Consider the following 71,881-nt stretch of genomic DNA (forward strand, 5'->3'; position numbering starts at 1 on the left):
CCTGTTGTTTAACTTTCACACTAGTTAAAACACCATTGGTTTATTATCTGTGCATGATTTCTTGCAGCGCATTTTTAATCAGCACGTCATACATTGGTGTATCACAGCATTTCAGTGTCAGGGGGATTATCATCATCTTCGTACATGGGCAGTGTCAGGTATGCCTGCACATGGACTGCAACAACTTTATTAATCATTGATTGTGCACATGGCAAAATACAAGAAGTAAAACAACAGAGTAGGAGTAGAAGAACTCCTACAAAAACCAGTCCTTTTATTAAAAGAGATTTCCAGGAACCACTCAACAGCCAGGTAAGCCAATCTTCAGTGTTCGTGACATAGTCCTGTTGCTGAGCGTCCCTGAGTTGTTTCAGCGTGCGTAAGGCGTTGGTCATGTTGGAAGAGTGAACATTATCTGGAATGTATGTACAGCATGTGTTGTTAAAGAGTATACAGAGTCCTCCTTTTTCAGCCAGAATCATGTCCAGTGCGACTCGGTGTTGCATCACAGTTATGCGCAGGGCATCAATCTCTTCATTTTGTTGATTGTTGATTTTGCATGAGGCATTCAGGAACAGTCCAAAGCGGTAATCCAAAGTTTCAATCCTTAAAATGTTCTTTCCGGTGCCCACCCATGGAAACAGTGAGTGGAGGACCTTTTGTCCGGTGGTCCAAAGCTTAAATTCCTCTGGCACATCACTGCCATAGATGGGGTCATGTGGTTGCACTGTGGAGACGTCTCATCGTCGTCTTGTAGTCTGAGAGATATTTACAGCTGACATCCTGAAGGTGTGGTCTGAAATGAAGATTGGGGCACAGGTGCCCGTTCATCCGGGTGGCAGTATGAAGTAGGCACGTTGTCCACACAGCCAGGCCATTCCCTGCACCCAGTAGGTGCCGTTGCTGGGCACGGACGTGTTTACAGGTGCGCCCTCTCCGTTGGCTGTGGTTTGGTTACAGTTGGTGGTGTCGCCTAGGGGTCTGTTACCGTTGTCTTGTCGGTAGCACATGGAGTGGTTCTTCCCTGGGGTTTGGTCCAAGAACACTGGGAAGTGAATGGACGTGTTCCGATTCGTCACGTTGAAGTTGATCCAGAAGAGTTGGTCACACGTTCCGTTGTCAAGTCCAGCGTTTTCGACGGTGATCACCTCGTATCGGGGTGGTCCCTGAAAGATACTAAGAAGGTTAAGCGCATAGATGACAGAGCTTGTCTCATCAATGATGATTTTCTTATGTTGATAGCCAATGCCCGCGAAGCTGGCAGCGCACTTGGCTTGTGTTTTATTCATGTAGTTTCCATAAAAAGTGGGATGTGTTGAAGTGCATGGCATGTGGGAGCAGACGTAACATGCAGTGTTATTAGGCTCTCCCTTAGTTCTGTCATGTACGTAGCGGTACCATGCGTTATTCATCCATGGGTGGATGTGGTCTTGTGTCATGTCACGGAGGTGTGAATTGTCATGCGTCCATCTCGTCCGTAGATGGTGCTGTTCGTCTTCTGTACCATCCTCTAGAAACATGAGGAGTCCTGCTGAGAGTAGGAGGACAGCCACGAGGACAACAGGAGTCTTCATGGCGACCAAACACACCTAGGTCCTCAGGTGAGTAGACTACTGGCAAGAAGCAGAGGGCGGGATATACCCGATCAGCCCTCCCTTCACCAGTCAGATCACCTGAGGGTAGGGGTGCCGGCGCCTAGGAGTCTGGGCTGTCACTCACTTTCTTGCAGTGGCTTTGGTGAATCCAAGATGGTCTTTCTGCTATCTTACAGGCAGTTGGTGTGGTGATAAGCACTTGGTATGGGCCTTCCCAGCGGGGCGAGCTCCAATTCTTTCTATGGAGAACTCGAATCAGGACCCAATCACCTGGCTTCAACCTGCAAGATACTGGAGAAGATTCGGAAGGCAGTTTATTGTTTAAAACAATATCTTTGTTTTCCAGCAGTTTTGACATCCATTCTGCTAGTGTAGTTTCTCTGATTGATTTATCTAAAGGTTCACTTGTGATTGGCAGTGGAAATGGTCTGCCATGAATGATTTCAAAAGGTGTAAGTTTTTGTGAACCTTGTGTTAATCTCATCCACATTTTTACTAGGCCTATGCACTCTGGCCACGGCCTTCCTGTTTCTTCCATACATTTTCTAAGCCTCTGTTTTATTGTGCCGTTTGTCCTTTCTACTAGGCCGGCACTTTGAGGATGATAAGCACAGTGATATTTGATGCTGAATCCTAGTGCTTCAGAGACTTTGCTGATTACCTCATTGACAAAGTGTGTCCCATTATCTGATCTCATCAGAGTGGGGATGCCATATGTTGGAATAAAATGGTTACATAAGCATTTTGCTACTGAAATGGCATCTGCTTTCTTTACTGGATAGATTTCTGGCCATTTTGAGAATACGTCTATGATCACTAGAGCGTATTTTGAGCCTTGGCATTCATTTAGTTCAATAAAATCCATGTGGATTGAGGGAGGTGTGGGAAAATGACCTCTCTTTGGTCTAAGATTCCCTTGTACATTGTGTTTTTGACAAATCATGCATGTTCTGACAAATTCTTTTGCTGAAGTTTCGAAATTTAGAGTGTAAAAGTGTTTTGGAGATTATATCTCCTATCCCTCCTGTTGACGCATGGAGAGTAACTCCATGTGTCACTAAGGCTGCTGTTTTGTGTAGAGATTTTGGAAGTATTGGTTTTCCTTCACAAATCATCAAGTCATCTCTTAGTTTCGCTCCGCATTTCAGCCATTTCTTTTGCTCAGCTGTGGGAGCTGCTTTTTGTTCATCCTTTGTCAGTAAAATTGTTTCCCTTTGTAATTTCATAGTCATTCTTCTGATGTGCTGCACACTTGCAAATTGCTAAATGTCGCATCACATGAGGAGTTTCCTCCCATGTAAATTACCTGTGTTGCATCAATCAAGGAGAAAGCATCTCACAATTTATTGTATTACCAACTAAATTTATTGTCTGGTCACTGCTTGGTCATACCAGACTCTCTCTGTGTCTTTATTTTTCCTTCTCTGTTTTCACAAACGTTTCCTGCAAGCTGGAGAGTTAAATGTCAGTAGTGGGTAAATTCAGCAGTTGATAACAAAACTATTAAGTTTTTCCTGCTTTAACACCAATGTGAGATATAGAGGCGCACATATAGTGTGTGCTCTAGTGTAAGCTGCTCTTCATTACATGTATGTGTGTTAGTATGCTTGCATGCAGGGCCTCTGGGCCTGTCTCACCCAAAAGGGCATTTTCTTAACAGTTGCCTTTCACTCGCGTGTGTTAAGAAAGGCAAATGTGCTTGTAGCAGTTGTGAGATTATTATGCTGTCATATATTACATTATACCTGTAATCAAAATGAGTGAATCATGATACTGCTGTAGGCCACATCATACTTCTTGTGTAATCAGTATGTAGTTTTAGTTTGCATCATACTTCTGAGTTAAAAGAATGTGAAAATCATTAGATTTATTAGATAGGTTTGTATTATCCTATACTGCTGATTTACTGTGAGTGAGTTACACTGTTTCATGACATTTCATACTGCCGAGTTATGAAGAGAATATTGTATTCAGAGAGTAGGGGCCTCTCTCTTTTTTTTTCTTTCTTTGTGATAGTAAAGAGAACAGAGCACATGCCACGGGAGCGTCACCCCCACCTTTGGTGGAAGCAGAAAAACAGGGAGCCAAGGTCATAACTCAGGCTCACTAAGAGTCAGAAAGAATGTGAATACTTAGTTTTGTGGCTGTGGTGCATTTTGTATAGCTTCTTTTCTTTGTTTAGTAGCTTTCTGCCTTCACCTGAGGGTGTGCCCTAAGCATGTGACTTCAGGTCTCCATAATTGGAGTTTATTTAAAGATAAATAAGATGATTTCATATATTGCTCGCAGATCATGCACTAGACGATATGTTGCAGTATTAGCCTGCTTCAACACTTAAACAAAACATCACTCTTTGTTTTATTATTATTATTATTATTATTATCCTGTCTCAAAACAGAAAATGAAATTGTAGTTGTTCTTGGCTGAGAAACACAAAACCTCTCCTTTTTTTTTTTTTTCTTTCAAAACAAGAACCTAAGTTTTAATCTCTCAGCCTTGTCACATAAAACAAAACAGACAACCCAGCTCTCAGCTGGCTCTGGACTTATCATCATCAAGGACACATGGTGAGAGCTACTTCAGAAGTTACAGTACTCATCACTCAAGCAACATTTCAAAAAAACAAAAACAAAACTAAGCACACTGCACAGAGAACAACAACAAGACATAACTGAAGATGTTGTTCTTGTTTGTTCTCCTTGAATTTTAGAATAAAGTTATTACATCTGCATTAGTAAATCATGTGCCTAATCATTATGTGCCACTGTGATCCACAAGTATGATCACAGATTTATTCATTTTTCAAACCAACAAAACAAAAAACAAAGACAAAAAAACAAATTGTCGATGGCATGAAGGCTTTACACACATGAGTCAGGACACAAAAAGAAAAAAGAAAAAGCTGCTGCCAGAAACAAAGCAGAAGTGTGAGGAAAAAACTGAGCTCACAGACAGCTGCATGTGTGACCTTTAATATGCAGCTTCTGCTCTAAAAAACAAATAAAAATGTGTAACTTGCTCATCAGCTTGGTAGTGTCCACATATTTAATTCATTTTATTCAGCTTCTCAATCTTGTAGCTTTAGCTGTTGTATACAGGGTTTGGCTTATTAGTTGTTAGTATAGGTTTGCTCTTCATCTTAACAAAGTCTCATCTAAGATGACAGGTTTACAAGCAGGTCAAGTGTCTCTATGCACCTGATTAGTGTAGTTATTTCCTTATTTTCTTCATCTCCTATATCATTGTACTGAGTTTGAGCAAACCTTAAGCTTGAATCAGACTACTTTTAACAATCTTCCACCTCGCATCATAACTGACTGAGGTGCCTTTTCCTATTAATAGTATGTCATTATTAATGTTATCATTGTATTGTTTTTCCTTTTTTATAACAGCAATAGTATATCACAATACACTACTTTACTACTAATATACAATAGTATATTAGTTTATATTTTATTATGTATCCATCACGGGTTTGTGTGAACCTGCAGCTTCACACCTTCCCAAGCTGGAGACATTTTCCTTGGCTGAACAATGACACAGCCTTAATACACCTTATGCATCTCTCTTTTTTATTTGATATATTTTGTGTGAATTATCTGGTTTCACGCATCCTATTCATTCAGCTTGGTTGTCTTCCCAATTTTGTTTCATTGCTTTAATTTAAGTTAACCTTAATTTAACCTTTTGTTTATTCCACTTCATTCCTCTTTCCATGCTTTAAAATATTACAACTCTTGTGTATGCTTTGATTTCTTTTTAGCTTCCTTTTCAGTATTTATTTCTGCTTGGAGGGTTTCTTATAATTTAGTTAATGCATTTTCCCTCCCACGTGGGACATTTAGTTTTCTTTGGATTTCTCCATCTATATGCACTAATTTGTCCGGCGCCTGGACATTTCTTTTCTAGCCACTGCTCGTCAGCAGTGAGTTTTGTTGCTTTATTTCCCATTATTAGTTTATGCTTCTTTTAGCGCTTAGTAATACACACACACCTGCGGCGCTTTCACTGGCACGAGAACAGAGAGAGGTGGCTGACACGCCCTTCTACTTTCAGCTATTCTTGAAAGCGGTGTCACCTTTACGTGATAAAACACGACCTTCCTCTCAGCTCACCAGTACTTCAGCGACCAACAGTAAACAAATCAGTGGAATAGTTCAGCCTCCTTATTGTGCTGTAAAAATCAACTTATTCCACCAAAATAGACAATAAAAGACAGACAGTTTTAACGCGCGTTCACGCTACCAGCCTCTTAAGGCGAGCGTACTGCTTCCAGCCACTGTGGGCGAGCTAGGCCTATTTTACCCTTTCGGGGAGCTACCAATCACTTATGACGAGCTCAATCTTTATTTTACTGCTTCCAACCCTCTGCGGGCGAGCTGACTACCAGTCCTCAAGACGAGCTTAATGCTTCCAGTCTGTCTTGGATGAGTCTGCTTCCAACCCTCTGCGGGCGAGCTGACTACCAGTCCTCAGGACGAGCTTAATGCTTCCAGTCTGTCTTGGACGAGTCTTAAGTTTCGTTTTCGTTTTTGCGCAAACCTTTATTATCTCAAAGTAGTCTGTCCTACCTTGGCGCTGGTTTCTTCAGATGCACCTGATCAGCCCCCGACGGTGCGGACCGCTTGTAAAACGTTGACCAAGACCCGAATTCACGCTCTTGGGTTTTATCACACACCTAGTATGTGAGCTGCCGGCAGACTTCAACGTGGGCTTCTCGCACCGACGGGACCTGGTGAGGCGCTTTCTGTGAGAGCTGCTTTAAATAGGCCGTCTCATCCGGCTTCGAAGGACCAAGAAATGTTAGGGGAAAATTCCCAAATAGAAGGCTGCCAAAGTAAAACAGAGACACAATGAGACAATATAAAAATCACATGTACATGGGGTGAGCGTCTGAAGAGACAGTCACACCAGTACTCTTCTTTATTGCAGTTTATATAGGCATGTAGGTTACACAGCAGACGGAGGCAGTCTCCGCCTGTTCTCAGAATATAGATTGCTTAACTGACAAATGCATATCTTACTAAACATTCTGTCCGTACTATACTGAACGTCTGCTTAAGTGGAACTTTCCGTTGCTCTTTGCACAGGAACTTGTCTTCACAGGCATTTGATAAGCATAGGCAAGGCTTCATGTTTATCAGAGTGAATCGTCATTCAGAGTTTACACAATCACAAGCAAAGCATATTTGAATAATAAACAAAATCTTTTCACAGCCCCCAACATGTCCGACTGGATAACTGCTGCTCATCAACAATCACAATGAACACCGGTGTACCACAAGGCTGTGTGATGAGCCCTTTCCTCTACTCCCTCTTCACCCACGACTGCAGACCTGCTGATGGTTCCAACACCATCATTAAGTTTGCAGATGACACCACGGTGATTGGCCTCATCAGCGACAACGATGAGGCCGCCTACAGGGAGGAGGTGGATCGTCTGGCTGAGTGGTGCGACACAAACAACCTGCTGCTTAACACCGAGAAGACTAAGGAGCTCATCGTGGACTACAGGAGGAATGCTGACCCACATCCACCCATCCACATTAAGGGGACGGCTGTGGAGCGTGTGAGCAGCTTCAAGTTCCTGGGAGTCCACATCTCTGAGGATCTCATCTGGACGACCAACTGCTCCAAGCTGGTCAAGAAGGCTCACCAGCGCCTCTTCTTCTTGAGGACTCTGAGGAAGAACCACCTGTCCTCAGACATCCTGGTGAACTTCTACCGCTGCACCATCGAGAGCATCCTGACCAACTGTATAACAGTCTGGTACGGGAACTGCTCTGCCTCGGACCGGAAGGCGTTGCAGAGGGTCGTGAAAACTGCCCAGCGCATCGCCGGAGCACCACTTCCTGCCATAAAGGACATCTACAGGAAGCGGTGTCTGAAAAGGGCTGGGAAAATCATCAGAGACCCCAGTCACCCATCACATGGACTCTTCACCCTCCTGCCCTCTGGGAGGCGCTACAGGAGCCTCCGGACTAAGACCACCAGGTACCGGAACAGCTTCTTCCCCACAGCTGTCAGACTCCTGAACTCTGCCTCCTGACATCTGACCCACGTTAAACTCATGGACTGAACATACACACACCCACAACCACTAGCACTTTACCACTACTGTATAGTTCTGTGTAAATATCATTCTGTACATACGATAATTTTTAATCCTACAACTGTTTATAACTTGCATAGTTCACATTTCTGTATAACTGTATATCTCAGATTTCTGTATAGTTTTTATTTCATATTTATATCCTGTTCATAGCCTGTACATAGCTTGTACTCACTACAGCCTGTACATACTTATAGAATATTCATAACATACTTCACACCGTGTACATTATAACATACCATAATAGACCCATTTCTGTAATATACTTACACATCTATATTATTGCTAATATATATTGTAATATATCTATATCACGGCTAAAGCACTTTCTGGATGGATGCAAACTGCATTTCGTTGCCCTGTACCTGTGACATGTGCAATGACAATAAAGTTGAATTCTATTCTATTCTAACTTGACCAACACTGCTACGAGGACATTATACTGCTACTGTTCTATCGAAATTTTAAACAAATATCCTCATATGTGGCTTTCATTTTTTCTTAGAAACAAAAATCAAGTAAAAAGAAAATCTGGTAATTCTTTGTTTTTACATTCATTGGGTCCCAATGTGCTCAGATATCAAAGAGAAATTAAAACTGCATGCCATGAAAGAGTTCGGGTGTTAGGAGGTTAAAACCGGAAAGTCTGTCCAGGAGCTGCTGCTGTCTTGTTACACTAAAATAAAAAGACCAAACCAACTGAATTCCCCCACAAAGAACATGCAGATGGCAGGGTGGAAATACATTTTTTGGCTAGATATTCCCATTCAGGGTGTAAGCTAGGGTAGTCTAGCCTCAATTTCATTGGCTGAGCCTCCAACATTTTCAATATAATGTAGTCATTTTTCCAGAAAACAAATAATAATCAATTTGTCATTCTACCATTATAAAGAATTAGTGTTCAGTGTATGCTCGGCTTAAATTGACTTTGATGGCCTTGTTCTCAGCTGGCCTCTAGCAGGGTCAGCTTCATCATGTGAAGGTATTTGCCTGGTGTCACAAAGTACCTGCAAATTCATCTTTTCTGATTTTCAGAGAAGGATGCTGCACAGGTGTGGTGTCTGTGTGGTCTATTATCGTGAGGACTAGCCACAAACATAATGTGTTGTACTCGTCAAGTGACATGTAGAGAGAAATCCACAATAGACAATGATCGTTTGCTTTTGTTTATATATCCACTGCCTTGAATACACATGAACGTTATAAAGTTTACCTTGCTTGTTCTGGAGACAGGTCAGGTGAGCTGTCTCCAGAACAAAAAGAATTCATTGGATAAGGATGAGGGTGTTGTCAGGCCAATAAAAGCTTTGGATCATCTTGATTTGAAGCTGCATACAGTTGCTCAACACAGGCAAACTGACACTGAGAAGGACAAACAAAAGGTAATTTTACAGTCCATTTCTTTCTTCATTATTAATGAATAATTAGTAGTTATCTATCAAATATTGGTACAGCATTATAGGCTGAATGCAAAAGTTACATTTTCCTAATATATTTTTCATATGTTATCTTAGATTTAATTTCTACACCATGAAGATGATGACTGTGTTTCTGCATGTGTGTGTCATGATGACTTTCACACACAGTCTCTGTGAGTATTTAAAACAAGGATTTTTTTCCTCTCACTTTTTCTACTTTATACATACATATATATACACTCTGTAGATACAGAATATACATGCAACACATGACCAGAGAATGGAATATCTTAGATTTTTTACAAAAAAGAATTGTATTTCAAATAAAACATCTTTCAAACGGTCTTTGCAGCTCTTCCAGAGGAAACAACCATCCCAGGTGAATCTAAAAGTTGTCTTTTAATGAGAATATATCTTTTCAATCCACTAATAAATAATGGAAGTTGTTGCGCTACAAAATTAATTGGAACCAGAGAACATTTTAACTCATGCAGATGTAGACAATTGGGGGACACCACCACCATCTACAGAAGGTGAGTACTTATTGGAGTATGTGATTTGATTTTATTTTATTGTTTTTCCTTCTTTAAAATTAAAGCTGAGCATAAGAAAAATCTATACTGTACAGTCGTGGCCAAAAGTTTTGAGAATGACAGAAATACTTGTTTTCACAAAGTTTGCTGCTTCAGTTTTTATGATAGCAATTTCCATGTGCTCTACAGAGTTATGGAGAGTGATCAGATGAATTGCAAAATCCCTCTTTGCCATGAAAATGAACTTAATCTCAAAAATTCAATTTCTACTGCATTTCATCATTCAGCATTTCATGCCATAAAAGGACCTGCTGAGATCATTTTAATAATATTCTCATCAACTCAGGTGAGAATGTTAACAAGCACAAGGCTGGAGATCATTATGTCAGGCTGACTGAGTTAGAATAACAGACTGGACTGCATTAAAAGGAAGGTGATGCCTGAAATCGTTGTTCTTCCTATTAAACATGGTGACCTGCAAGGAAACACATGTAGCCATCATTGCGTTGCATAAAAAGGGCTTCACAGGCAAGGATATTGTCGCTACTGAGACTGCACCTAAATCAACCATTTATCACCTCATCAAGAACTTCAAGGAAAGAGGTTCAATTCTTGTGAAGACGGCTTCAGGGCGTCCAAGAAAGTCCAGCAAACACCAGGATCGTCTCCTAAAGATGATTCAGCTGCGGTATCAGGTTGCCACCAGTGCAGAGCTTGCTCAGGAATGGCAGGAGGCAGGTGTGAGTGCATCTGCACGCACAGTGAGGCGAAGACTTTTGGAAGATGGCCTGGTGTCAAGAAGGGCAGCAAAGAAGCCACTTCTCTCCAAAAAAACCCATCAGGGACAAACTGATAGTCTGCAAAAAGTACAGTGAGTGGACTGCTGAGGACTGGGCCAAAGTCATTTTCTCTGATGTTTGGGACATCTGGAAAAAGGCCTGTCCAGAGAAGAAAAGGTGCCCAAAACAGCCATGAATAAAGAATGGTACCAAAACACCCTCCAACAGCAACTTCTTCCAACCATCCAAGAACAGTTTGATGAAGAACATTGCCTTTTCCAGCACGATGGAGCACCGTGCCATAAGGCAAAAGTGATACGTAAGTAGCTCGGGGGAACAAATCATTTTGGGTCCATGGCCTGGAAACTCCCCAGACCTCAGTCCAATTGAGAACTTGTTGTCAAACCTCAAGAGGCAGGTGGACAAACAAAAAACCACTAATTCTGACAAACTCCAAGAAGTGATTATGACAGAATGGGTTGCTATCAGTCAGGATTTGGCCCAGAAGTTAATTGAGAGGTTAATTGAGAAGTTAATTGAGGCCAACTGCAGAGGTCTTAAAAAAGAAGGGCCAACACTGCAAATATTGACTCTTTGCATAAACCTGATGTAATTCTCAATAAAAAGCATTTGAGACTTACGAAGTGCTTGTAATTATACTTCAATACATCACAGAAACAACTGACACAAAGATCTAAAAACACTGAAGCAGCAAACTTTTTGAAAACTAATATTTGTGTCATTCTCAAAGCTTTTGGCCACAACTGTACACACAGTTTCATACTTTCTTCTTTATTTAGTTGTTTAAAAAATATCGTACAATAAGGTCATTTAATACACATCACAAGCTTATGCAATCATACAGTGATTATACTGTATATAAGGACATCCTAGGTAACATAATTTATTTTTACTTCTTAGTTTACATTTTGCTAACATCTCTTCACTTCTGTAATTTACCTGCATTTATGCAGGTAAATTACATTAATGCATTAATGTTGTAAAACGTAGAAGGTAATCAATGACACCACAGCAATGATACACTGAAAAAAATATCTGTGGTTCAAACTTTACAGTCTTTGCAGCTCTTCCAGAGGAAACATTTGTGCCTAAAAGTTGTCTTTTAATGAGAATATATTTTTTCGATCCACTAATAAATAAAGTTATTACCCTAAAAAATTAATTGTGACCAAAAAACATTTTAACTCGTAGATGCAGACATTTGGGTAACACCACCACCTCCACCACCTCCACCATCTACAGAAGGTGAGTATATGTATTGGAGTATGTGGATTTATTTTATTTTTTCCTTCTTTAAAATTCAATTTGAACATAAGGAAAATCTACACTGCAGACTCAGTTTCATGCTTTCTTCTTTATTTGTTATTTGTTTGCAGATGACTCATTTGGGGGCTGGCATCCATCTTGCCCAGATGGATGGAGTATGCACAGTCAACAGTGCCTCCTCTTTGTTCCAGAAAACATGACCTGGGACGATGCTCAGGTAACAAGGATGACTTTTTTCCTATTAATAAGTGTTACATTTTCTTGGTCACTCCATGCTGTTTATCTCCACCGTAGAATAACTGTCAGTCTCATGGAGGACAGCTTGTATCTGTGTATAATGACCTTCAAGCTGATGAGATTCATGAGGAGCTGAAGCGTGCTGGACATGATCATGGAGCATTTTGGGTTGGAGGCCATAATAGTCCAGGGGTAAATAGCATGATGTCTAACATTTTGAGAAACAATTGGATTTTTTAATGAATATGAATTTATATAATATTTTATTTTGCTTTAATAGAATCCTTCTTGGTCCTGGAGTGATTATATGGGAATCTCTGCTTTTGCTGACTTTTGTAATGGAGACACAGTCGAAGATGAGCACCACTGTTTGCAAATAACTTTTACTGGTAAGCCTATCAAGTGTTTAAAAAAAACAAACAATCTTATTTGGATTTCGTCATGGTCTGTGTGCAGGGAGGCAGGAAAGGACCCAAAATTTAAACTCAAAACACTGAGACAAAACCTAAATTCCAAAATGGCAACTATATTTAAAACTAGAAGAACTTAACTAAACATGAGTGTACAAAAATAAACTAAGCAGGCAGCGCACACAGACATGACGGCAATCACAACACTGACAAAGAGAAACACAGGGCTTAAATACACTGAGGGATAACAGAGGAAATGAGAGACACGAGGGAGACACAGCTGGGAAAAATCAGACTTAACGAGACAGGGGAATCAAAACTAGACACACTGACAGGAGACACAGACCTTCAAAGTAAAACAGGAAACACACCATCTGAACTCTAGACATGTAAACTTAACAGAGACTGAGGAGACAGAACATAGAGGCCTGAAGCGCAGGACAAAAAGGCACAAAGAAAGTACAACATGGAACACAGGAAGCCATATAACAAAACCTAAGAACTAAAACCATAATAGCCATAACCGAACTTAGGGTAATAATAAGAATAATGATCAAAACAGCACAAGAAAGGATTCAGAACATAATCCATAATATAAAATACAAAAGGATCAAAAGTGCTGGGTCACAAGGACCCTGAACTGTGACAGATTCATCTATTTGGATTATCACTTCAAACTAATTACTATCGCACCAAGTGTTGTAAAAGTATAAAGTATATTCTTCTTTTCTTTGAAGGATATTATCATTGCACTGAGCATTGTTTCTTGTCCAACAATATGTACAGTTTATGTTCCCAGTGACGCATCATTAAATAATTGGGATTTAATAAATAAAACATTTTACAGTCCTATGAAGTCGCACAAAGCTATCAACTATCGTTTTATACTCAAAACTTCGATGCACTGGGTTATTAATGGGTGGATTAATGTTGCCCTTGATTAATGCTGTCCACTCACTAAGATGTTAATTGTGCGGTACAAAAAATAACTAAATATTGTGTACAAACATGGTGGGTGAAACAGTAAAAAGACAGGGATATTTATACATAGGCACAGAACACTGAATTGAGTAACATAAATTGCTGTGAATCAGGAAGTAAAACAGCTAATCACTGTTTGTGTCAGTCTTCTTGACAAATGTCCTTTAATGTAGATGCTACTGATGTATTCAGTAAATGTTAGAAAACTCAGCGATATATAACGAAGTGCTCTGATGAGTGAGACATGTTGTTTATAAAGTGGTATGGTAGAACCAGAACTATTTACAGATACTGTGATTTCACAGTTAGTACTGAACGAACTAAAATTACACTTTTTTACTAAACATTTTCACCTCATATAGGAAACCTTTTTAGTCTGAGTAGCACTGAGTGTGTGTGACTTTTGTGTTTTATTTTGGTTTTCTTGCAGAGGAAAAGAGTGGATGCTTAGAGAGCATGGACTGTGAAACTGAGCTCCCATCTATCTGTGGATACATTATGTTATTTTGAATCAACTCTATAATGCATCAGTAAAAAGCACATTGATCTGCGTTTTTCTGTCTCTGTATTTCCACACCACCGCTATGATGCAAACAATCAGGCATCATGTGCAATGAATTGGAGCTGAATTTTCTGTATGATTAAAAGAAAGCTTTCTGCAGACCTTTACTTTGTAGAGTGAACTGTATCTCATTCTTAAATTAAAACTATTAGCATTGAAAGAAAATTGTCTGTTATGTGTTAATCAGCCTATCATAAGCAATTGAATACATTTTTTTTTAAATTCATGTCCAAATGCCCCAAAGGAGCTGTGCCTTCCATGGGATGAGATGTTTATTCATGGTGACATAGAAACTGTCAATCATGTTCTTCTGACAGCCAGCAGGGTGGAGGTATGGTTACCGACCCTGCTGCTTACAGAGATGTTCCTCCAAACTGCAGCATGACTGGGTTAAGATAAGGAAAGTCAATGGTAGACACCAGAATAGCCTGCAGTCTGAGTAAAGTATTGTAACCCACTCCCCACCCACTCAGGGAGGAGTTGAATATGAATGCAAATAACCATAACACACAGGAATTTCAGTTGACTGTGATTTTAGTTATCAACAACTTCAAAACAGATATTAAAACTTTGGCCCTTTGCTAAAACAAATCTTACTGAAAACTCATTGCTATTAATTATCTGAATTATCCATTTAAAACATAACTGGTTAGGTTGCAGCCTTATCTTTAAGTTTGCTCCTTATATATATAAATACATTTATAAATAAAGCACAAGTACCCTGTACTTACAGGCAATTTGCAGGCAACAAGTCAGGTTTCTGCAGGAAACAATGAAACAAGTGCACTATAAGTACCCTGTACTTTCTGGGGTGTGGGCCATATTATGGAGTCACTTAATCTCACTTAATTTCGAGGTGTTTTCCTGGGAAACCGATGCAAATTCTTCTGTAAATAACTTTAACTATCGTAGCAGCCTAAGCAATTACTAGGTAAGTCATTGTGTCCTTGGGCAAGACACTTCCACTATACAAGTACAGGGCATTTTAAAAAAAAAAAGAAAAAAAGAAAAGCTTTCACATAAATTGCCATATGAAACAATCCTTACACTCAGAACTCTCATGGAATTCACAATTTCTGTTTTTTTCCTTTTCAATTTGAAAAATGTCTGACTTTGTGAGCAAATGTCCAAAAGCTTCCTCAGACTGTCAGCATATTTCTGCATAGTCACCCCAACTAGTAGAAAAGCTATGGGCTCAAACTGTGGTCATAAATATTTTGGACTTGTAAATCAGAAAGTCTAGTTGTGAACTGAGTTTTGTAACCTTCAAACCATTTTTTTTTTCAGTTTTATTTAAATATATAATGTGTGACTTTAGCACTTTAATATTTAAACCTCCAGGAAATTCTGTAATCAGTAAGGCTAGAATGATCTGAAAAGGTTTGTGGTTCAGATGTCCATAAGGTTTGGTGATGGTACTAGCATCTAACCAGCACTACAGAGAACAAACTGATGTAAAGCATAAACAGGACAGAAGCCACAACACAAAACCTCTAGCCAGTGCAACAATCTTACAATGACTAAGGGAGTGGTTCAGGCTAAAGTAGTTACTCTGATGACCCCATGAGGACCAAACTGGTTAATATTGCAGAGCTTTGGCAAGGTTTACATCTGGGTGGGGAAGCCTGGAGAGAAACCGATGCTGTAAGAGCTAAATAAAAACACGCCCCAAAACATAAACACATACAAAAGCAGGGAGAAAAAGAGTAAGAAAGAGAGAGTCAGACAAGGCAGGCCAGCGCAGGAAGACTCCGGGATGATGACCTTAAGGAAAAAGCTGAAAATTTAAATAGTTAAAAGTTGAACTGTGACTAGTTGGTTTTTGTATTATATGATTTATTTATTACATTTTTTGTGGAGTGAATAAATAAAAGTATATTTACGGTGGCCCCTAAAGACAAAGCACGTACAAACTCCAAAACACGTAAAAACTCAGAAGCACGTAAAAACTCCCAAACTTGTACAAAACACAACAGAAGTGCTCCAGAATGCTAGGCGCAGTGTTGAGCTTTTGTTACCTAGTGGCTACACAAGCTAGCAAGTACAAACGACCGGATTTGGTGTGTGGTAGTAACAGGTAAATGAACTTTTTTTTAAATTATTTGAATTATTTGAGTGCTTGTGTATAAATACGCAAACAATACACATATGCTTTCAATCGTGTAATTTAAGTGATCTAGGTAGCTGTTTTGGAAGTTCAGTTAACTCTAGAAATGTGTTTTGGAATTTGTACGTGCTTTTTGGAGTTTGTATGTGTTTTCTCTCTAGGGGCCACTGTATATATTTATATATAAACATATATAAATAAAACCACTTTTTTTTACATTAGTAATTCCTTTTGTGCATAATTTTATATTATTGTTAATAATAAATTAATTAAAGCAACAAAACAGCCTGAAGAGCCGGTTCGGAGCCGAAAGAGCCAGCTCTTTTTAGTGAGGCGAGCCGAAAGAGCCGGTTCTCTAAAAAGAGACGGAAATCCCATCACTAGTACTGGTGATAGTGGTGGACAAGCACGCGAAGAAGGCTGTAGTGATTGCTATAGTGGTTCATGTAGTAAGTGGAGCTATGCATTTAGATATATGTATGTGTGTGTGTGTGTGTGTGTGTCTATAAATTTGGACATGGCTATTACATGATCTTCAGGTTTTGAGAACTTGTGATATGGCTTATTTTTTCACTTCCCATTTGGTGTTGACACAAGTTTTTAGGTCAATGTGTATTGCACTTGAATACACTGAAGAAGTCTTGGTGACCTAAAGAGTCCCTCATTTTTTACAGTAATACGGAGGTCATCCCAATTTTCTATTCAAGTATTAGGACATATCATTTATAACTATAACTGGATTTACTTTGTTACTTTGCCTTGTCCATTGTAATTACAGTATGGAGATCTGACCACATGATGGGGCGTATGCATATAGCTTCTGTGAGTTATTTTTAACTTTTTAATGTTTCACCTTAATTCAACTGTACAGAGACAGCAAAAAAGTGGCTGCTGTATTAGGAATACTGGTTATAGAATCCACAAAGTATTTTAAAAGGTGATCAAACTGTCATGCCAACATTTTTTTAATCGTCCAGAGTTTGGACTAGATGGACATATAATTAAGACTGATAACAGAACCAGCAATTGCAGATAAATATAAAATTCCCCAATGAGATGTAACACAGAGAGATGCTTGACTGAAAGCTTCAATTGCACAAAAGACCAAAAAAAAAGAGAAAACAAAACAAGAAAAAGAGAAGAAAGAACAGTTTTGTAAGATCGGTGCTATGATAAAACAACCAGTCTGCACTTGTTAAAGACACAAGGCCTAAAAGACAATGTCGCTTTTGCTGATTTGTAATTGTGATGTTTAGATTGGGTGCTACCAAGAAAGGAAAAATGTAACTGGAAAATGAAAGAAGTAGGAGAAAGCATAACACAAACACTATTATACATTATGTTTGTGTTTTTATTTGAATTTTATGCTTCAGTGTCAGCCCAGATGTCTCGATTTTCCTTAGCATAGACAGATGGCTGATGTGAGTTACATTGCAGATCATCACAACACTTGGAATCGGCAAATTTTAAAAACTAAATTAAGTAATTTCATTAAAAAAATTATTCAGTGTCAATCATTCAGAATCATTAATAACTCAATAATGCTTCATAGTGTGACATTATAAAGTTCCACAAAGTACCACATTGATATGGCTTTTGTTGAGATTTGATGGTTTATAAATAAAACTTAGCTAAACTGAAGCAAATGTTCCTGTTATCCCTGGGATTACTTTGGGATTGACTTTTAAGATCTGCTCCAGTTGTTACTTCAGCTCTCTGTACTTTCTATTTATTAATTTTCTTGTGACTCTTCTTACTCTGGGATTGCCACATCTATCACAACTGTGGTCTTCTGCTTTTTGTCAGCCACAACTGTATACTAAGAAGTACAAGTAAATACCCAGCAAGCATTGCAGTACTTTAACTGTAAAATTAAAACAACTATGAAACAAATAATTGATGTTTTAAACAAGAATTTGTCACAAATTCTTGTGTAATGTCTTTTACCTTCTGAACAGAGTAAGTGGGATAAAAAAAATGTTTAAACCGTGAGTGAAAAGGGTTAATAGTTAATAAACCTCAACTCTCAAATCATTTTCTCACCTGTTTGCAATATAATTCTGGTACTTGAACTATGAGTGTAGTTCTCTGCAAAGGAAGCCTTCTGATAGTTGGAACTATTATCTGACTGTCTGGGGAATGGAGTGATTAGTTACATGTGAAAAATATGTTTCAACTGGATTTTAATTACTATGTTTCAACCAGAAGTAACTCAAATATAAACTAAAAAGTAAATCAATAGTATACTTGTAAGTTTAGTATTGTGTTAGAGTAAAGTATATTTTAAGTATACTCTTATAGACTGGAAAGGACATTATGCTAGTACAGTTATAGTGAACAAAAAGTACATCTAAAAGTTCATTTCAAGTATACTTCTATATACTAAAACGGGGGCCAATGTAGGTAATATATACTTAGACTGATTTCCTTTCTATATGTTACATTTAGAGTAATGTTTAAAAGTTACTTCATTTAGCAGGGTGTAGCTTTTTACCCTTCTTATTCTTTTTTATACTGGAACTTCATTTTTTCTGTATAAGTTGGTACTTTTAAGACACCTCTGCCTAACTACAGTGAACTAACCAGAAGTCTCGGAATATGCTCTGGTGGTCATTTTACACAAGTTCAGGTGTCACATCCATGAAACCTACACCACTAACCAGCATCAGTCCTACAACTTCACTCTCTAATTTAATAAATTCTGGGACAAGCAGAAACTGTATTTTTAGCGGTGCATTTTGTGGCAGGCCAGACTGCTATAAAATGCACTCTCCTTGTAGCACCACTTCATCTTGGTTCAGAAGAGATGTCCTGGATACACATGATAATGTAACACGGGTGTTTTTGTTTGTTCATGTTTAGCGCGTTGGGTTGTGTTTTTAAAGCGAATGTTACGTTTTTAAAGTGTGTTATGCGACAGGTGTGTGTAGCACTGGTTACACATCTCAATGGGAGAGCATTAGTCGAGACCACACCTTTACCTGACGTACAATGTGACGTATGGTGCACACTTTCAAAACAACATTTTGTTGTATATTGATCGAGGCGGCTAATGCTCCTTTCGCTGGTTGCCAACCACCATTAAATAACAAGAAGAAGAAAATATTGATCTGCTTTTCTTAGTTTTGCACGTTTAAGACGCAATTCAAACTCAAACAAAGCTGCAAAGCAGGAGAACAACATGACCATCAACTATTCTGTGCCACAGATCCAGTTCGCTGCAGCACAGAGTGATGATGAGATGGTGGAAGAACAACAGAGACAATTTACGGACCGTTAACATGTGCAACTTAGAAGTAGTCAGAGGTAACTGGATGGAGTTCAGTCAGGTTAAATGCACGGTTGATTGGATTATATCTGAAGATCGTATGCTATTCGTGACAACTCTGCTAGACTCCAAATTTCTCGTCCATGAGGGAGTATCCCAAAAGTAAATGAAACAACTAAACTTAACACTTTTTCCCTAAAATGGACTGACATGGGAAACATTAAAGTTGGACTGACACCAGCTAATCAGTCTGAAGGTAAGTGTTTTTTCACTTATTCGAGAGAAGTCAGAAACGTGTTCTTATTACTGTTTGTTTTGACTTTTAAGCTACCCTGCCAGGTTATTTTCATTCAAATGCTAAGACAAAATATCAATATCTATGAATGTGGAGACTCAAAAGACTAGTTCGGTAATAGTTGCCGATGGATTTATGAGACTTGATAGAAAGTTGGACGTTTGCAACAGGTGAATCGGTGAACTACCGAGGTTGCCCCCAAATGCTTAAAGCTGTTAGCTGGTCAGTGTTTTCAGGTGTGCTTGTACTACCTGTACAGTGCGGAGTGCTGACTAAGTCATGTTAAACCCATTAAAGCGTCGAGCTCAAATATCTTTTCATTTTTGTGCACTGCTCTCTTGTCTTTTGTCAGCACACATTTTCTGTTTATTGAAGCCTTTTGTAAATAATTTCGATCATGTAAAAACTGGGAATTGGTCCCTATTGACAATACTCTTATTTTTCTTTCTTTCTTTTTTTTTTGCATTGCATATGTCATTTAGGAAAGGTATTTATTCATTGAACTTTTTGCAACTATGTCTATTTGTAAATTTTGTGGCTTCTGTGCACACAAATTTATATTGTTCAGTTTGCATGTTAAAAGCCACAAACATGTAGCTAACTATAGGCTTTCTTGTGGAACTGAGAACTGTCCTGCCACGTTCAGAACATTTTCTGCCTTTCATTCACATATGCCTAGGAATCACAGAACAAGAAGGGAGACCACTGAGGAGAAGTTCTATGAGTTCACGGGTGACCTCAGCTGTCAAGTTCCTGGATGTGGGTATGCTGCACAAAACTTTACAACTCTGTGCCCATCTCAGATTTCACATCAAAGACGGGAAAAAAGTATTATGTCCATTTGAAGATTGCTCTAAATACTTCAGTGTCCGAACATCATTTTCCAGCCGTATTTCTCGAAAACATAAGTAGACAGTTCAGCAGTCAAGGCAACAACAAATTGGGGAATTTGCCATAATACAAAGACAGGACACAGTTAATCTATTAGAAGACAGTTGGCTTTGTGTAATTTAAAAATGCAGGCTAAAATGCTCTTACCAACCAGCACTTCACAGAGCATCATAGAGGAATTTCAGGATCTTCTCAGCTGTGCAATGCACGATGTTCTTGCAATGCTGTCTGACAAACTGTCTTCATTTAATATTCCACAAGCAGAAGTGGACAAAATCAATCAAGAACTTTTTTCATAGAGGACTATATATATATCTGAGACACAGTAGGTTTCCTGACAAAGCTTTAAAAGCAAAACATCACTATTTGTTACATTATGCAGAGCTTATCCTTCACTTTGGACCACTCATTCGTTTGTGCACCCTTAGGTTTGAGAGCAAGCACTCGTATTTCAAAGCATGTACAAGTTCAGTCTTGCATAACTTTGTCAACTTATCCAAGACTGAACGGCATCAGTTACTGCAGTCCTACCTCTCAGTGGGCCAAATGTTTCCACCTATAGTTCAAACTTTAGATGTGTCAGCAGTTAGTCTACAAAGGTACCAAGTATGTCAAAGGCTATGTTTCCATTGTAGATAACACTGATGATGGCTTGGTTTTTGGGAAGATAGCTGTTATACTTGTTAACGATTCTGAATTGTACTTTGTGCTCGAGTTGCATCACTCAGTACTCCTCATTGACCTTGGACTTCACTGCTTGCATTGCCCTACAGAAAGAAGTGTTTGTGTAAATGCTGACAGTCTGATGGATTATTACCCACCACCACTTTATAACATGGCAGGCCTTTTTGTTGTCTCCCTACACCATTCAGTTTCCTCTTAGTTCTCTTTCAGGGATGGAAATTGAAGAGGAATACACAAGCCTCCTGCTGGCACTAGACAGAGAGAAAATAATCTGCATTGTAGAACATCTGACGGACGTTATTGGTGTACAACAAAAAAGTGATCTTTTGTTTGTGGAGACAGAAGATCTCAAACCCTTTCTCACACCAATTCAAATACGTAAACTACTTCTTGCATTTAAAGGTTTGTCTAGGTTCTGTACAAATCATAGACTTGAGTCTATGATTTGAAGGTCACTCATAGACTCATATGTCACTGATTAGCTTGATTAGCTTTTTTTTCTCTTCACCATACTACACATGTACTTTGACAGTATAATATTGAAGAGCGTTTTGGGGCTCACATTGTCTGGTAGATACATAACACGGAAAACAGACTATTCATGAATTTTACTGGTACTATATTTATGTATTTAGGGTGTTGCTCATTAGCATGTAGCCTTCTCTAAAGCAACTGATTGAGTTTTGTGCATGACTGACACATTTTATTATTTTATTTTATGTTATTTGATTTTTAAGGCAAGTCAGTTGTAAATGAAGTAAGTCTGTATCTGACACAGTGGCTTTGAAAAGATTGTTAAATTACAGTAAATGCAGTAACTACTTTTCATCCCAAGATGATAAGTTTAGGGTGTAAACCAGTGTAGAATGCAAATTTTTACCTTTGCTCAGAATCTGTTTACACTATGTACATATAAAGGTTTTATTTAAATCTGTAACGTGTGATTTTAGCGCTTTAACATTTAAAGCATCCAGCTCAAACACTGACATTTTTTAAATTTATTTTTATTGCGACTTAATAGCACATGAAGTCTATATCTGATACGGTGGTCTTGAAAACATTGTCAAATTACAGTAAATACTCATAATAATTATCATCAAAAGGTCCAAACTAGTTGTCCATACAGGGGATGATGCCTTGATCTTCCCTTTTAGGGTGTAAACTAAGGTAGCCTAGCCATTGGTTGACCCTCCAATATTTTCAATATAGTGTAGTACTGTTTTGAGAAAAATGCATGATAACAATTAAGACTTATATATGCTTGTCCTTCCTACACCCCATTTGATACTTCATACACCCTGCCCGGGGTGGGGTTCACTGGTGGTTCGGGGGATGGTCTGGCTGCATCTCGGTTCACTGCTGGTGTTGCATTCCCTTAAAAAGGTCCAGGGGATGAGGGGAAGCAACATTACTTGCCTGGTGACAAGAAATACCTGAAAGTTAATCTTTTCTAAATTTTAGAGAAATACATTGCACACGTGTTATGTCTGCGGGGTCTCTTTTTTGGAGACTAGCCACAAACATACTGTGTTATATTCACAGAGTGACGTAATAAGACAATTCCACAATACACATAAAGACTGATCATTTGGTTTTTTTTAATATGTACTGCTAATGTCTTGAATAAACATTATAAAGATATGCAGAACATACAATTATTTATTGCCAAGTCCAAATGTAAGAGGGCTTTAAGAGAGAAAGGTACACTGAGCAGTTGAATAGTCCAACACTGTGCTTTCACATAGGTGAACTCAGCTGAAATGAATAAAGTACATGGTGGTCTCTTTCTGGGTGATTTTCTTGACATCAAATAATTCCGGCTATTAAGGAATTCAGTATCACTCTGATGTAACATAACTCTCCAGTCTTTTCTCCAGTATAAGCAAACCAAACCACATAATATGACAGAAGTTCCCGTATACAGTGTGCCAAACATCATACTATCCCTAGAGCGGCAGTCTGTTATACAACTGTTCAGTGTTCATGCAGTTCTGTAGTTATTTTTTTATTTCTTGATAAAGCTATTGTGTCAGCAGGTTGTGTTTAACCTAAATATTCACACATATCTAAAAAAAATATTCGTTCCGATATTCGTTTAAAATTTTGATAGAACAGTAGCAGTATAATGTCCTTGAAAGTGGATATAAGGCCCTTGTAGAGCAAAACTGAGTATTTTGGTGTGATGTCCACATATGTGGACGCCAGGTCCTTGGAGGTTAAACACACACAACCCCCCACCCCCCCAATCAGTTTCCATGTTCTCCCCATTTTCACGTGGGCAGTTGATGGTGTTAGGTTAACTGATGATTCTAAATTGCCCATAGTTGTGAATGGTTGTTTGTCTTTATTTGTTAGCCCTGTGACCTGTCCACGCTGTACCCTGTCTCTTACCCTGAATGGATGGTGTTCCTTTTGTAAGAGTGGTGACTGAGTATATAGCATCCTCCAAAGCAACACTTTGATTATGTCTCATGACTGACTGATGGTACTGACACACTGCTTGTTAACGTTCACTTGACAAAGTGAGTTGAGTCAGTGACTGATACACTGACAGCAACATTTTTGCAGACATTTGACACAAAGCTGGCTTTTGAAATAATATTTTAATGACTATATTTCTCTCATGTGGTGGTGTCCTGGGCTCATAATGCATTCTTGGCCGTACATGTTCCTTTCTCATTGGCTTATAAAATCATTCTCAAAGGTATTCATTCCATATTTTTAGTTCTTGGGTTTTGTGTAGAAACATATCTACTATATCCTGATCTCTCTGTCTCTCTCTATCCCTCTATTGCTTCTAGACAAATATACAAACTTAATAAAATAAATAAATGACTTTATTCGTTTTTTTTATTTGACTGTTCATTCAATTGTGGGTTTTTTTCCCATCTCACTAAAAACAGCTTGAGGCCATTCTCGGCCAAAGTTTTGCCATCCAATAGCCATATTGCAGCATAACAACAACTTAATCGATGATATGACAGTGTACATATTAATATTTCCCTCTGCCTCATTATTGCAGATTTCATTGTCAAAGTTCAAGTTGAGAGTTTATTAAATACCAGAAACATCATAATGATTATTTACAAAGAATGTGACTCATATTGTCATGAGACCAAAACAGGTTGTTATTTTTTTATTTATTTATTTTTTTGTATTGATCAAACTTTGGAAGTTGCGTAATTGTTGTACTTATTTTATTTTTACTCCCAACATATTTACACCTAAGTCTGTACTTTTCACTCTTTACTTTTTCACAACAAGCTTGTTTATTTAGGTTTTACATATTTGTGGGAAGTTTTATTTTGCATCAATGTATGTTTTCAAACAAAAAAATAAATTATGGGAACTTTAACACAAAAAAGTCAAATGTATTGATATCTCAGTCAGTGGGGCTTATCACATAAAAAGACATGAAATTGAAAAAAAAAAAAGATAATTTATCCTCTGTATATAGCACTCTACTTGTGGTTTAAAGTGGGCTAGGATGATCTAAAAAGTTGTTTGTGGTGCAGATGTCCATAGAACTACAGAAAACAAACTCATGAAAAGCATGAACAAGGCAGAAGCCACAACACAAAACCTCTTGCCAGTGCAACAATCAGGCAATGAGTAAGGGATTGGGATTGGTTAATCAACAGATCTTTAGCAAGGCTTGACAGCTGGGTGGGGAAGCCTGGAGGAACCAGTGCTGTAAGAACTAAATAAAAACACACCCAAGAACATAAAAACACATACACAGGCAGGGCGAAAAAGAGAACAAGAGAGAGAGAGAGTCAGAAAAGGCATGCCAGTGCAGGAAGATATCCTGCAAAACAAGCTATGGTGTACTAACTTTGTGTTATTTTAAAGTTGTATGAAATTACTAGGAGGAAGTTCAGTGAGGGTTAAACAGGCCAGCTTGATTTACAGTTTAGATTTTACAATAATGCACTATGTTGCACTGGTGCACAGTGACTGTGGTGTTCCTGGTCATAAGTACATATTGTTGAATTCAGCTGTGCAAATCCACTAAGAGCAGAAAAACTTTGGCCAGCAGTTGCGTTTGAGCTAGTTCAAAAGGTTTTTTAAGGTGTTTTCAACACCTTTGTAAACAAAATCTTCCTTTCTTAACATACATTATGTTTACATCTTTCCAATGTGACAGCTTATGCCTTGCGTTTTCAACTAAAGAAAATAAAGTCAGGTTCAGTCCAGAAACCTTCAGCTATTAATGTCACAAGAGTTCACAGCAAAATCTCCAGTGTTAAATTAACACTAGAGAGTGTCTATATGTGTCCACTCCTCTGTGTTAAATATAACACTGTTGAATGTTAAATGAAAACTTTTGACAGTGTTACATTTTTAAAAGTAACCTAGTCAGTTCTGAAGATTTACAATGACTAACACTGAGCAGTGCTAATTTTCTAACACTGGAATATTTCTAACATTTTGAGTTATTTTCCAGTGTTAGAAAATCAGCACTGCTCAGTTTTATTCATTGTAAATCTTGAAAACTGACTAGGTTACTTTTAAAAATACAACACTGTCAAAAGTGCTCATTTAACACTCAACAGTGTGGACACATATAGACACTCTCTAGTGTTAATATAACAGTGGAGATTTTGCTGTGTTGTCTATCTATTACAAATCAGAGGCTGAACAACAAGTTGCTAAATGAGACAGTATCAGGTGGAGGGTAGCAGGTATACTTACTGACACTCTGACTTTATCAGTGCTGGTGTCATGCCCTTTGCTGCTAAAGTATTTATACCTACTTTCTATAGCCATACTTCATACTGGTACTCAGGTTGTTACACTCTACTTATCATATTATTTATCACATCATTTTATTATTTATTCTGCTTTTTTAAACTATTTATTTATAAATTTTTTTAAAAATATGTTTTTTCATTATTCTGTCTCTTTTAGCTCCGGGACCGTGTGTACATAATTTCGTTCCACCTCATGTTAACATGCGATGAAAATGGCTTAATGCTGTTCTGGATTTTAAGCAGCACTCTGTACCTGCCAGTGGCTGGGGCTGATGCTCTACCTCCCCCGGCTGATGTAATAATTATTATAATCATATTAATATCATGTCAAATATGTAGACGAAGTGTGACCACAAAGGATACACCCATGAACAAATAAAATAAAAAAAAAGATGGCCAATGCTACAGGTCAAAAGAAGAATGTGATCTAATATTTTTCTACTGAAATTACACAGCAGTACAGAATAGTTACAACAGATGTGTTGGGACAGATCCCTGCTAGTGCTAGCACTGAACCTTGCACCATGTATTTCAATACTATGTATGTAAATAACGTTAAAATTAAATAACATATTACTTAAAAGATATTTTTGTTGGTAATAGTGAAATTCAATATCATTGTATTCATAACGGTGAATGCAGGATGCTCTCTAAATAAAAACATAAAAGAAACGGAGGACAGTTTTATCGATTGTTGAGTGGTTGTGCTCTGTGGATCCTCCTCTTTCAACATCAGTCAATAAATGAAATTAAGACAACATGATGTTTTGATTCAGAAAGAGAAAAATGCAACAAATATCTGGGTGACATGATTTTTTTTCCATCAGTCTTTTTTTCTAATGACATATTAGTTCCTGATTTTGCAACTGTGTAAACATAACAGTATATAAGTGCTGCTCTTAGATCTGTTTCCTACTTCATTGCTGGAAGGCTGAAGCTGACGGCTACTACTGTTACAGAAATAGATCACCTGCTACAAACTCTCTGAATCTCTTTTCTCTTTTAACCACCTGTCACTTCAGATCTTGTTTTCCACAGAGATACTAAACATAAGCATGAAGCTGCTGACTCTGTCTGCACTTCTTTGTGCAATGATGGCTTTGACAACTGCTATTGGTGAGTACTGGAGTATAATATGCTTATGGAATAGAATGGAAAACTGATGATAAAATATCAACATCTGTTTGAATATATCCAGATCTTGAAGAAGAAGAGGGCAGCGGTGGTAGAGAGGAACTATTGCTTACAGGTCTGTGGAAAATTTCCAGAATATCACTAAACGTAATGATATTTCTGTCATTCTGAACAGAAGCGCCATATCCAGCAAGACACACAGCTAAGTTTGTGGTACAAAAGAATTGTTATGGGATATGAAAGAAAATACATTGAAAAAGCAATGTTTAAACGTTGGCACTATCTGACCAGTTACAGTATGAATAAATGTACAGGCAGGAGAGCACCTGGTTTTATGAAGGAATATATAACTATGATACAGGAAAGTATGAAAAGAGTAAACCAACACAGTTATTGAGTGTAGGCCTGTGAAAAGCAAATGGTTTACAGTCTGTTTTGAATGTAAGCACAGATGTAATTGGCCTCAGTTCTGCAGGTTATTCCAAAGAACAGGACAACTGTAAATGTTCTTTGGAACAAGTAACACCACATTTAGCTTTAATTGTGCAAACAGTTAAAAATACATCTGTGGATCTAAAAGGTTTAATTGGGTCATAGACACTGAACAACATGTCAAATTACTGTGTATGTGTAAGGACTGGTTGCTGTACCTACTGATCATTTAGATAGTTCTGCAGTACTAAACTGCTAAGAATAAACACATGGATTGATTTCTTATAGTCATTTTGAGATAAAAATGTTCGAACATTTAACATACAGTGCTTCACAGATTTATTAGACCACATGTCATAAAAACTAGATGAGTGATAGTCTAATACACTTATATCATCCTTTTTAATTGATAGAAATTAACATTTGATATTTGATTTGAAATGTAACACATAAGAAGAACAAAAAACCCCAAAACAAACAAACAAAAAACCCAAACCAAGTGGTCCAAAAAGCTAAAAACCAAAATGACTGTTCCAAAAAGTACTTTAGTGTTGCTTTGTATGCTTGTCTTCAGGAGAAGATCATGTTGTGAAGACATCCAGACGCTGTCCATATGGCTGGAAGAGGTACCGCAAACGATGCTTCCTCTTTGTTTCCCAACCCCTGTCTTGGGCTCAGGCTAAGGTAAAAATGTGCATTTAACCTTTTTTCTTCATGGATTGATTTTAATGCTTTTATATTTTGTAAGTATAGCTTTGTAAAATCCTTGATCCCTTTTTGTTTAATTTGGAAATTTTCCTGTCTCTCGATCTCCACTGTAGAAAAACTGTGAGCAAATGAACGCAAACCTTGCATCTGTACACTGTCGCAAAGAGCACAAGTTCATTCAGAGGCTGATATTTCGTGCCACTCGCCAGTGTAAACCTACATGGCTCGGAGGCTCAAATGCAAAAGTGGTATACATCTCATCATTATGCAAAATCTGACAGATAAGAAGTATTATTCTGCATATCAAGTACATTATTTGTACCCTCTGTTATTTGAGAGTTTAGCTTGTTTGTAAATGTATTCTTTTCTTTTCTGTTCTGTTTTTAGAATTATATTTGGACTTGGACCGATGGAACAAATTTCAGATATACAAACTGGTGTCGTGGAGAACCGAGCAACAGTTATGGCCACTGCCTGGAGATGAATTTTTCAGGTAAATATTTAAAGAAATCCCTTAAACTATAGTGTAAGCCCTATTAATGTTAAGGAAAAAAGCCACAATACCCTATTTTCCTAAATAATATTTATTAATAGTAAATAGTTCATACAAATGCTGCATCTTGTTAAATAACAATAATTGAATACCAAATGTAATTGTTTTTGTTTAACAAGTGAATAAAAACATTACATTTTATTGGAATAAAATATACAATAATTTTTGCATTGTGATTTCATAGCAACAGTAAATACTCACTGCTATTAATCAGTTTCAGTTAATGTGATTTTTGTTGCTTACAGCAAAAAAGTGTTGGAATGATGTGTTCTGTTCCTGCCTCCGCCCATCTGTCTGCGTCAAGAATATCTGGTGATTCCTGACCTCATACGAAGGCACGGTGCACCTGGCAAAGAAACAAACTGTCTCATATATCCTCCAAAGAGTCTGCTTCTCATTTTACATCTTTGCTTCTGTTCAGCTATGCTGAAAAAAAAAATGCAAATAAAATGACAGAAACTGTAGTTTTTCTCTTTCAGGAATGTGTAATAGAAATACTGCTTTTAGCAAAGCTTCAAGTACAAAAATGAGCTGTTCTTTCTTGCTTGTCTGTATCATTAAAATCTTAAGCACTGAATCAAACTGGTCACATGTTCATGGGTTAACTCATATATTTAAAGCTATTATTGTTTTCTCAAACAATCAATAGAAATTCAGGCACCATCAAAGTAGGTACAAATCTAGTTTTAGACTCAGAATGCATTCAAACCCATTAAATAGTAAAAGGTAATCTGCAAAAAATGTCCAAGAATGACCTAGCTGGGATCCTGTGGGACATCTAGTTACAGACAAACTGGTGATTGTTAACCTACTGGTAGCGTTGAGGGACAAGAGAGGGAAGACCATAGTGGTAGCTATAGTGGTCCCTGTAGTAAGTGGAGTTGTATATTTAGATATAGATGTGTGTTTTAATGTAAATTTGAAAATTTTGCAATGGCTATTAGAAGATCTGCAGCTTTTAAGCACTTGTGACTTGGCTTAATTTTTCAGTTCTGAGTTGGTGTTGACACACTTCTCAGGTCAATGTGTATTGCACTTGAATACACTGAAGAACTCTTGGTGACCTACAAGAGTCCCTAGTTTTCTATATAAATACAGAGGTCATCCCTATTTTGTATTTTAATATTAGGACACGTCATTTATAAGTATAACTGGATTAACTTTTTTACTTTGCCTTGTGCATTGTAGCTGCAGTGTGGAGTCTGTCCACATGATGGGGCTGTGGTCAGCAATATGATAAAAATATACAGCATCTGCAGCCAGCAGCTCTGTACACAACATTCTTCTTTCCTTATGACTCATTGTTTGTGTTTTGGTCGTCAGATTTGATACTTGTGTAGAATTCTTATCAATTATATTGAAGTTTGGTTTTTGTTTAGGTTTTTGTGTGCACTGTTGAACTGTTGTCTGTGGTTTCTGGTTTCAGTTCATTTTGTACTTTTGAGTTTAGTTCTCAGTATTTTATGATATTTTGGTTCACATATTTCCAGCTGAAGAGATCGTGTACCCTCTTCCCATGCTTCTCTGTTGTAGTAATGAAATGTGAAATGGATTATTTACCTGTTTTAAATAGGGTTCTTCTTCACTTTCTGTTTTACTGTGACAGTTACTTATAACTTGTGTCTTGCTTTGAGTTTAACTTCCTCTCCTGGCCCATTGCCCTGATCGTCTTCAGTTCTGCCCAGTTGTATACTAGACCTGGTTTTATTGTGTGTGTGTGTGTGTGTGTGTGTGTGTTCCTTCACAGGGGTGTTTGTTTTAAAATCTGCTGAAAAACGGCTTAATCTTTTCTTGTATGTGCCTCATGCTGCAGTTGAGAAGCATCTGTTGCTTAACTGTGGTAGTTGCTGCAACTTCTGCACAAAGCCAAATATAAATTATGGATGCTAAATGGTGATACTAAAACAAATGTATAATTGACATTGAGATTATATTTATAAATTCTATTTTGTATTTAGCTGATATGTTAGCGATGACTGAAGCTTTCTGAAGCTTGTATTGAAAACGGTTCATTACTTGAAGCTTTTCAACACAGCCCTCTTTGCTGTCCACAAATATGAAGAGCAGCTTGAATCTGCAACTTGAAATTAACTGCTTCATTATGATTGTCGACTCTACAGAGCTGTTTAATATGATGTGACAGTTCTGTCTGATATCGTTATGTCTATTTTAAAATCATTTTGATGTTAAACCTTTCTTGTTTAACCTCCTAAGACCTGACATCCACATACGTGGACATCATATTTTGGGCTGTCTAGACCACAATACTAAATTTTGCTCTACAAGGGCCTGATATCCTCTTCTCAGAAACTACATCAGGTGAAAAGATAATTCTTTGTTTTTACATTCATCTGGTCCCAATCAGCCCAAAAAGCAAAAAGAAATTAAAAATGCATGCCATGAAAGATTTCGGGTCTTAGCGGGTTAAACATTATAACGTGTTCTCCCTTTGGTTTTGACTTCTTGATGTTTATTAATTAATTAATAGTTGATTAATTAATTAAGAGACATTTAATAAAAATAAATACACTATATATAATAATGTACAACACAATCTTACAATAGGTTGGACGTATGGTTGTGTTAAGAGGTCCCTGCCTTCACGCATTTTTCATATTGTATGACAGTTTGGACTCAAGCAGCACCATCTACAATTCAGCCTGTGGTATCTTTATATAATCAAACTTTAAAAATAATGGATAAAAAATCGGTTCGGTGGCATCATTGTCACATTTTACAGAAATATAACTTACTTAGTTTTAAGAGTTTTAATCATTGGTGTTATCTTAAATTAGTTTTTAAATGTATAAATAGGATGGCCCCAGAGTGTCTCAATAGATACATTCAGAGACAAGACAGTAATCGTGTTACTAGGAGTAAGGTGAACGGCAACTGCAAGATGTTATATCGCAGATCTACATTCGGTCAGTCAGCTTTTTCCATAAAGGCCTGCCATCTGTGGAACACACTTCCAACCGATATCAAACTGATTACAGACATTAGATCCTTTACATAGAAGGTTAAAGTGTGGTTAAAGGGAAACCAAAGTTGTAGTCATTTTATCTGATGATTTTAATTTTATTTTAAATTATTGTCTATTAATTGTAATTGTATTTATGATGTAATTTGGTTTTATGAAAATGTATGTTTTATTGTAATATGTATTTATTTAAGATTGTAAGCCCAACAAGGGACAATTGTTGAAAATTAGCAGTAGCTATAAACCTATGTGCGGTACATCAGTCTCATGTCTTGCACCTGAACTATGTTAAACTGCACTGTCCCTTTCAAATAAATAAATAAATTCAAATTCAAAAATACATGATATTGGAATTAACTAGTTGAAAGGTACACCTATGTATAGTATACTACAACCTGGGGGCAGGACTTGCTCATGAACTGGTTATTATTCAAGAACAGGCAGAGCGCCCTGTCTTCCTCACTGGTTCCATGATTATCATTGTGTCGCACAGTGAATCGCTCTGTCTCACACAATAAGTCTCAAAGTGACTGGCTAAAAAAAGAAAATAATTGGTTATAATTGTAATAATAGTTTTGTTGAAGAAATGGTTGTTTTTACTTTAGCAATAATTTTTTCAAGAACAAATACTGAGAAAAGAATAATGAAACTGTTTTAACCCTCAGTCCTCTGAAGTTTAGGTCATACTGGGTGATGACTCCAAATGTAGGCCCAACATCGAACCCTGTATCTTGATGCATGTGCTATCATCCCAGTAAGGAAATACCAGAAAACTGATTCTGTTTATCTGGAAATGGTTTTGTCAATTTCATTACTGAGCTAATATATATACATATGGAACAAACTGTCTGATGCCTCCCTTTAAAAGAAAAGACTCAGTATGTCAGGTAGTCTCTCATCCATATGAATTCAGTCATTTCTCTGATGGACAACTTGTGGATATCCTCATTATTGTATTTGCAAAGATGTAATAGCACAAGAGTGAAATTCTGAAGAAGTTGGCACAATATCTTTTAAAACTGAAGTTAAAACTTAATTTCACAAGAATTGTTGCTAAATCCCTGGCATGTAACTATTTTAAGGTAAATGAGGCAACTTTACTGCAGAAGAACAGTCTGTATAATAAAGCATCTCACTGAGGTCAAGCAAGGCCAAGGCAAAAAAAAAAAAACCCCACAACATCTTTTGCACATTGAAATCAGTGACTAGCATAGGAAATATTCTAAATGAGCCAGTAACCATTTCAATGTTTAAAATTATTAGGATCTTCCTAAGGCACCAATTATGATAATTCTGAAATGCAATGTTGTTTCTTATCAAGAATTTAATTAACAATTTCAACAGTCATTAATGAAATAATGTTTCTCCTAGACTGAAAACAATGTAGATAAAGTGCAAGAATATTGACAAGACAGAGTTCAGTTATATTCAGTGTATTTGTAGGATTACACTATTATTAGTTGGAGTCAATTGTTAAACACATGTTGAATTCTATCACAGCTGCTCTATTCCCAAGTTGTTGCAGTATATTAATGACTAACCTCGTACTGTGGATGGATTATCTCAGTTGTTCTCCTGACTGAAGTTTGGTCCGTTTACAGCATCCTGCCATGCAATTGCATTTGTCTCTAACCATCGGGAACCCTCAAGTTGACTTTTATCGAGTGGAAGAAAGTTAGCATTAAACCTCCAGCTTCACTGTGTTTATGTTATGCTAACATAGCTGTGTTGCTAGAGATCACAGCACATCGTTATATACCAGCTAGTCCAACTTAAGTAACCCAACAAAAGTTACTGCTGTTTAGTTTTTGTCTTCATTTATGTTGGAAGTGATAGCAGAGCTGTGCGTTTTAATTTTTTCTGAAATCTCTCTGTCAGAACATGCTATATCATGTTTAGGTGGAAACTAGTGAGCTAACTTCCTGCTAACTTCTACTTCTGTTAAATTGAGTAAATTCTGTTTTCATGGATGCCTGGATGTTAAACTTAATTGTTACACCTGATACAGCAGCAACGCTGATCATTTTATTGAAATGAAAGAATTTTGACAGTTTTTAACTCTCATTGATGCCGCAGTTGTTTGTTTGACGTTGGCCCCTGAAGCGGAGTTTGGACCCGGATTTGGACCCGAGGCTCCTGACTACAGCAGCTGTAATACTCCAACAATCCAAGCTGTGTGGCTTTGTAGCTTACCAAAGTCGTACTAAAACATTTTTGGACAGATTTTTGTGCGCCGTTTACCACATAAAATCAGTTCAAGGTCAATAAGCACAACCAGAATTCATACATAAGGCGTACTGGATTATAAGATGCATTGTCGATTTTTGAGAAAACTAAAGGATTTTAGGTGCGCCGGTCACTGTGGGCTGGAGGCTATCCCAAATGCCATAGGGAGGCAGGGTGGCTCCTGAAAAGGTCACCAGTCTATCACAGGGAAAAGGACAACCATTCACAATCAAAATCACAACTATGGACAATTTAAAATTACCAATGAACCAAACCAGAGTGAATATAGTTTACTACATTTTAACATCTATATTAAAATATTAGGGTGAAACTAAAATGCTTTAATCAGAATTGTAAGTTATTTCTGAAAAGAGGTTAAATTCAAATTTTATGTGTCACATACACAGTACAACATATAGTGAACATGTAGTGAAATGCTTGTGTCTGAGCTGCGGACAGGCTGCAGACTTAGCTGTACCATTCCAGGGCTTGGTTTTATATTATGTCTACTAAATGTGGTTTCCCACAATTTCTTACATATGGAAATATGTAAAAAGTAAAAATGTGCAAGGGTGTATGCAGGGCTCATATCCCTGCAGGCACATATGAATTTTTAACTAATTGAACAATCTGTTTTTTTTTTATTAGAAAGAAAAGGGAAGAATTTATTTATGTAGAAGTAACAGCTTTCAAAAGTGAAGTTTAGCAATAATTTCACAAGAGTTTCATTAGTGTTACCTGCTGCTCTGCAAGCATTGGGCAGAACATTGATTTACTGTTGAAATATGGAAAATATGCCATGTTTATTACAATAAGCTTTCTGTACAAGTGTATACCTCAAAACCTCACTAGATGTCATGGGATACAGGACTGAGTTGTTGTACAAGATTGAAGTAAATTACCACTGTTAATCATGGATGCCACTAATGCTAAAACCCTGTAACAGATTGGAGACCTGCAAAGGGTGTGGCCTGTCTTTTATCTCAACTAAACTAGGTTTCAGCCCCAGCACACGACTGAACTGAATAAGTAGAAAAAAATGGATGAATGGGGGGCTTTAGAAGACAACTGTTTTTTTTCCTATAAGGTACACAAAAGGTTTAGTAATTGTGCTGTGGTTGTACTCTCTGGAGCCACATCAGTAAACGTGAAATTTAATCAGCATGTGGCAGTTTTGCAATGATGATTAGACTTCCTAGTTCCTGGTTTTGCAACTATTTACATAAAAGAAAAAGTACATAAGTGCTCATCTTAGAGATGTTTAACACTCCAAATTCGAAGGCTGAAACTACTGGCTGGTACTGAAATAGGTGACAGACTTCCATAATAGACCTGCAAGAAACTCTGAATTTGTAGTTATCCCTTCATTAATGAAGTGGCAGTCGCTTCAGATCTTAAGTTTTTTCACAGAGATACTAAACATCACCATGAAGTTGCTGATTGTGTCTGCACTTTTTTGTGCAATGATGGCTCTGACCACTGCTGCTGGTGAGTATTGCATTATTTATGTCTCTCTCTCTCTCTCTCTCTCTCTCTCTCTCTCAGAGAGTTAATTGTAACGAGAGTTAATCTCATTAAAATTACATTAACGCCATAACTGCATTAATGCGGCATTAACTCCGTTAACGAGTTACCGTGGATCGCCCCGTGCAAACACAGGCTGCACGGCGTCAATGCATTAGTGCAGTTAGCTTGTTAACGCCTTGACGCCGTATATACATTTTTTATGGAAAAATATGATAACTGTAAAACTGATGATCAATCATCTGCTGTTTCAATGTTGTCAGCTCTGCCAGCTAAAGAGGCCAGCAATGACACGGAGGTACTACTGCTCACAGGTCTGTGGACAGTTTCCAGGTTATAGTATCATCTTACAATCATACACATGAATAATGAAAAGTAAATCTTGTGTACAAATGTAATAAATGGAAAACTAATGATCAAAGTCAACATCTGTTTGAATATATCCAGCTCTTGAAGATGAAGAGGCCGGAAGTGGAATGGATTCAGTATTGTTTACAGGTCTGTGGAAAATTTGCAGATTTTCACAAAAATTAAACACATTTCTGTCCCACTAATCAGAAAAACCTTGTCCTGTACAATGTGAAGCTAAGTTTGTAGTACAAAGTAAATGTTTAAAGGTTTATTGGAGAAACTAGAATGAAAAAGAAATATATGTTATAGATACCCTTAAAAACTAAACTTTTACATATTGTTATGAGATCTCTGCCTATGAAAATAGCATCACCATTCCTGTATGATCTCTGTGGGAGATTAGAAGGATTCACAGCAAACAACTTTACAACATTTTTATTGTTCAGTGCGCATTAATATAAATGTATAGATTCTGGGGTTTTCTGTTGTTTTTCCTTGTTCTTATTGTAGGGTCTTCACCTAAAAACAGCTGTTGTTGTGATTTAGCATAATAAAAATAAAATTCAGTTCAACTGAATTTTTATGTTATCCTAAAACAGGAAATTTACACTTGCAGACCTCATATCAAATTTGTATTTAAATTTAGCCTGTTTGAATCTGTTTTCCTTTCTTTTGTATTTATTAATTCTTATTAATTTGATGATTTAGAAAATGTGTAAAATGTTTTTATACCAATGCTAGTCTGCAGCTTGGTTTGATTTGTAGTGCAGGTGTCAGAGCACTCCCCTTCTCCCACAGAGAGACGCTAAACTGGTTATCAACTAACTCAGACATTTGACCAGTCATAGTATGGTACTGGAAGCAGAGGTGCTTAATTTATAAAGAAATATGGACAAATTTGGAAAGGTTAAGCACAAAATACACATTGAAAGAAACATAGCAGTGTCCGAGTGAGCAAAAGCGCTGTAAAGTAGAATCATATTAACCTTGTGGGCTTTAAACACTTTTGTCAGACTAGAAGTGAGCTGCTCTAAAGGTTAACCTATTTGAAGCCAGGAAAGGAAGCTGTTAAATGAACAAGACATGGGGGAATATGATGAGTTATAAACAACAAAACTGCAGCCCTGATGGTGTTTAATGGTGTAAAATTAAAGAATAAATACAAAAACTAAATTCATTTCTAGGCATAGGATACTTTGTTCGATACCACTTTATAAAGTACTTTTTTTTTCAGGTGAACCTCATGATATGAAGCCAAAAAAACAATGCCCCAATGGTTGGACAGAGTACTCCAACCTCTGTTTTATCTATGTTTTTCATGCCATGTCTTGGGCTCAGGCTCAGGTAAAAATCTCGATTTTCTCGATTGTAAATTTAAAAATCCTATTTTGGTGAAATCCTATTTTTTTGCTTACTTTGGAAATTCTGCTGCCTGTTGATCTCCACTGTAGAGAAACTGTGACTTCATGAAAGCAAACCTTGCATCTGTACACACCTTTGAAGAGTACAAGTTTGTTCAGCACCTGATATTTAATTCCACACATGCAAGTCAACAGACATGGCTTGGAGGCTCAGATGCACAGGAGGTATTTGAGTCATCATTGTACAAATATTTATAGACATTATGAGATAGTTAAAAAATAATGCACCCATCAAACATTGTTCTTTCCCATCACTGTCTCTATACAATAGTTGTGGCCTTGCGGTTGAGGTTTAGCTTGTTTTTAAATGTATTCTTGTCTATTTTGTTCGTTTTTGCAGAATGGTTATTGGTTTTGGATTGATGGAACACAGTTCAGATACACAAACTGGTGTCCTGGACAGCCAAGCAACTATTATTATGAGCAATGCCTGCAGATGAATTTTGGAGGTAAATTTTGAAAGAAACCCCTGAAAGTATAGTGTGTGCTGGGTGTGCAATGGTATCTCATGTTTGGAGAATATTTTTCTTTGATAAACTGGCTACATAAGGGATGACAACATGTAAAAGAAATATTAAAAAAAATGGAATAAATAATAAAGACTAGACAAACTATGACAATCCAGTGCATGAGTCTGGCAAAAGCCATAATCATCCACTTGTGAAAGTAAATCTTTTGGGCATTTCCTTGGTCGTCAGACTATAATTCTGATTGCTGCAGTATATATACATATTTACAGAGTGATGTGATAGTATGATCAACAGTGAATATTGACTAATATTTTTGTTATTACATAAACCAAGATATTCCTTTCAGAGCTTTTCAAAGCTGATTTTTGGTCTTACAGGACACAAGTGTTGGGATGATGCATACTGTACCAAACTACTGTCATCTGTCTGCGTCAAGAAGATCTGATGATTTCTGCTGACATAAAGGCATGTTAATCCTGGCAAAGAAGCAATCAATCTCATGTATCCTCTAAAGAATCTGTTTCTGATGTTATAGCTTTACTTATTTTGTTTGGCTCTAATGCGACATAAGGAATGAAGTCACACGTGGCATAACTGGAGTTGGATTGTTTCTCTTTGTAGAAGCAAACTGAATGTGTAATGGAATGAATGCTTTTCTTGCAAAATGTTATTTCCCAAAATGAAGTTTTTCTTAATTTCTGTATCATTAAAATCTTAAGCATTGATATTTCTGAGTGAATGTAAATTTGAAGAGAAGCACATATTTACAGGGACAGGTAGTAAGCAAAGATTTTATTGATGTGCAACCTTTTAAAAATATTACATTTAAAAGAACATATGAAGTGGCAAAAATGGGGCTTGAAGGCCTGCTTGACTCTCTGAACCTCTTTTATCTCTATCAGTGGTTTGGGATGACTTTTACGGTAAGGCAAGGAGAGCCAGACCTCGGGATCTCATAAAACATCAGATCAGTGCTAGCGTGATAGCATACATACTGTTATGAAGCTTGTTTCTTGTATCCACTGAATTTACACTATAGTGATAACTTCCCAGTCAGTTTGAGATATTGTACATGCTTGGGTTTCCTTTTGCATGCAATAAAGAAGAACCAACAAGCTGCACATCTGGTAATAGTTAAAACGAGCACCTTCCACTAAGGTGGATACCTCAGACTCTTTACGAAAGACTTTTGGAGCCATCGTGAACACGAATACTCATTCTAATAACAGAAACCTGCACCATATGTTGAACCTTCAACATGCCCAAAAATGGAAGTTTTTTTATGTGTCCATTGGTGTATGTTTGTCTCTAAAGTGTGTGTTCAGGGCTGTGTCTATACAGTGTGATGTGTGCTCATACCTAAATGGGGTTTTGTGTACATAGGTGTGTGTTTAGCAAAGCAGGAGAAAGGAAAAAAACCTCATCCTAACAGATCTGTCAGTTTATTTGTCTTCTGTAAGTGCAAAAACTAAACCTGGTGTGCCAGAATGTCATACTAGGGAGGTTCTTTTAAATCCAAAGGGGGAGAAAGTCAGTCAGAAACCCAGGGGCACAGAGATGCTACAGGTCTAATTAGAAAATGTTTATTCCCAGGCCGGAAAGCAGGAATAAAACAAACAATTCTAAAAAAGAGTGAAAAAAAAGGGACCTCTACTCATGCTGGACTCCTATTGGAGGACAGCATGAGAACAGAAAACAAAAAAAACTCCTCTGCACAGAAAGCACATCAATGTCCACAGCACAACATTATGGAGCACGTGACAAGCAACTGGGGTGGGTAGGGGGTGAGGAGTAATCCCAAGCAAACACAGCAGCCATCCCGCCCTGCAGCTATTTTTCCAGCGCTGGGCCCAGACCCGCCGTGTTCTCCAGGAGGGAATAAGCGGCGAAGGCGTTTGGGAAGGGAGGGGGGATGAGTGAGTGCATATCAGTGTATGTGTATGTGTGTCCAGAGTTCAGCTGAGACAGTGTCCTTCGCCCTGCCAGGCTAAGTTAACAGTCTGCCAGCCAACCCAGGTGGCCTTGCTTGAAACGGGAAGAACAGTCTAAACACATTCGTTATCAGGGAGTTTTTGTTCGGCTCCAGCTTTGAGCCCACAGCTGGCGCCAAAGGGATAGCCGCATTATGATGGTGGTTTTTCTTTAGTGCGAACAACTCATGAGAATTTGCTCTACTGCGCCATCGAGTGGACGATTCAAGTGAAACAGGCTCAATGATTATAATGATGTGACGTGTAAACATCTAAATTGAATAAATAAATTGTTTTCATGGTTATTCATTCTGAATATTGTCTCAGTATGTCTGATACAAAAGAGAAAGTGGAAACTATCAGGACAGAGTTTTGGTATGATTATGTAAATGTGTAATCATGTTTATGTACATCTGCATAATGACACAAACTATTGTGTGGCGTGTCACTTTTTAAACAACTAAAAGACAGAAATCAGATTACAGGATCTGTGGTGTTGTTTATTTATATTATGGTACTTATCATTTGTGATATTTATTACTGTGTGCATACTTTATTAGGAGAGATGAGAGCTAAATATTCCCAGACAGGGGAAATCTTCTCTTCCTTGCTGGTTCCATTGAAGAAGAAATGCTCAAGTAACTATGTAACACGTATGTAATCCAATTCCACAACACAGTGCGATGGGGAATCAGCTGTGTTTTGCTGCACATTTTATTTCGAATCTGGCGCAAACCGGCGAGCCAGTTAATGAATCAGTCACGTGGTACGGGCTGCCCGCGAGGCCTCGAACATCACTGCATATGTAATCAAAGCAACCCTCGATACAAGCTTCACAAAAACTCCCCCGAGATTACCCGACACACGCTTCAAAGCTTCGACACACAAGACACATCACTACCTATAGGCCCAGGATCCTCCAGCAGCCACCAGGCCCAGGAGCCTCCAACAGCCACCAGGCCCAGGATCCACCACCAGGCACCAGGCCCAGGATCCACCATCAGGAATCAACAACTACACAGGTGTGTTTGCATCTTATTTGAGCCGCCTACAAAATGCCACCAAAGAAAGGCACAGTCTCCAAGGATGAGATGGAGGAGATTAAGAAATCTCTAAATTACATGTCAGGAGAGCTTTCTACTATCTCCAAACAACAGAAATTGCTTTTGGATATGATGGGAAAGATTAAAGAACTGCAAAAACTAAATAAAGAAAAGGACAAAAAAATAGCCCTACTTGAGTCCCGAGTGGCAGATCTAGAGCAGTACACCTGTATGAATGACTTAATAGTAAGTGGATTGGAAACCAAACACAGAACGTATGCCAGAGCTGTAGTGGCAGAGGAAGGCAGGGAGCCCACTGAAGCTGACATCGACTCTTTGGAGCAACAAATTCTCAATTTCTTTTGTGGCAAGGGAATTACCATTAATAGTAAAGATACTGAAGCTTGCCATCCTCTGCCTCGAAAAAATAATAGTGGAAAACCATCTATAATAATATGCTTTGTGAACAGAAAATCAAAAAAGGAGCTACTAAGACAAGCTAAGAAGCTGAGAGGAACCAATGTCTACATAAACGAGCATCTGACAAAGAAAAATGCTGACATAGCACGACAAGCACGAATACTTCTTTTTTTTTTTTTCGCCTGTCTCTTTTGCCATCAGAATTATTGTCTAAAGGCAAAGAAAGATGCCCAATGGATTTACTTTACCAAATGGACCATCCCGGCCTTGCCGTATTGGTCTATTTGATTCACCTTTGCTTTTATTGTTTATTTTATTTTATTTTCACTTGCTACACACGGGACAGACATGACTGGGGGAAAGAAAAGGGAGAAAGAAAGAGAGAAACGGTGATAAAGGGCAAAAAACAAAAACCAACAAAACAAACAGACAAAAATACATATATCAATCACCTGGATCACCTGTTGAAAAAGAAAAAAGAGAAAACAAGCCACTCTCTCGGAAAGAGCTGAGGAAAGCCCCAGATTGCTCAGCACTCACCCAACGTGGAGACAAACATAAATAGACACTGTACACACAATCACACTCCCCAAGTGTACTCTATACCCCAGGTCTAGGTACCCTTGCCCCTGGAGGGGGAAACTGCACCCAGACCCAGGTAGTGTTACCCTTTTCCCTGGGGTGGGGAGAAGCAGACTGCCCCCACTCAGCAGCTAAGAGCCAACAGAGCCCTTAATAGGCCAATTAGAGGAAATACCCCCAAAGTCCTATATGTATGTGTATGAGAGTGTGCGTAATGTGAATGTCTAAGTTGTGAGATAAAATTGAGGCACAGGCAGCCAGAAGGGGACAGAGGGGGGGATGCCTCCCCTGCACCCTGGTGACACACCTTTACCCCAAGGCCCTGCATGTGTGGGTGATTGTGGTGTAGCGGCAAGCACGAATACAAAACAAGATTCAATCAACATGGACTGCAAACTGCAACCGCACTGTTTACCTGCAAGGAGCTCCACTGTCGAGTCTGCTCTTTCTCCGCCCCTTGACAGAACCTTACCCATATATGAACATTGTATATAAGGATTTCGGACTAAAATCCTTTGAGTATACTGATCACAGACCATGGGACTTGGAAAATGATATAGACCCTGAAAACAATTTCTATGCCCATAAGTATGATCAAAAATGTGAGTATTATACAAATGAGCAGTTCAATCAAAATATAATAATGGATAATGTAATATCAATCATACATTTTAATAGTAGAAGCCTCAATTCAAACCATTCAAAAATCCTGGACTGTCTGGCACAGTTTTGTAAGAAATTCACTGTCATTGCAGTTTCAGAGACTTGGTTAGAGGGGGATCAAAACTTAGTGAAGATTGATGGCTATGACATGTATTGCATCAATAGAAATAAAAAAAAGGGGGAGGGGGTGTTGCCTTGTATACTGATAATAATTACAAATGTAGAATCATCAGTGAACTGTCACTAGCACTGGATAACATAATGAAATAGAAGCTGAAAAGTCAAAGAATCTGCAAATCAGCTGTATCTACAGGACCCCTGGATCATGTATAAAAATATTCACAGAGGAAATGTTGAAGATGTACAATCCCATTAACTACAAGAAAAGGACATTTATATGTGGTGATTTCAATATAGATTTGTTAAATCCAACTGTGAACAGTGCCATCACTGATTTTGTTCATACAATGTACAGCATTGGTCTTTATCCCTTAATCTGCCGTCCAACTAATAACCTCACATAGTGCTACACTTATTGATAATATTTTCACTAATGTTGTTGACAGGAATGTTGAAAGTGGATTAATAATAAATGACTTGAGTGACCATCTACCAGTTTTTGCAACAGTACAGAGCTACGCCAGGATTAACAGATGTGAACCTAATAAGAAATTAATTAGACATAAACACAAGAAGCAATTTGCCGCCTTAAGAAAGAGCTCAACAACCAAGACTGGAGTAACATCTATGTTTAAGATGTTGACGTGGCATATGAAAACTTAATAATAATATTAACTCTTTACAATAAACACTGTCCCCTGGTGAATAAAACAAAGAAAACTGAAAACTCAGGAAAAAAAACCATGGCTAACAAAGGGGATACTAAACGCATGCAAGAAAAAGAATCTGTTGTACAAAACATTTTAAAGAAAAGAACAATAGAAGCTGAACAAACTTATAAAAGGTATAAGAATAAATTGATAGGGATCATGAGAAGCAGCAAAAGAAATTACTACAGTAAACTTTTAGATGAAAATAAAAAAAATATGAAAAACATGTGGACAGTACTAAATAATATTGTAAATAAAGGAACTAAAGGATTGGAATATCCATATAACTTTCAAATACAACATACAACAACTGGTGACATAAAACAAATTGCAAATGGTTTTAATGACTATTTTCTTGATGTTGGTCCTGGCTTGGCTAAAGAAATTGTAAAAACTGGGCACCATCTTAAAACTAAAACTATTAATGTAGCAAACTCAATGTTTATGAGGGGAGTAGATGAAGAGGAAATTATGGAGTTACATCCTGTAACTCCAAGAAATCAACTGACTGTGATGGCATTGATATGCACTTAAGTAAAGATATTTTTGGATGTATTGTGAAACCATTTACTTACATTTGTAATCTGTCATTACAAAGTGGTTTATTTCCTGATAAGATGAAAATTGCAAAGGTAGTTCCAATATATAAAGCTGGAGATAAATACAGTTAAGCCCATAATTATTCATACCCCTGCCAAATTTTGACTTAAAGTTACTTTTATTCAACTAGCAAGTTATTTTTTGACTGGAAATGACACAGGCGTCTCACAAAAGATAATAAGATGATGTACAAGACGCATCATTGTGGAAAAAAAAATATTTCACAGCTTTTATTTACATTTGAGCAAAAAGTATCATGTCCAGAATTATTCATACCCTTTACAAACTGTCACAGTCTCTGGGAAAATCCAAAGTTCCATACCATTCCAAATAGTCAAAGCTGTTCTAAAGCATCCTAATTACCCTGATTAATTGGGAATAGCTGTTTTAATCAACTCAACAGGTGAAAAACAGCAGCTCTCTGCAGGTGGTCTGTGGACATTCATGGCTAAGACAAAGGAACTCAGTGAGGACCTGCAGCTGTGCATTGTGGCTGCTCACAAGTGAGGAATGGGCTACAAGGCCATATCCAAATGTTTTCAAGTTCCAGTGGCTACAGTGCAAAGTATTATTAAAAAATACAAGATGTTCCGCACTGTGGAAAATCTCAGAGGACGTTGTCGGAAGCCAAAAGCGACACCTGTGCTGGCCAGGAGAATAGTGAGAGAGGTGAAAAAGAATCCAAGGATCACCACCAAGGCCATTCTGGTGAATCTGGACTCTGCTGGTAGCAATGTCTCAAGGCAGACAGTCCAACGGACACTGTTGGGTTCCACGGATGCAGACCAAGGAAAACGTCACTTCTCCAGGCACTTCTAAGGCATGCAAAAGCTCATTTGGCCTTTGCAAATGCTCATCTGGACAAAGAAGAAGGTTTCTGGTCTTCAGTGTTATGGTCAGATGAAACAAAAATTGAATTATTTGGTCACAATGATGTTGCCTTCATTTGGCATAAAAAAGGAGAAGCCTTCAACCCACAGAACACCATCCCCACTGTCAAACATGGTGGTGGGAACCTAATGCTTTGGGGGTGTTTTTCAGCCAATGGACCAGGGAACCTAATCACAGTAAACAGCACCATGAAAAAAAGAGCAATACATGAAGATTCTCAACAACAACATCAGGCAGTCTGCAGAAAAACTTGGCCTTGGGAACCAGTGGACATTTTAGCACGACAATGACCCAAAACATACAGCAAAAGTAGTGAAGAAATGGTTAGCAGACAACAACATTAACGTTTTGCAGTGGCCTAGCCAGAGTCCTGACTTGAATCCAATTGAGAATCTGTGGAGGGAGCTAAAGATCAGGGTGATGGCAAGAAGACCCTCCAACCTGAAAGATTTGGAGCTCATTGCTAAAGATGAATGGGCAAAAATGCCTGTGGAGACATGCACAAAGCTGGTCTGCAATTATAGGAAGCGTTTGATTGCTGTAATAGCCAATAAAGGCTTTTTTCTATTGATTATTGAGAAGGGTATGAATAATTCTGGACATGATACTTTTTGCTAAAATATAAATAAAACCTGAGAAATATTTTTTTTCCACAATGATGCCTCTTGTACATCGTCTTATTATCTTTTGGGAGACACCTGTGTCATTTCTGCTCAAAAAAGAACTTGCTGGTTGAACAAAAGTAACTTTAAGTCAAAATTTGTCAGGGGTATGAATAATTATGGGCTTAACTGTATCTTCTCACAAACTATCAGCCCATCTCTCTACTACCGCAGTTTTCTAAGATACTGGAAAAAAAATATTTTACAATAGCTTATATGACTTTATCATAAAAAACAATGTTGGTATGGATTTAGACCCAAAAGGACCACAAGGCATGCCTTAATGGAGTTTATAGATACAGTAACAACTGCTATTGAAAACAAAGAATATGCTGTCGGAGTTTTTTCAGATTTAAAGAAAGCATTCGATACAGTTGATCACAGCCTTTTACTTAACAAACTATGTACATATGGGGTCAGAGGGGTGGCATTATCATTGGGTTAACAGTTACCTTAAAAACCGTAAACAATTTACCCAAATAAATGCCATAAAGTCAGAACTGAAACCTGTTGTGTGTGGGGTTCCCCAAGGATCAGTTTTGGGGCCGCTGCTTTTCATATTTTATATTAATGAGATATGTGCTATTTCAAAGTCTTTGAAAATAATATTATTTGCGGATGATACAAACTTACTGTGCTGTGGAAGTAACTTGGAACAACTTCTGAATGAACTAGAAAATGAATTAAATAACCTGAAGACCTGGTTTGACCATAATAACGTAACATTGAACCTGAGCAAAACAAAATTCATAATATTTGGGAATCGCACATATTCTACTAACAGTAAACTGACAATAAATAACACTGAATTAGACAGAGTATCTGAAATAAAATTCCTTGGTGTGATAATACATCACAAACTATCCTGGATTCCCCACATTACTCATATCAAAGGCAAAATATCGAAGTCTCTGGCAATTCTCTACAAGGTCAAGGATCTCATAAATCAAACATCATTATATACTCTGTATTGTTCTATTATACTGCCGTACATGACACACTGTGTGGAAGTGTGGGTAAACACGTATAAAACACACACTCATCCAATCTACATTCTGCAAAAAAGAGCAATAAGGATAATAAATAAAACTACTTCAATAGAACCATCAAATCCACTTTTTATCAAATTAAATATTCTCAAATTTAAAGATTTGGTTGACCTCAGAACTGCGCAAACAATGTACAAAGCAGCGAATAAATCTTTGCCCCACAACATTCAGAACTTGTTCCAAATAAGACCAAATACTCATGACCTGAGAGGAATCCTTATGTTCAGTAAGCCAGTAGTAAGGACAAATTTAACACATCAGAGCGTTACAGTCAGAGGAGTTAGTGTGTGGAACACCTGTACAGATGAAATCAAGACAAGTACATCAATACAAAAATTCATACGATTGTTCAGAAATAATAAATTGCATGAATATAGGAAATTTTCCTCTCAGTGACTGAGTTGTCTCATTGTGTCCTCATTTTTTATAGATCAAGACCTGAGTAACCCAAGCTTAAGTGTTCATTAAGGTGTTTGTCACATAGATATAAAATAAGCTCAGAGATTAAGCGGGTGTTATAGACAGGGTGATTAGTTTATGTAAAAATGTAGTTTGTTGTTGTTCTGGTTTACGTGCTGAAAATTGTTTTATTTGTGTATGTTCAGTGTGTTAGACTTGTACATAGTTAACCATATATGATCAAAAAATGTTGAATCCTGGATATGGATTTGTAAGCAATGAAATTGGGGGTAGGAACAAGAAAAGTGTAAACTTCATCCTACTCCTTTTCGAGCACACGCATTCTGTAGACATAGACATACATGAAAACTTTATCATTTTTAAGTTTTGTTTTTTGTTTTTTTTCTGTTGTTATTTCAATTATATTTGCATGTTCGAAATAAATTATATCTATCTATCTATCTATCTATCTATCTATCTATCTATTTTTGTATGTTTCCATAATATAATAAAGTACAATATTAAGCATTTTACAAATTTTAGTTTTACCAGGGATGTCAAAACAAGTCTTTAATCAATGTATATACCCACCTAAAAGTTCAAAGACTCATCCACACTGAATGTCCTCTGATTGGACTAAATTGTACCCAAGTGTGAAGCAATGAGAATTAGCAGCTCTAAATCTAAAGTTTAGGTTGTCAGCTAGAGACGGATGTACAGTCCAGATAATTGACCAGATGACAGGCATATGGTCAGCTTCATCACCACATTCACTGCATAACACAGAAGATGCAGAACAACATAAATAATAAACATATTGTTGCATGCAGAGAAATCTTAGCAAAGGAGCTCTACAATAAGTTAAAACTTGCCATTCAAACCCAAGCTGGTAGGGGGAGCTTTATATTAAATACTTGCTTGTGCTACAATGTGCTTCAAGAGTCAATAACAGCATAACAGAACTCACTTATGGTACTGCATTCTTTCTATAAAACAATAACTGTCAGTGACTTTGAACCGCAGTATAAACACAACATTCAAGATAACAGTTGAAAGTAACGTAACCATAAACAATAAATAAGAACATCTAAACAGCAGCACATGTCCCAAGGCATGATGGGAGAGAACTAGCTGCTCCCCCAACACGCCACAATATCTAAATCTATAAAATAAAAAACAAACAAAAAAAAAACAACAAGAAAAGAAACGTACATAACACAAACATAACAATAAAAATACATTATTATTAATAAGGAAAAACTGAACAGAATATTAACAAATAAATACATTTGCAGAAATAACAGTAGTAGAAAACTGTTGTACAATCACCATCCCAGGCCATGAAGTCGCACTGCCCTTAATTAGACAGTTGTGGAACAATTCAAAGAATGTGCCTTGTCTATATGTTGGCTACAAACAAAAAGGTCATTATTTACTAAATATGCCTTATGAAACTATCTTGTCTGTACAAGTTTCCAATGTGACAGCTTTTCATCTGACATGCTCAGTTATTTCTTGTTCGTCATTTTGCCATAAAAAGCATAGAAATCATGAAAAAGAGCGTATCTAAAGATATGACTTATTTGTAAATACTTACAGATCATTGTCAGATCCACAATTAGGCAACAGCCTTGGTGAAACTGTGAAGGAACCACAGCTTTTAAAAAATATGCTTTAAAAGTGAAGTTCAAGTGAAGTTTAATTTCAATTTCAAAAAGTGATGAACAATTTCATAAGAGCTATTTTTCAATCACTGACCTGTAAGATTCTTGGTAAATAAGTTAAAATTTTCTGCACAAAACACATCTTAACATGAAAAAGATTTTTACTGAGGTCGCTGAGGTCAATGTCCAAAACACAATGGTACATTTAATGCACATTGACCTCAATGACCTCAGTTTCTCCACCAGCTGCTGCGCATTGGGGATGGAAAAGGTTGAAATTGATGTAGAGGAGCCTGGCTTCTGTAATGAGATTTGGCAAAAGTACAGACATTCTGCACTTAAGTAGAAGTACTGGCACTGAAATATACTCAAAGTAAGGAAGTAAAAAGCTGTTTTTGGAGGACGTTTCTGTTTGTGTGCAAAGCTAACTGAGCCTTGTGCTATAATAACATAATAAAAAAATAATATAAGCAGATAGGAAAACAAACTTTACTGTAACCTTTTTTTTCTAATTATACTCTCTTTGAATCAGAAGAAAAATAATAAAAATAAAATAAATTATATTTCTGTTGTCTACATTGTAGAGGGTGACTTTGCCTGTAAACAGGATCTCACCATCATCAGCTAAAATTCATACAAATCTCTGCTACACTTGATGTAACTCTGACCAAGAAATCACAGCCACTGTACACTGTTCTTTACTTCACAGTACAGCAAACTATCCTGTTTATCCCATTTAATTTTAGATTTAATCATCACATTATAAAAATGAGTGTAAACAAACAAACCAAAAAAAATTACAAAAATAGAAGAAGTACAGAAATAAAAACTCATCACACTTCTATAAAATATTCATAACCCTGCAGCATTGTTGGCTGTCAAATGTAATGAGATCAAGGAGATATACAGGCTTTCTTCGTAATTTCTGACCTGAAAAGATTTTCTAGGATCCTCAAGACAACTAACATTAGAGCAAAAGGTCTGAAGTCAAATAGGGATTTAAGATAACTGGATTTATGAACAGGGACTATGAAAGCATTTTTTGTACATGCTGCACATATCGTGCTGTAAAGAAAATGCCATGGAACTGTTAGGGTCGAAGATTTTGGATTGTTTTAATTTAAATGATTAGTTAGAGCTGCTTTAATTATTTTTTCATATACACAATGCATTTGTGCTCATAACCGAGTTGGCGCTTCGTGTTTTGAGGGTTTTAAGCTTTGTCTGGCGTTATATTGTGGACGTTGAGTGCAGAGGGATATTTTGCAGCATGCTTACACATACAGTGATAATGGTTAGAATATTCTCTCTAGGTCAGGAAGTCCAAATAAGATTTCCTGACCTGGGCCTTAGAAATCCGCAGATAGCCAAGGCTAAGCAGCGGTTGTTTTTCTTCTCTGTCTTTCTGATTCCAGGAGGAGCAGATACGAGGCGAGGTTGGAAAGAACGGAATGGATTTGAATGGAGCCATCAGGATGGGTGCTGGCAGAAAATGGCCATAATAATCTTTTGTTATTGTCACAGTATATAAGCTGTACAGCCCGATGAGGGTCATTTTTTTGTGAAGCAGTTGGCTGATTCACACAAAAGTACAGTTCTGTAACTTGTAATTTCAACTGCCAAAGCAAATTAAATCCTTTAAATGACATTTAATATTTTCTCCTGAAAAATATTTTTTCCTTCTGAAAAATGTGAGCACAACAGCATGCAGGAGTGAGCTGTTGTGCATCATTTGAGTAAATTACCTCAGATAATCACTAACGCTAACACCATGAAAATCCTGCAACAGACTGGTGACAGGTCAAGGGTGTAACCTCTCTCTTATCTTATGAAAACTTAGATGGAACTTATTTCCCCACCACAACTATGGATTAGCTAATCAGAAGTTTATTTGTCCTGTGGTTGTACTCTGCAGCACCTCCTTTTTAAGCATAAAGAAATGTCAAGTTTAGTCAGCAGTTGCAGTCATGCAATGAAATTCTGACTGGTTTTGCAACTATGTATATACAAGCAACAGTATATAAGTGCTCAAAGGCTGAAACTACTGGCTGACACTGGCACAGAAAAAGGAGATGATACTCTACTAATCATAACCATGAAGCTGCTGATTGTGTCTGCAACCTTTTGTGCAGTTGTGGCTCTCACCACTGCTACTGGTGAGTACTGCAGAATATATATACACATAAATATTTAGATAGATAGATAGATAGATAGATAGATAGATAGATAGATAGATAGATAGATAGATAGATAGATTTATATATAACTTGTATTTTTTTTCTTCTGTAAAGATATGATAATTGTAAAACTGATGGTCAGTTATCTGTTGTTCTCTGCCAGCTACGAAGGCCAGGAATGGGACTGTGGTGCGACCACTCACAGGTCTGTGGACATTTTCCACACTATGAATCAAATTAATTACATATCTGTCATGCTGATCAGCAGCATCTCAGTGTCCTGTATGATATGCAGCTATTTTAAGGTTTATAAGAGTAGTCTCAAGATGCTTTAAATTGTAAGTTTAAAACGCTATAATCATCAGAGAAAATCCAACCATCAAATGACCCCCCCATGAGCTTATGATATGAATCTAAGTTTTTTCTGCTGCAGGTTTAGCTTTCAGATTAGAGATGAATATTTATTAAATCACCTCCTACTGATCAATCAATTCCTGTATAATCACTCATAATTTTACAATAATTTTATTGTTCTACAAACATTAATATATGATCTCAAAAAAGCACAGTAACTGTTGATGTTTAAATGTATTCCACCTAATGTTCTTATGTGCAGCCATTACCTTAGAAATGGTATTAGAGTTAATAGTATTTCTGTTGCTGCAGTGTAATCTTTTGCCTTTTTTGCCTTATTTGTGTGTTTTTGCCCTTGCGGTTGTGTTGTCTGTTTGTGTTTGTTTTTTTCCTTTATATTAAAAACCTTTATATATATATATAAAAGAAATAGTATTAGAAATAGTACAAGCACAATAATTAAATTAAAAAGGTTTATCTTTGCATTCTATCCACAAACTCACCAGATGTTCCATAGCATCAATCTCTTGTCCTTTTTACAGCAGTGTTGCCAGTGGTAGATTTTTTTTATGCTCTTTAGTATTTTGTCTCGTTTTTCATCACCTGATAGTGTCTAATAGTAGAAGTAGGGATTGTTCTGTATGTAAGAAGTATGATGACACTTGAAATTCCCCTCATGGATTGATTAGATGCTGCCTACGCCACCCTTTTCATGTGAGCAGGGGAAACCCTGGGTTAACTTAATGAGTTGTACTCACTTTGGTGTACAGGGTTCAGAGCAAAACATAAATGTGACTCTGCTGTGGCGCTGGTTCTTCTAGGGAAGAGGGCTCAGCAAAGTCCAAACAGATTTGTTTACTGTTCTATTTCAGGTAACACAACATCAGAGGCCTGATATACAAAGTAAATTCAGAATGCTCAGGGTATCTTATCTGGCTTCACGGATTTTAACTTTGGAAATCAGGATAATCAATCATATGAAGCTGCTTATCTATTCACTATGTTAACACTGGGTTTTCCTTGCACATTCACATTAAAAGGTGTAGTGTTGGCAGCGTATCAGTAATTGTAATCAGTAATTGTACTGATTTTATGAAGGAACATAAATGAGAATACGACAAGGTTAAATGCACACTACAGACTAAAAGAAACAGCACTGTACAGTAACAGATCAATCGTTTGTGCTTTAAGCACTTTAAACAGCCTATTTTGAGCTAGGAAAGACAGCTGATAAAAATGCCAACTGTGTAAGTGAACAATCCTACCAATATCACCAGTCTATGAGGAGAATCTGATGGGTTATAACCAGTGATGGGAATAACGGCGTTACAAGTAACGGCGTTACTAACGGCGTTACTTTTTTCAGTAACGAGTAATCTAACTAATTACTATTCCTATCGTTACAACGCCGTTACAGTTACTAACAAGGTAACGCGGTCCGTTACTATTTTTCAACAAACAGTTGAAGCTGTGTTCAGTTCACCGCATCTTATATCAGCTGCAGGAAGTAGCTGTAAGTAATCTGGGCGCTACAGCTTTAAGCAGCTGCGCGCTCCCGCACAGACGGTAATCACGATCACTGTCTAGCACAACACCTGGAGCTAAGGAGGCAAAACAATCGCATGAGTGCTGCTGTTTGACTGAGGAAGAATAAAGTAGTCGTGGTAAGCCGATCACATGACCACTTAAAGACAAAGCAACAAGGTGCTAGTTTATAAATTGTGTCGATAGGCCACGTAAAACCAGAGTCATGATAAACGATATATACGCGGCGTTTTTTCCTCAATAGTTTCGCCACGTTAGCGCTAGCAAGCACTCTCTGCTTATGAGCAAAAAAACAAAACAAAACAGGGGAAGTTTTAGGAGTGACGGCGAGAGAAAGAGAGAGGGAGAGAGAGAAAGAGGGAGAGAGAAAGAGAGAGGGAGAGAGAGCAGGAAAAGAGAGAGAGAGAAAGAGAGAGCGAGTTTTGAGATGTGAGATTTGTGACGTTTAGCGTGTTTGGAGTGTGTAGTTAATGTGTTGTCTTGTGTAGTTAGTGTGTAGTGTTGTGGATAGTTTTGTGTTGTGTGTCAGAACAATGAGGCGACTGCTGTCTCCAGGTAGAAACAGCAGTGATACACCTGCTGCTGTCAGACCTGCAGGTATCAGGCTGTGATGTTCTCCTTTATAGTGGACAGAAATGATTTTTTTGGAGTGGCACAAATAATTTGTGTGGCATCTTATTGAAGAACAGCTGATTGTTCTGTAAATAGTTTGAAATGGTTATTTAAAAAAAGGGTAAAAGGTAAATGGATGCAAATAACTTTGTTGTTTGCAAAACTTGTGCATAGGATTTTAAAATTGACAATTAATATTTGCATTTGAAGTTATAAAATATGATTCATTAAACATGTTTATGGTTGTTACAGTAAAAATATAACTTTTTCTACTCTGATTTTATGTTTTTTGTCTGATTTTAGATCAATTCTGGTTATACAGTATGACAAAATGAGAACATAACTGTAAATTCAGGCACGTGAGGTTGCGCTAAAAAGAATGATACCAAACAAGGCAAAGCAAATAGTTTTTAAAGGTAAAATGTGGAGAGAAAATCAAGAGTAGTAAAAAAATGGCCAATTATACCCTGGACGCCAGAGGGTTAAACGTTCTTTGTTTTTTTTTTTAAGTAACGCAATAGTTACTTTTCCAAGTAATTAATTACTTTTAGAATATTGTAACTCAGTTACTAACTCAGTTACTTTTTTGAAGAAGTAACTAGTAACTATAATTGAATTACTATTTGAAAGTAACTTGCCCAACACTGGTTATAACTGAGCATTCTGTTAAAATATTTAAAGTTTGCATTGGACAGCTTTTGTTTTATTCTTTCAACTGCAACCGCAATGGTGTTTAATGGTCCAAAAGTAAAGAATAAATACAGTAAAATAAATTCAAATGTAGGCTTAGGCTACATGAAAATGTGATATTGGGTTAGCAAGTGCAAATACCTGCTCTGTTTTAGGCTCGTGTATTAATGCCTACAGAACAGTAAGATGACTTTGAAATTGTTTCAAGCAAATAGAAAAAACAACTCAAGGAATTAAGTTGCATATAAGAAACTATAGCCAATGCTGATGCTCGTTGGGTAAACACCAAGACTGTAGATGCTGTTAAAAAAAAAAAACACACACACAACTACTCTCTGATCTTCTAAGAGTGGTGATGCTATTTTCAGGAAAAGTAACTGGTCAGTAGGCAGTGATTTTTCTACCTGTGAACTGTTGATGTCTAATTTTGCACTAATTTAGCATTGACCAAACTCTAACAACATGCTGTAGATCATGGATAAAATCTGGTCTATCCAAATTCAGTGAATGCTGTGAAGTAAATTTTGCCTCATTTTCAGGAAAACAATGTCCCCGCGGTTGGATAAAGCAGTTCAAAGAATGTTTCCTCTATGTTTCTCATGCCCTGTCTTGGGCTCGGGCTCAGGTTAATATGTTGATCCACTATTGATTCATTATGCATTGACTTTAATACACTGATATTTTTAATATCTACCTTGGTGAAATACTTAATCTTTCTGTTTACTTTGGAATTCTGCGGTTTGTTGATCTCCCCTGTAGAGAAACTGTGCGCAACTGAAGGCAAACCTTGCATCTGTTCACAGCATCATGCAGTACCAGTTCATTCAGAAGCTGATATTTCATGCTACGCATGCGAATGAGGAAGCATGGCTAGGAGCCTCAGATGCACAAGAGGTAACTGACTCATCATTGTACAAATTTTTAAAAAGTATCCAGCCATAGAGCATTGTACGTTGGGGGGGTTGCTTGTTTTAAATTTATTATTGTCTTTTTTTTTTTTTTTTGCTTTCTAGACTGGTTATTGGTTTTGGAGTGATGGAACACAGTTTAACTACTCAGATTGGTGTCCTGGACAGCCAAACAATGACTATTTTACCAGTGAGCGATGCCTGCAGATAAATTCTTCAGGTAAGGCTAACATTTAATGATTATTCATTATGTTAAACTCTTTTCCCTCGTCCCCAACAAGTCCCAGGGGATAGTTTCCCCTCACAATATTCATCTTAGTGTCCAATGTGACCATGATTTCACTTAATCTTGATTTTTGGTGTTTACAGAAAAGAAGTGTTGGGATAATAAGAGCTGTACCAACCTCCTCCCATCTGTCTGTGTCAAGAACATCGAATCATTCCTGGGTCACAGCAAAGCATGATACACCTGGCAACAAAGTAAACAATCTCATATCCCCTAAAGAATCTGTTTCTGATATTGCAACTGTACCTATTTTCTTTGCTGTGATGCTACATAAGGAATGAAATGACAAGTGATATAACTTGGAGTTGGGTTGTTTCTTTTAATAGGAACAGACTGAATATGTAATGGAAAATAATTATTTGCTTGCAAAACTTTATTTTTCCAGAATAAACTGCTTCTTTCTTATTTTCTGCAACATTAAAAATATTTGCACTGACACTTCTCTTTGAATGTGAAACAAATTTACAGGAGCTAAATGTGTAGAGTAGGGCAGGTGATGACTAAAGATTGTGTTTATATCTAACCATTTGGTTTTAAGTAAAAATACCAGAGAGCACATGATGCTGTGGAAAGAATGGGGCTTGAAGGCCTGATTTACTCTCTGAACAAAAAAGGATTTCTATTTATTGTCAAAAATTACAAAAATGAACACTTGTAATGCAACTTCAGTTGAAGGATGACTTATTCAAAATGCACAAACCTAAGAAAGCATAGCCAAGAAGCAAAGTGCTCCTCTGGGAGGTTTTGGTATTAAGCATGCAGACTCAAAAAACCATAAGAAGATCAGTTCTTCACTCATGCTATGTTGATTTCTGAATACTGTGTGAAACTTTTCAAATAAACCATTCTTCAGCAAATTATAAATTACCTGTTTTACAATTACACTTTCAAGAAGATAGTTAAACCAGCTGGGTCAGGTGATGGATTTTTAAGTAATGGTTTAATTACTGCCAATTTAAATGTCTGTGGTGCACAGCCCATTAATAGAGGTTGATTTATCATATTTAAGAAAGCATTAATTAATGGTAAGACTTCATTCAGCAGTTCTGTAGGGATGGGGTGCAATAGACAGGGATGGAAGAAGTGATTAATTAAGTTAAATCAGAAAGATTATGGGCCCAGTTTAGCTCAGTGGGTGACCAGGTGGCCAGACAGCAGCGGTTTTCAGATTCGAGTCTGACCCCTATAGCCATTTGCTGCATGCCTTCCCTTTCTCTCCTAACTTTCTTCCTGTCTGTCTTCACAGTTTCATTGTCAAATAAAAAATAATCTTTAAAAAAAGCTCAATTGGATCTTTAAGAGTTTAGATAAATAAATAAATTAGTTGTATTTAATGATATATCTGTGAGATCATTATGTATAATTTTCTTTCTAATGGTAAATATTTTATTTATTTAAAGGAAGGCTTGGCTAAACAGTGCTCCGACTCTGTCAGCCTGGCTACAGCGCTGAAGAGAAACTTAGGGTTATTCTTATTTTCTTCAATCAGTGACAAATGTCCTAGCTTAAAGGAGAGCTTTCTTTATAGAACATCAAAGTCTTTTTTCAGGCTAAATTAACATCTTCCAAACTAGTGAGATGCCATTCTCAAGGCAACAGGAATGTGGGAACATGGAACATGAAATCGTACTTCAGAATCAGTTTGTTACAAAAGAAGTTATTTCTGTTTTACTACATAAACATAGTGCAGGGATCAGTATAAGGATGCTGAAAAGATGGTGCAGAAAGCTGCATCTGGTCAGAAGGAAAGAAACACACAAACTTGGAAGAGTTGGCCAGATTCATACAGTGTGAAATGGATGGCAATGGACAGGTGCAAGGACACCGATGGTTACACCCTTGCACAATAAATGTATGTTGTATCTGGGACACAGTAAGACGGCTGATCAATTTATTTCACTAACTCATTGACACAAGGCATTTTGTAGGGATATAGCAGCCATAGCAGTTTGCCCTGAAACAAATGTAATCTTTTGAATAAAAATATATATTTTTTTCATAATGTGCCATTAATACTCTTTTTGTGAAATAGACTACAGAAAGAAAAAGAGAGGAGAGTAACCCAGGTCTGCCAGAACCATAACCATTAGATTTGAATACAGTATTCAAATCTAATGATTATCCAGCCTGACTATCGTCTGTGTTATCTTTGTGTTTGTCTTTCTAGGGACCAGTTTAACCCATTTTAGTGTGGAGATGCCTGCAGCAGGAAGACGATTTTGCTGCTAGTCACAACTTTAAAACCCTTGATGGAAATGAGATAATTTTTTAGAATTAATCTACTATACCGAATACAAAATACACCAGAGCTAATATCTATAATAATGTAAATATGCTATAGAAACAATTTTGAAAGTAGACCACTAATTTAAAAAGTTGAAATAATAAATAATAATTAGATGTCACAATCAACACAAATAGGAGATTTTTCACAGTACTTGTTTTGAGTGTTACTGGCATTGCTATTGATATACTCGATATTTGGATTGATCGGCCCACCTTTATCAAACGCATGTCCAAGTTTATAAATTTACTTCTTTTGATTGTAAACTTCACCCCAAACACAAGAATGTTGCAAAAAGAAAATATGGCATGACAAAACAAAAACAATTCTTAGAAACTATTGGGTTGCCTAAATCAAATTTAAATTTGAATATTTCTGTATTTATAGAGGCGTGTGAGTGTATTTATAAGCAAGTCTATTGCTTACTTTTCATGCAGAACTGTTGCAGATTTCTGAGAATTTTATGGTGAATTAAATAGGCAAATTTCCTTTTTGCTCTTTTCTACATCTACTGCACATGAAAAGGACAGTGTGTTTACACAGCTTCACACACAAAATGAATATGGTTTATTTATTCAAATATACCAAACATATTTTACAAACACCTTTTTCTTGAACACAGCAGTAGTTTAAACATTTTTTGTCATGGTTTACATCATAAATATGCTCTAACTCTTCCATGACTCACGGCCTCTACATCAGTTAATGAACATGTTTGCAGAATCAAATACAACCTACTCATTATATGACTGCATACTTGAAAAATTCAAAATGAATTTATGAATTCTTAGTTATTATGAGTTTGAACTGAAATAGACGTTATGAATGTTGTTTTTGAAACACTACTCATCCTAGTACAGATTCATCATACTACAGCATATATTATATCATGCATTATATAAAATTCACATTAACTTAGACCTTTGATCACCAACAATTCAGTTGAGTAAGGCTTACAGAGATGAAGAACAGGTAATATAGGATCCTTTCTTTAAAAAATTAATCAATACAATAATAATAATGATAAAAACAGAGTAATGATCAGCACAAACACACACATATATGTTTTGCGTGTGATAACTCTGATGTAAGTGACATGACTTTTCTTAAACTTGAAAGGACATTTAAGCATATTAAGTGTTTACTAGAACAAGCAGAGTTCAGCATTGTGCTGGTCTACAACTTTATGATGCAATTAAATGTTAAACCAAAGCCTGTTGTATAATGAGCTTAAGAAGTTTTCTCATCTATTAATATCACATTTATATAATGCCATGGTCCCTCAGTCTACCTATGCTGGCTCATCACATTGTGTGGTCTGTGAAGAGAACTGCAGGTACTGCCTGAAGCCCTGGGCAGAGATGACGAGTAGGTAATTGAATTCTGGTAAGCCCAAATTCTATGACCTAAGTAGTTTAAATTTAAATTAAATTTGTTTTCATCTTTTTTTAAGAGAAACTCTAAGGCAGAAATCAGATCAGCTGTGTGCTGGTGTGAGTGGTCTCCCCATGCAACTGCCTTAATGGTTCTTGTCAAAGGACCTGCTATATCATTAGTCTGTGAGACTACAGAGCTCTGTAGCTTCTCATATAGATCTTATATAAAGGTAAAGAAGGCCCTCTTCCTCCGTGTCCTGAGGAAGAATAACCTGGACCAGAAGGCCTTCTGGCATTACTCAGTGGAGAGCTTGCTTTCCTAATTCCTGGGTGTTTTAGTATGCAGCGGCCACTACTGAGAACGGGAAGGCTGTGCAGAGGGCAATTAACACCACCCAAAAAAATCATTGGCTGCCCTCTGCCAACCCTGGAGGCCATCGCCAGATCCTCTTGTCTCAGGAAAACCAGCACCATCATAGGTGACCCCTTGCACCCTGCTCACCACCTGTTTGACCTCCTGCTTTCTGGTCCGTGCCTCAGGTCAATAAGGTCCCACACCTCCAGATTCACCAACAGCTTCTTACCCTGGGCCATTCGGACTGTTAACAAACACTATCCCCCCACACACCACTCCTGCCCACCCACCTCACCAACCTGAGCCATGGTCTCAGTAACTACTATCACTCAAGTTACTCACATACGTACTCTATACTTAGACCAAGTCCTTTTGCACTGCTTCCAAGCACTTTGCTCTCTAATGTGTGCCTTTCTCTTGTTTTGTACATATTCCTCAGTTTGTATATATTTCTCGTGACTCTATATATCTCTTCTGTATAAATGTCTTTACACAGTAGAAAATATAAATGTCTTTACTATTTATATATTTTTTTAATCCTGCACAGTTGGTGCGGAGCAACCCCAGTTTCGCTGTACATGTACAATTGAAGGCTATTCTATTCTATTCTAGTCTATATCTAGAAGTAAGCACAGCGAAAAAGAGATGGCTACAAATTACATACATAAAAACTGAATAAGGTGTGGAGAATAATTTGTCATTCTGCAGGTCTAACACATCTAAGTCCAAACCATATCTTCAATGGCATCTGCAACATGAGAGTTTTCCTGCCCTGTGCAGATAAACAAAACTGCTGGGCAGGTTAAACCAGGTTGCACTTGTGCTCACTACACACTTGATGTCATTGGTCAACAAAGATGACTTAGCCAGAGCAGAGGAAAGAAGAAGACCAATAAACCACAACCATAGCGTGCCTGATATAACTGTCATGGTCGAGAAGGCTCTCTGCTTGGATTGGTCAACCAGTTCTTTTCCCCTGTCGCCTTTCCCTGGCCCTGGGCGAATCAGGACACAGAGAACAGAAATGCTGCAGAAAGATATGGCTATTACTGAGAAAGCCAAAAAGCAGAACAATGGGATTGTTGTGTTATTAGGTAGAAGTACAGCTGTGACACTAATTAGACCAAAGGACAACAGTCAAACACAGATGATGCTGATGTTTCTGATCCTCACTCCACGAGTATTTCTTAGATCCAGGTAGGTAATGGGGTGAACTACAGCCAAGTAACGCTCTACATAGGTCAGGATATGAAAAAACATCTCTCCATAGAGACCAATGTTAGTAGTATAGAAGCCCACTATTGCCAAAGCAGAGTGATTAGTGTATATGCCACAAACGTTAAGCAGGCACCCCAAGACCCAGATCATCTCCATAGCAGCAGTGTGGTAGGTAAAGAGGTCAGAGTGGCTTGCTGTTTTAAAGGAACCCTGCTGTCTCCATCATTGATAACCAAGGTGGAGGACAAAGGCGGAGAGAGGGAGGAGGAGGATGACTCTCAATGCAGTGATGGCAGTAGACATGTAAGTGCAAACTTTGGAGCAGTAGTACTGCAGATCATCATCAAATGTATATTTAGAGTTGACTGACATATCACCTGCAAATTTTCAAAGTTGAAAAAGGAAGTAGAAGAAAAAAAACAGAATCTTTTTAATGGCATGAACAAAAGCAAAAAAAATTAATTAATTAAAAAGTGAATTATTTCAGTTTCATTTGATTTTTTAAAAATGTAATTAGGTTTACAAAATCCTACATGAGATTAAGGAACTGCATATGAACAGCAGTTCACTTTAGCTCCATTTCCACCTTTATGTCACTCAATTACAGTGATGGTCAGTAACGTGTTAAAAGTGACAAGTTACTGTAATCTGATTACTTTTCCAAGTAACAAGTAAGGGATTACCTTTGCAAAAAAATAATTAGATTACTGTTACGTTCCCTTAAGAACGCTGCATTACTGCATTACTAAACCATGATTTTGTTTGTGAGAGTGTCTCATGACAATGACGTAGCACTAGACGTGTGTAGATCAATGTGTGTAGATGATATGGACTGCAGGAGAGAGTATGACCATGCAGCGTTTAAAGCTTGGAAGTACTGACATTACTTTGAGTTTGACTCCATCAAAAGTGATAAAAAGATTAGCGTCCGCTGTACACTCTGCATGGGAAGAAAACTTCTTTCAACAATGCAAAATTAAACTTCAAATCTGAGCAAGCACCTAGCACGCTTCCATGGGAATGTGAAATTCACAGAGAAACCCCCGGATCCTCCCACTGACATGACCGCTGCGGCAACTGGGCAGAGCTCTGACAGCCTGACTCCTGCTAAACAGGTGAAAATAGATTTAAGAGCGACAGGACTTTGTGCTGCTGAGTCTTTGATTTTATTTATTTTTCCTGTGTTTTACTTGCATCTAAGTGAAAGAGTGAGTTTAAACACAAAATATTATTTTATTTAATATGTGAAATATGCAGAAAATAGGTTTAAATCTTAAACACATTTCTTCAAGCCAAAGACAGTTGCATATAATTTAATTTTTGCTTGATGCAATGCGCAAAAAAGTTAAAAGATTAAAAATAATAAAACAGTTTTTAAAAAGAAACTTTTCCATTTGATTCAATTTTATATGATGGATTATGCAGAAAAAATAGAATTGGGCTGGAAGGTCTGCTGCTTTATTACATACTAAGAATGTGTATCATGTTTTTAAAAAGTAACTAATAAGAAACTAATTACTTCTGAAAATAAGTAATCAGTAAAGTAACTGGATTACTTTATTGGAGAAGTAATCAGTAATTAGTAACTATTACTATTACTACTACTATTACTATTTTCAAGTAACTTGACCAACGGCTCAGTTAGTGTGTACAGGGAAATGGAAGCATTACAGTTAGGATGTCTATCATAACCTAAAATTACAAATTAATGACTCACATATAGGGCAATCTTTTAAGAAATACCGGTAGTGTTGCTTTCCTCTTTTAGAGGAAGAAAGTTTTCCATTCTAATATTTTTTAAAAACACTCCCACAGTCAAGACCTTTTTCAGTGCTCTTTGAAAAAGGCCAGCTGGAGCTGGACTAACACACTCATCAGTCATTCAGCATTTGATTGTAATAAGAAACAGAAAAGACCTCAGCTCTAAATTTGAAATATATATGGAGTCCCTAGTCTTGATAAAATTAAAGTAAATGAAAAACTGGAACTGCTGAGTGTACTTTTTAATTCTGTCTGAAGCCGACATGTGCTCACTTTGCCAAATGATGAATATTATTTGATGAATTTTAGACACTAGAGAAACAAATTTAAACTTAAAGTAATAATCTATCAATTAATCTATTAAATGTACAATTAGTTATTCAAAGAAATTCTCCAGGAAGACATGTTTAACAAAAAAAGCATGCATTGCGTAATGACTGCAAGTGTAAAACATAGTGTACAAGAATAATTAATATATGCTTTTGTTATTTATTAAATAAATAAAATTAATCCTCCTTAATTATTTTTTTTTCTAAGACATTGATACTATAAGAAGGAACTTCTTATAGTATAACTCACCTTTTTCAGCAGTGTTTCTCTGTGATTCTCTTTCTCTTAAATTTTGAATGTTACTGAGTGTATCTCACTCTGACTGGGTTTGAATATGTGATGTTTGTGTGTGAAACTGGGTATAAGAGGACTGTGAGTATTTTTTCATGCAAACTGTTGCATATTTCTCAGAATTTCACAGTTAACTGCAACAGGCAAATGGTCTTTTCGCACTTCTCTCAATAGGACACAAAACACGGCAGTGTAATTACAAAGCTGCAGAGTTTCACCAATGTGCAAAAAAAATAAAATGAAGTGAAAGTGGAATAATTCTAGAGTAATGTCTCCTAATGTAAACTTGCAAAAAACTTGTCATTAGCTTCATAATATTATCCAAAGATGGGACAAGGCTGAAAGATCAATATAGGAGGCCTGTGATTACAGCAGCACTCCCCAACCCCCGGGCCACGGACTAGTCTGTGAGTTGTTTGGTACCGGGCTGCGAGAGTTGAGGCTTGGGTGTGAAATTTATGGTTTTCAGGGTTTTTATCGGTTTTTATCTTTTTTTTTTTTTTATTGTCTCTAATGTTAACTCAGTTTTCCTGGGTCTTTTCCTGTGTGTTATGAATAAATCTGCCTTTTTTTGGTTCTGGTACTGGCTTATTTGTTGTATTTATCCACGACACCTTAAAGACCGGTCTGTGAAAATATTATTGGACATAAACCGGTCCGTGGTGCAAAAAAGGTTGGGGACTGCTGCATTACAGGTATAATTTTGTCATGGAAATCATGGCATTGGCTCAGGAAAACATCCAAAAGTCATTTTCTGGAAACACAGTTTGCTACACTATCTACAAATTCATGTTGTGAAATGTAGAACAGATGTTTGAACATGACAGAGAAATTTGGCTGTCTTAGTGTTAGGGTTACACCATTACACCAGTATATCTTCACAGTAAAGGCAGGATGTTGAAATGACCTGCTTGTAGTGCAGACCTTTTTACCAACTGAAAACAGTCAATCATAAAATGAAAATTATGAAAAAGAAGACAACATTCCTCTCCCTAAGGTCCAGCAACTGGTCTGGACTTCAGCATTATTAGTTAAAGTTATGAGTTAAAATTTGATTCAAAATTTAAATCTTAAATACAACATTTTGCATAGAAGCAAAAACTCATGAGCCATGCTTAATATATCAGTAGCCATACTGTAAAGTTTCTAATTCTACAATTTTTAATTTATTATTCTACTTAATATATGGTGTTAAAACCATCTACAGTTCAAGAAATCTTGGAGAAGCAACAAATAAAACCAGGGTCCTGCAGACTTACCAGTATAAATAGCAATGCTTTAACTGCTATAGATAGTGCAGTCAGTTTGGGTGCAGCTACACCGCCTCTTCATAGTAACATGTTGGAATTTGCTCCTCTGTGTGTCTCACTTCAAATGGGAATTTTTCTAACGTACAGTCAGTTACTGGTAGCATTGCATGAAACCAGCACTGCATAGCTGCAAAAATGACCAATATGGACAGTCTGTGTAGTCTTAGACTCAGTGGCGGTCCTAGCCTGTTTGGCGCCCTGGGCGAACACCCCTCCGGCGCGCCCCCCCCCCACACACACACACACACGCACACATACACTTATGAAGAGAGAGAGAGTATGCATAGTATGCAAACGTCTACTAAACAGACATGATTCGTCATGCAATGAGAACAGGAAAAATCAACAATTGACACTGACTAATTAATATTAAAATCTGTAACATAATGTATTGTTTGGAGTTTAGTCTGTTACTGTTACTATTTTTACCATTTCTTCTTGGAGGAACTGTAACCCACATAATTTCCTTAGGGATTAAGAAAGTATTCTGATTCTTAATGTTTCAGGATACATGACCTGCCATTATCCAGTGACACATCTGCTTACCTGTATCTTTTGCTCATTTCTCCTTGTAGGAGCCATAATTAAATGTATTGAATTTTAATGATCACTGGGTTTTCATTTGTTTGGTTGCTATGGTGATGTGTAACGGGAGTCACGTGGGTGCTAGCGGTGACATTAAGAGGGCGTTGTCAGTCTGTCATTCACTGGTTTGATTTTGACAGAGCAGGGCTGGGTAGCTGTAGTTTTTGTTGACCGCAGCACAACGAGTTTCCTCTTGTTGCTTTAGAGCCTGTGATGTTTTAAGAGTTTGAATCGCGAGCCGATCACATTGCTCTGTAAACTTTTCAAGCACTTTAATAAACAAGCAAGCAATTCCACCTCTCGCATTATTGCGTAAAGTTGACAGCGCGTCAGGCAATTAGGCAGGCTCAATCCCCCGGCCTCTAGCGACTGTGGAAGTTGCTACACTCCTCTTCTTTTCTTTTTTTTTTTAAACTTTAAAAATGGGTTGTGTGTGAGACTTTAAATCAACAAAATATAAAATATACATTTTAAATTGTTATTGATCCCTTTACCCCGAGTCCTAAAGTGTATATTTATTTTTTTACTCTTAAATATTTATTGTTTGTTTACTTGCACTGCTGTAACTGGAGCCTCGTCGTCTCGTCTCTCTATATACTGGACTGTATGTAGCGGAGATGACAATAAAGTTTACTTTGACTTCAGCAGCGAGCAGGCGCACCGAGGGCTCTCGTGCTCACTTTTCCCGTATAGAATTTTGAAAAAACATCGGTGCAAATTATAAGTCTGTATCATAATGTCTGGTGTTTTCGTGTTTGTTGTTTTGTTTTTATTTTGTTTTATTTTGCGAGTTGGTAATTTTTGCTGCTCCAGCCAGCCAGAGAATCCCCCGCCGCCCCGCCCTCTCCTCCCTGTGCCGCAAGCAGCAGGCGCACCTCGCAAACGGAGGGCGCCCTTACTCCCAGCAAATGGGCGATGGAAAACCGATCGGTACCTATGCCATTCCCAATATGCACTGGCATGATGTCGGGGCAGCATGAGTACGAGCAATTTTTTTTTTTGCCGATGCCCGTGATGCCGCCCCCCACCACGATGCCGCCCCGGGCAACCGCCGTGTCGCCCGTATCTAAAACCGCTACTGCTTAGACTGCTACAGGAGATGCACTTTTACCGCTCAATCCTGGGGTGTTTACACTAATAGTAACTAGTGCAAAAATGCTAAACTGGTGCAAAGAGTCCTTGAATGCTCTCTATGCTTCCAGGTGTTTTGATTTGCAAAATACTGCAAGGCTTGTAGCAGGAACATTAAAATATTGATGCCTCATTTGTATCAGTATGCAGACTTTGCAACCAGCGGAAACAACATATTAAACTTGTCCTGTTTAAACATAAAAGAAACATGCCACCTTATCATCAGCTCTTCAGACATTATTTCTGTGTTGCTAATTCTTGCATACAACCCTTTGCTGATCAAAGGAATGCTCACTATGAAGCAAGTGAGGATCGGGCCTGCATGAGCCATGTACGCATTATACGACTACTTCGAATGCACTGACTGGGATGCACAGAAGGCAGCTCCAACTGACAATCAACATGCAAATGTGGATGAGTATGGGGAGTCAGCGTCTATATCCAGAAAATTCACAGACGTCTTTGTCACTTACTAAACAAACTGGTTCCTCTCAGCCTTCTCATCCCTATGTCTAACTATCTGCTGGAGTTTCTCACTAGCAGAACCCAGTTTTGTAGCATTATTACTGGCGTCACAAGAACAAAGATAGAGAATACAAGGGCACTTAACTAGGAACTTATTAAATAGGTAATTAGTACAGAAACAGGAAACTCATGAGGTGCACAAGAAGGAATGAGGGACGATGTGACAGAGAACAATGCGAGACAGAGACAATAAACACTCACAAGATAACAAGAGGAGAGGCAACAGGTGGGGCACATGACTGGAAACTACAGACATTATGACTTTGAGGAAGTAAAAACAACACGAGTCACAGAAAGCAACAGTTATCTCAACAAGGGTAAACTCAGCCTAGAGGAGGACTGAAGGACTAGACAGGGGACATGCAAGATTAAAACATAAAGATGAGACTGAAACACCAAAAACAAATCAGGGAAAATGAGACAAAGGAGGTAAATGAATTATGAAAACACAAAACAATCTAAGTAAAGCAAGAAGTAACTAAACAGATGAGAGGCTCACTTATATGAACACAGAGACAGAGAGGTTAACAAATGCTGAGGCAAGAGTCACGTTACAAATGAGACACTCAGGACAAAACCACAGAGATGACTAGGCCAGACTGTGAGAAGATATGACTTCTTCTCTGCATCATCTTAACAGCTTAACTTGTTGCTTGGATGAAGGTGTTTGGAAGAATTACACAACCAAAATAAACATTTACAAATTTATCCCCATCAGTTCACTGCAAAAATAATAACAATATTAAATTTGCACATTACATACACTCAATTTGAATACAGTATTCAAATCTAATGCTGTCTTTCTATCAGGTAACTAAATGAGACAAAGTAAAAAATTAAAACCCAAACGAGGTCTTAAAAAGCACATGGTGCCCTCAAAAAAACAAGATGGCCAACGGCAGCTTCAACCAGTTCATATGAGCCTTAGTGGACTCTGTTTGGCTGCAGGACTCAATCACTCAATGACATAAAAGGCAGGACTTTGGCCTCTGGAGTAACTTTAGGGTAAGACCCAGGTTTTCTGTAATTCAATGGTGGTCCATGTCTTACTGTGGTAACTTGGTAACTGCCTGCTCTGGAGCAGATGATGTTTCAGATTGGAGATTAACAGGTATGAAATCACTGCCTGCTGACCAATTAATTAACTAAAAAAACAGTTCAACCATTCAACCACTTGAAGGTAGTTAAAACTTCTCAGCATAGACAGTGAAAGGGTCTAACATTTGTCCTCCACGAAGATGGCATTTTAAGACCTCCTCTGTACTCTACATGATTTTTGACACCTCACTATATATCAATAAACACGTGGCTTGACAACCATTAGATCAGTTTCTACGTTTTTCCAGTGGTAGCTACATAAGCAGAGATGATCCTCACTAACTTTGTAATACTTTATAATACATTATAATACTTGTTTTGTATTTTGAGATTGCATCTTCATATTCAAATCTAGAGCTATGGTTCCAATTACTATTTTTTTGGAAGCCAGCTTTGGTTCTTCTTTTTTTGTTTGGAAATAGAAGTAAAATAAAACAAGTTCTTATTCCATTCAACTTCTTTCTTAATATCAAGCTACTAAACTAGTAAGTACTAAATAGCAAGTTACTAATTAATGATGATTGATTTTACAGGCAGTATATTGCTTTAATTTAGTGCTGTCAGCGTTAATCTCGTTAAAATGACGTTAATGCTATAACCGCATTAACGTGGCAAATCTCTGTTAGCAAGTTAGCGCAGATCGCCCCATGCGTGGGGCTGCACGGCGTCAACCCGACCTAACTGCGCTAACGCGTTGACGCCGTCCGTGGAGATTTGCTGCTTTAATGCGGTTATGGGGTTAACATCATTTTAATGAGATTAATGCTGACTTACTTTAATTCTTACATTTTTTAAAATTATGTAATTTAATGCAATCAGACATTACAAACACACCACCAACTGAATAAATACACAAAAATCTGATAAGTATGGTTTAATTGTGGTTCTAAGGCATTGTGTTTATTTATTTAATGTGTCCTATCTGCAAAACAAGTGATCCAGGAACAAAAAATAAAAGGGAATGAACTCTTTATAACCTACTTTAAAAACAATCATTTCAAATGTTTAAAATGAGGTGACTGTATGAAACAGGTAAGCTGAAACAACACTTTATATTTCATTATAAAATTAATGATATGAAAATGAATAGTTACACTAATTGATCTTAATCACCTCTCCAGACTTTTTAATCTGGAAGTTAGCTGTATACCAGAGTGAGGAGAATGAATGATGACCGACAGTCAACACATTAGACAGCTTGAATACTTATGTTATATGATGATGTAACGGAAGAACAAAGAAAAAGCAGGTCACAGAAATGCTGAAAGCTTTACTTGAAGTTGGTCCATATAATATTTAAAAAGAAAAAAAAGAAAGTAAAAAGTCACAATGGACAAAAACAAAAAGTGCATATTATACAACAACTTAAATGATTTGATTTTGCTTTATATAATAACTATAGGAAGACATTTTAAGTTTGAAATTTCTGAAAGCCATGTTTCTCAATGTAGGAGCACATTCTGTAGATTGAAACTTATGACTTTATTTTTAATTAGTTATTTTCTCATTGGGACAACAACTGTGTATTAATGTAATATTTTAAAATGATATTTTAATATTGTGTTATAGGATACAATAACACATTACTATCTAATTGTTCTAGTTCCATTGATTTGTACAGCTATGTTTGGATATTCCTTCTATGTCCACTAGTTTACTTCATTTGCCAAAATAATAACACACAATAAACAAAATTATGGATTATTTTTTACTAAATTTTTTTACAAAACTGTAAGGAGCAAAGCTATAAGGGAGAACACAACAAAGGATGAGACGGGACTGAGTTAATATATAGACACATGATGACAATTAACAGTCATCAGGTGGGAGGACAGCTGAAACCAATCAAAGATGAAGAGGCAGGACAAAACATAGTGACAGGAGACAATGACAATCAAAAGTACGAAAAACTCTAATCATCCCTAAAATCTCCAAACCATGATAACTGTGGAAGCCCTAATATAATAATAATAATGATAATAATAATAATAATAATAATAATAATAATAATAATAATAATAATAATAATAATACTGATAATAGTTTATTAGTGACTATGTTAATGAATAAAAGTATATTTTTATCATATAGGATTTCCAAACTCAGCAATTTTTAAAACAGAAATGAGTATCTTATACAAAAATTAAATCCCCAGCATTATATGAAACTTTTAAAATGTTATCTAAATGTTACCTTTCTTTCTACTTTAATTTTCATAGCGGAATGCAAATGTCATATAAGTATTTTCCTCATTTGTGTCTTTAGACTGTAGAATCAAAGCAATCCACGTCCTCTTCTCCTACAAATCGGCTGGTCGCTCCAGAGAACACGCTGACCAGCTGGCTGCTCTTGATTCTATTATGGAGACAATTTATATACATTTAAATCAAATGTGAAACATCATTATTATTGATCCATATTCTAAATTAAGTATGCTGCAGCAGTATATGAAAATTGTTAATAGAAGGCCACTTTTTTTTTCTTTTAATCAAGCACAAACATTGTTCATTTGTGGATTATATGTATGTTCTCATTTAACCTAATCACGACTGAAAATCTCTAAAAAAAATTAACGAACTCATACGGCTTTGTGAAGCAAAACAAAGTAGGTCGAGTGACTCATTGAAATATGGAAGCATATATAGAAACACAATATAATGGAAAAAATGTACAATGTACAACTTGATTTTAATTTAGCATATATTTGAAGAAACAAATAATTTAAAAACTGTTCTGCCCCAATATACTTTGGTACATCTAGAAGAACAAAAAAATAAGCTGCGAGATTTAAAATAGATTTAAAATTATAGTATGTACAAAATAGTAACCAATGCGGCTGGCCCACCTTGGTTACTTTTAAAATTCACTACTCATATGTCAACACTTCTCTCATTACAAATAAATCCAGTGTGCACATTTTGGTTTTTTAGAGCTGGTTTTTTGTGACCTGCAAACAACCTTTAGAAACATAACTGCGGGCTCTCACGTATTTGTTTCTGTCTGTGGGTTTCTCATGTGGTTTTTATCTAAGATGTTAAAAAAGCTCAGTGTGTGATCATCATCACACCCATACACTGTTTAAAGAGTAACTTTCAAGGTTCCATAAATATCAAAGTACAAAAGTCAGTGGTTTCTTTTCTTTTTTTTCTAACCTAGTTAACTCTTTGAGTAGTCCTTAACTGAACTCCTCTCTTTAGCCCTGTTCAGTAATAATATGAGATGTATGGCTCAGGTTTAATATTCTCCAAAGTTTTGGCACTAGCAAATTGTCAAAGCTTTTTCTTACTATAGCTTTTTAAGCAGTTAAGGGTGTTAGATCTTTTGCATTTGTCAGTTATGGGTAAATTACCTTTCATCATTCTTGGTTTTGTGATAACAGCATATGTCGCCTGGGTTGACTCCACCTCACTGGCCTCTGCAGACATTAAAACACAGAGCCAATATAATACCTTACACATAAGTACAAACGGTAACTTCAAAGGCAAAAAGTTGTTATGAAAAATGTGCTTGTCACAGTTTTAATTCTTTTGATGAGTTTTTATCAGGCTGACTATTACATATACAGGTCATTACAGAAAAAAAGGGCAGATTTCAAATATTACAAAATTAAAAACAACAATAAATGAGAGCAGTTCATACCTACATATACTTGTTCTCACCTGTGTGTGGGGACGAGCGGGACTGGAGGTTAACAGTAAAATATATATATATTTCACTATCAATCACCAGACTAGCTTTGTATATTACTGGTATGAATGTTTAGTCAAAACCACTTATGCTTACTTTGCGCCAGTGGCATTTCTTCAGTGTGACCATGGATGTTGTGTTGATATTTCAGCCAATAAAAGAGGCCAGCCAGTAGCAGCAGTAGAACCATCATAGAAACACCGACCCCAAGGTATACGTGAAAGTAACTCTCTTCAGTTTGAGCACGAGTTCCCAGACTTCTAACAATGAGCCAGCTCTCTGCTGATTCTCCAGTATCAGAGATGCTACATTTGTAGACTCCTTCATCAGATTTGGAAACAGAGGGGTTCATCATGTTTCCTGTTGGACTATGGCCAATGGAGATGCCACTTTTATAGAAATCAGCAGTGAAGTTAGAATTTTTGTCCTCTTTTCTACAGTGTAAGATCATCTTATCTCCCTCCGTTACAGGATTCACAGGACTGTCCAGGATCACAGGACCACCTAAATGGCACATGATTTGTTAACATATAAAAGTTTCACTTACTACAGACATTAGATTATTTATATTTTTGAATAAAATGTAATGAAAAATGTATCACATTTAACCTAATTGTAGTGCACATAAATTTATGTTTTATGTTGTGTTTATAATGATGTTGTTTTTCTATCAGGGAAAAAAAAAAGTTAAATATTATATTATGTGCTTGGCTAAATGTGCTATATCAAAACATATTGACCTACAAAGTCTGTAAAGTTTAAATACGAAGGGGTAATTCCGTCTTTGCATACCAGTTACAGTGATGTTGACAGTGTCGCTTCTTTGTATTCCTCCATTTTCACACCAGTATTCTCCACTGTCACTTGATGGAT

The 71,881-nt window shown here is 37.1% G+C and overlaps 5 protein-coding genes across 8 annotated transcripts in view; 4 read left to right on the top strand and 1 right to left on the bottom strand.

Moving 5' to 3' along the window:
* The first annotated feature begins 8,975 nt into the window (after positions 1-8,975).
* Positions 8,976-14,074, top strand: LOC102079379 (lactose-binding lectin l-2). 2 transcript variants are annotated; one of them, XM_005460622.3, is made up of 9 exons: positions 8,976-9,089; positions 9,222-9,298; positions 9,478-9,504; positions 9,620-9,658; positions 11,650-11,703; positions 11,835-11,941; positions 12,019-12,153; positions 12,242-12,350; positions 13,783-14,074. In XM_005460622.3, the coding sequence occupies exons 2-9, from the start codon at positions 9,238-9,240 to the stop codon at positions 13,860-13,862; spliced, it is 612 nt and encodes a 203-aa protein (XP_005460679.1). In that variant the 5' UTR covers positions 8,976-9,089; positions 9,222-9,237; the 3' UTR covers positions 13,863-14,074. The 2 variants fall into 2 exon arrangements, with proteins under 2 accessions (XP_005460679.1, XP_025761780.1); XM_025905995.1 differs by lacking the exon at positions 11,650-11,703 and having other exon boundaries at positions 8,980-9,089.
* Positions 14,075-26,848: 12,774 nt separating this feature from the next.
* On the top strand, positions 26,849-29,405 carry LOC100695607 (ladderlectin). Of its 2 annotated transcripts, XM_005460623.4 has the most exons (6): positions 26,849-27,029; positions 27,112-27,162; positions 28,054-28,163; positions 28,301-28,435; positions 28,575-28,680; positions 28,986-29,405. In XM_005460623.4, exons 1-6 carry the CDS (start codon positions 26,969-26,971, stop codon positions 29,054-29,056), a joined length of 534 nt encoding a protein of 177 aa, XP_005460680.1. In that variant the 5' UTR covers positions 26,849-26,968; the 3' UTR covers positions 29,057-29,405. The 2 variants fall into 2 exon arrangements, with proteins under 2 accessions (XP_005460680.1, XP_019207799.1); XM_019352254.2 differs by lacking the exon at positions 27,112-27,162.
* Positions 29,406-35,134: 5,729 nt separating this feature from the next.
* LOC106096552 (ladderlectin-like) lies at positions 35,135-37,440 on the top strand. Its single transcript, XM_025905100.1, has 5 exons — positions 35,135-35,434; positions 35,734-35,784; positions 35,918-35,968; positions 37,056-37,165; positions 37,273-37,440. Exons 1-5 carry the CDS (start codon positions 35,317-35,319, stop codon positions 37,438-37,440), a joined length of 498 nt encoding a protein of 165 aa, XP_025760885.1. The 5' UTR covers positions 35,135-35,316.
* A 13,104-nt stretch (positions 37,441-50,544) lies between these two features.
* Positions 50,545-56,200, top strand: LOC100696135 (ladderlectin). Its single transcript, XM_005460624.4, has 6 exons — positions 50,545-50,641; positions 50,826-50,867; positions 54,403-54,488; positions 54,623-54,757; positions 54,877-54,991; positions 55,141-56,200. Exons 1-6 carry the CDS (start codon positions 50,581-50,583, stop codon positions 55,233-55,235), a joined length of 534 nt encoding a protein of 177 aa, XP_005460681.2. The 5' UTR covers positions 50,545-50,580; the 3' UTR covers positions 55,236-56,200.
* A 12,103-nt stretch (positions 56,201-68,303) lies between these two features.
* The window catches only part of LOC106096554 (high affinity immunoglobulin gamma Fc receptor I-like), a 5,306-nt gene continuing 1,728 nt past the window's right edge, over positions 68,304-71,881 (bottom strand). Inside the window, exons 3-6 of one of the 2 annotated variants that reach the window (XM_013264478.3) lie at positions 71,801-71,881; positions 71,105-71,512; positions 70,671-70,736; positions 68,304-69,676 (exon numbers count right to left, since the gene is read on the bottom strand). The exon at positions 71,801-71,881 is cut by the window's right edge and continues 186 nt beyond it. In XM_013264478.3, coding sequence (XP_013119932.1) covers positions 69,621-69,676; positions 70,671-70,736; positions 71,105-71,512; positions 71,801-71,881 — 611 coding nt within the window. In that variant the 3' untranslated portion in view covers positions 68,304-69,620. Of the gene's footprint in view, positions 69,677-70,670; positions 70,737-71,098; positions 71,513-71,800 lie in introns of both variants that reach the window. The other variant, XM_025906043.1, reaches the window with a different exon arrangement.

The sequence above is a fragment of the Oreochromis niloticus genome, linkage group LG3, assembly GCF_001858045.2.
Source record: "Oreochromis niloticus isolate F11D_XX linkage group LG3, O_niloticus_UMD_NMBU, whole genome shotgun sequence".
Taxonomy (NCBI): Eukaryota; Metazoa; Chordata; class Actinopteri; order Cichliformes; family Cichlidae; genus Oreochromis; species Oreochromis niloticus.

Excerpts from the sequence above, each read along its gene's own strand:
- LOC102079379 (XM_005460622.3), top strand. The coding sequence starts at position 9,238 with ATGAAGATGATGACTGTGTTTCTGCATGTGTGTGTCATGATGACTTTC. Across the intron at positions 9,299-9,477 it reads GACTTTCACACACAGTCTCT|CTCTTCCAGAGGAAACAACC; the intron begins GTGAGTATTTAA and ends CGGTCTTTGCAG. Across the intron at positions 12,154-12,241 it reads GAGGCCATAATAGTCCAGGG|AATCCTTCTTGGTCCTGGAG; the intron begins GTAAATAGCATG and ends TTGCTTTAATAG.
- LOC100695607 (XM_005460623.4), top strand. The coding sequence starts at position 26,969 with ATGAAGCTGCTGACTCTGTCTGCACTTCTTTGTGCAATGATGGCTTTG. Across the intron at positions 27,030-27,111 it reads GGCTTTGACAACTGCTATTG|ATCTTGAAGAAGAAGAGGGC; the intron begins GTGAGTACTGGA and ends GAATATATCCAG. Across the intron at positions 28,681-28,985 it reads CCTGGAGATGAATTTTTCAG|CAAAAAAGTGTTGGAATGAT; the intron begins GTAAATATTTAA and ends TGTTGCTTACAG.
- LOC106096552 (XM_025905100.1), top strand. The coding sequence starts at position 35,317 with ATGAAGTGGCAGTCGCTTCAGATCTTAAGTTTTTTCACAGAGATACTA. Across the intron at positions 35,785-35,917 it reads GGAGGTACTACTGCTCACAG|CTCTTGAAGATGAAGAGGCC; the intron begins GTCTGTGGACAG and ends GAATATATCCAG. Across the intron at positions 35,969-37,055 it reads GGATTCAGTATTGTTTACAG|GTGAACCTCATGATATGAAG; the intron begins GTCTGTGGAAAA and ends TTTTTTTTTCAG.
- LOC100696135 (XM_005460624.4), top strand. The coding sequence starts at position 50,581 with ATGAAGCTGCTGATTGTGTCTGCAACCTTTTGTGCAGTTGTGGCTCTC. Across the intron at positions 50,868-54,402 it reads TGTGGTGCGACCACTCACAG|GAAAACAATGTCCCCGCGGT; the intron begins GTCTGTGGACAT and ends CCTCATTTTCAG. Across the intron at positions 54,489-54,622 it reads TGTCTTGGGCTCGGGCTCAG|AGAAACTGTGCGCAACTGAA; the intron begins GTTAATATGTTG and ends TCTCCCCTGTAG.